The sequence below is a fragment of the Triturus cristatus genome, chromosome 7 (assembly GCF_964204655.1).
Source record: "Triturus cristatus chromosome 7, aTriCri1.1, whole genome shotgun sequence".
In the NCBI taxonomy this organism is placed as follows: Eukaryota; Metazoa; Chordata; class Amphibia; order Caudata; family Salamandridae; genus Triturus; species Triturus cristatus.
In genome coordinates, this window is record NC_140590.1 from 1775102821 (window position 1) to 1775174909 (window position 72089).

Sequence of the window (72089 nt, forward strand, 5' to 3'; positions counted from 1 at the left end):
ATAAAGCTGGGACCTAGTAGTTTTTTTGACAATTTAGTTGCTGCTGCCTCTAAAGCCAGAGCTTTGGTCCTCAGTGCTTCTTTATGCTTAGAACTTGTATGTTACAGGAGTATGTAAAACAGACTAGTGTTGCCCTGACAAAGTAAAGAAACCCAATCTGTGCAGTAAAAGAGGCTAAAACATATTCATATTTTGAAAATAGAGGATGATTGAGACATCATTTCTCAGTATTCATCTGTAAGTTTGTCATTTTTTAACCCTACCCTGTGAACTCTTCAAATGAAGGAAATTCCTTGGGTATACACAGAGGTAGATTTAAACTTTAGTCAGTATTCCTTGCATAGTTAGAATCACTTAATCTGATCTCCTTCTTCCAGAGGTTGAGACAACTATGATGGAGTTATCCTACAAGGGTGTGACAGCCTAGCCGATGATGAAGCATGTCACAATAATGTGGGTGAGGCTTGTCCATCCAAAATCTTGGCTTTTTGTTCCTCTGGGACGGGATCACTTATTTCAGTGAGATTAAGGGAAATTATTGTAATTGTCTTTTTAGCTCTATTTGTTAATATAGCTGAAGTATTTTATGGGTTCTTGGTTCTGTGTCCCTGCTTTTCCATATTAGTTTGATTTGTCAAGACAGGGCTCCATAAGTTAAAACTTTACACACTGGAAGCTTATTGTAAAGTTGTATTTTGTCAAAAGTCTGTAGTGTGTGTTCCAAGAATAGGTTGCCTAGTCTAATTATGGTAGCTCTCAGCCAGATCGCTATACTAGTTACTAATAATAGCTTATGTAGTTTGGGATGGAATCACAAGGGGCGCACTGGAGAGCATGCCTAGACTATTTTGCTATGAGTATGGCAACTTTTCTAGTAGTGTCTGGCCAAATGACTCTGGGGTTTGTCATGTGGGCCTAGAGTAATGGCATCAGTGTTCCATAGTTTTTCAGAACATCACTAAAAATGTGTTTTTTCTGACTATGGATTGGTGAACTGTAGGAATGTGGAGTATTATGGAGTGAGGCTGGTTAGGCATCACTGTTCAATACTCTCACAATACCCCAAGGATGGTCCTTTGGATTCACACTAATAAATCCCCAGCTCAGTCCTTGTAGTATGGCGCAGAGTAGCCAGTCTTAGCTAGAGGAACACAAGTTAAGCATTTCAGAGTTTCAACATGGACGATAAGTAATTGACACAACGCAAAAGAAATCCGTCACCAATTTATTAAAATTAAGCTGATTTTTATATAAATATTAGACACCAAAACAAACAATCAGATAAGTATTAAAGGAGATATATAAATTAAAGGGAAAAACATTGTGCATTTCAGTACTGCAAAACTTTAAAGTTGCTGTCAATGGAGAAATACACTAGTGACAATCGGTCAATTGCAGGTCGACTCCAGTCAAAACCTCTGGGGGCAGGAGGTAAGGTAATGCATGTCCCATGACCAGGCCATGACAGTCAGTTGAATTTACCTTGTTCGCAGGTCCCAGGGGCAGAGATGTGCTGGCTGTCCATGGTTCTGTGCAGGAGCAGATCATTTTGCTGGTTTTACTGTGGGGCTGGGGAGGAAACGGATGCTAAAATTCAACAACAAGGCCACTGAGGCTGCGGGCTGAAGATGCTGTGGGATTCCATCAAGTGTAACTGCAAAAAATGATGGACAGAATGCTGAATGATTCAAACATTCTCACCCAATCAAGAGATCAGGGTTAAATCCATCATTCTATTGCCCACTACGCCACCCCAATTTGGACCCAGCAATATGCAAATCAGTCTTGACCCTGTGCCTCATGGGAACACTCCAGACTGAACTCCCAAGCCAGGTGCTCCCTGGACCTGAAACAAGTATCCTGCGACTGGTTTCTAGGCTTTTCACCCTTCATCAGCCAGGCACAACATCTAGCAATGTTAGGGGTAGCCGGACTGGCCATCAACAAGCCTTAGCGGTGACAAGCTCAGCCATGGGTTACTTCGACGTCCTGGAGTCTGGGGGGAAAAGGTAGCCACCTGAGACTTGCTGGAAGTCAGGACTATGTTTCCCACAATGCACTAGATAATTTACTTTTGTGCGATCCCTCGGTGGGCCAGATGTTCATTGATTCTTTTGTTCTGGGAGCGTGCTTTACATGTGGGTCCAATGGGACTAGTACCTCCAGTCCAAGGGAGTTCTGGAGTTGCCTTTGGCTCTCAGAGGGGTTCCTCTTTCCTACAGAACTGGTTTCTGATCTGGCATGAGTAGCAGTCATGCAGTAGCAGGGAGGTTGCCACAGGTGCACGTAATTGCGCCTTTTCTTTGGGCTGGTCCAAAAGTCGCAGACTTGGGTCTCTTCTTTGTCCTTGGTTGCAAATTGATTCAGATCTAAGGTCCTGGTGCCAAGGGTGCCCATTAAATCCTATATTTAGGGTAATTAGGGGTGTGGGTGAGGGTGGCCAATGGGTTACTGGCCCCATTGGCTAATCCACCCAGAGGTGATCAGATCCAAGGGTGTGTGGCACCTTTTCGTCCTAGAACCCTTTATTAAGCCACTTTTCCTGGGCTAAGAAGGCCTACCTTAGGGGAGAGGTCAAAGTAGAAATTTAGCAGTTTGCACTGTTCAAGCAGTAGGCAATGGCAGGACTGCTTTCATCTGTTTACTTGAGTCACTTAGGGTGGTACAATTAGTCCTTCATGCTCTGGTGACCCCTATAACTCACAAGCCATGGGTATCACTGGTACCACTTACCAGGGACTTATACGCGGGTTAAAGTCCATGTCATTTGGAGTTACCAATTCACTTACATCACATTTAGGGAGAGAGCACTGGCACCTGGTTTGAAGGCTCTTGTGAGCTCCCACAGCCATAACCATCAGTACCAGGGGACAAAAGTGTAGGGGTGACAATACAAAAGGGCACTTTCCTACATGAAGCAACAGGCCATCCACTGTAGATTTGCGTCTATGTAGTAACTTTTGTAGCCTGTGGCTCCAAGTTCTCCTTCCGAAGTGGGCAGTTCCTGCTGGCATAAAGCAGCTTTGTTTCTGCCACTTCAACATGTCCAGGAGTATCACTGTTAGTCTTTCAAATATCTGATTGCGGATTCTTCTTGGTGAATTTGCAAAGAGGTATAGAATTTGGGAAACTATAATCATTTTTTAAAGTGTCAGTCACCATTGTGGATAATGGTAACTTTTTGCAAAGCTGAATGGTTTTATTTGTGGATGTCAGTATTTTGCATCTGTTTCCCTCTATGGTGTGTGCATTTTCATATAGTGTGTGAACCCAGACACTAGAAGGATCATTGCTCTCACTTCAGAGGTAGCTCAGGAATCAGAGTGTATTCAAGTGAGGTTTTTAATTTTAGAGAGAGCAGCCATGATTTCTTTCTATTGATTTGTAGGCCTCACAAATATCCCAAAAGTTCCAATTGGGTAAGAAGTGGATTTAAGTCGGTAGGGGCAGTTTTCAGATAAAGTAATAAGTCATCCGCATACAGTGAGATCACATGGGTGTATCCATAGAGCAAAATGTGTCTAAACAATTCCTCTCTTTTAACTGTGGCTGCAGTTTTCTGCATCACAAAGGACAGCAGTGAGAGCAGACACACCACTGTCTTGTTCCCATCTGCATTGGCCAGAGTTCGGATAATATTTTGCCACTGATTACTCGACTGTAGGACCGGGGTAGAGTAGTTTTATGTAGGCTTTGATTATGTCTGCTAAACCCACTTCATCCACACTATGAATAGAGAGTACCAATTTAAAGTGTTGAACCTTTTCTAGGTGCAGAGATGCCACCATGAGCTCCACCAGTATCAACAATGGGTTTTTAATACATGGAATAGCCTTTGAATGGCGGTGATGTGTTGATACAGGACACCATCTCGATTGACTGGATTGCATTAGCTCAGGTATTATTTGTAATATTTTGGTTACTAGGTTTTTTGTTAGTGGTTTGTAGTCTAAGTTTAACATGGGTAGTGGACAGTGAGGGGCAATCTCCACTAGCACAACATAACATAACATTACATAACATATGTATTTGTAAAGCCCACGTTTACCCAAGGGTATCTTGGCGCTGAATAACAGATGTTTATTGTCCTCAGGTGGCTTTAGAAGCATGGTTATTATAATTGCCCCTTTGGAAGTGAGAAGGAGCAATTGTTCCTCTTGGACTGCTTGGAACATTTCTAGCAGGCATGGTGTCAGTAAGCCTTGGTAAGTAGCATTATATTCAACAGGAGGCACTTGCTTACCAGTGTTTGTCCCCTCTCCTGGTCTTTCGTTGTGGTTTTAATCTCATCTGTCAAAAGGGAGTCTCTAAGAGTGCTCTGTATTCAGGGTCAGTTTCAGAAGTGCACCCCACATGTGATCTCTTTGCCTATCTGCTAAATGCCTATTGATCTTGCTATATAATATGCTATAATAATCTTAGAGGGCTACGTTAATGTCTGCTTGTGTGGATGCTAAGGCCCCTTTCGGATTTCATACTGCAATGATAGGGAAATGTGTTCCGTCTGTCCTGACCCATTTGGTGAGACTTTCCCTCTGCTTTTTGGCTAGACATTCCTTATTGCAGTGTAGTATAAGTAGTTAGTATTCTCTCTGCATTTTTTGAGAGCATGCTTTCACAGTCTTAGTTTTCTAACTTAGATCCTTCATTTTCACCAGTTCTTACAATTCTCCATCCAATTTACCCTCAACTATTGAGTATCTGCCAATGTTGTCACTTCAATTGGGCCTCCCTGATTAACCCTCGAAGCGGGGAACCGTTTCGAGTCTGGCCGGGACGCTCAACATCCTGTGTTTGTGGGCAAATCACTTAATCTCCCCTTGACTAACAAAAAATGAATGTGTCTGTTTGTAATGCAACTGGTGCTCACGTTAAGCGCTCTGAAACTTTCTGGTCTAGTTCGCGCTAAATGAAACTCCTCCCCCAAAAATACATATTATTTTTGACCCTTGTGTAAGAGGAGTCATAACATGATATAATTGTTCCCTCTATGATTTATTTAGTTTCTCTCCATCCTCTTTAGCCAGGTTCATTTCCTGTTGGAAGGTCACGTTAACCTCTCTTCTCTTAACAAATGCATTTCCTGTAGGAAGGTGAAGTTAACCTCTCTTCTCTTAACAAATGCATTTCCTGTAGGAAGGTGATGTCAACCTCTCTTCTCTTAACAAATGCATTTCCTGTAGGAAGGTGAACTTAACCTCTCTTCTCTTAATAAATGCATTTCCTGTAGGAAGGTGAAGTTAACCTCTCTTCTCTTAACAAATGCATTTCCTATAGGAAGGTAAAGTTAACCTCTCTTCTCTTAGCAAGTGCATTTCCTGTGGGAAGGTAAAGTTAATCTCTCTTCTCTTAACAAATGCATTTCCTGTAGGAAGGTGAAGTTAACCTCTCTTCTCTTAACAAATGCATTTCCTGTAGGAAGGTAAAGTTAACCTCTCTTCTCTTAACAAATGCATTTCCTGTAGAAAGGTGAAGTTAACCTCTCTTCTCCTAACAAATGCATTTCCTGTAGGAAGGTGAGGTTACGCTCTCTTCTCTTAACAAATGCATTTCCTGTAGGAAGGTGAAGTTCACCTCTCTTCTCTTAACAAATGCATTTCCTGTAGGAAGGTGAAGTTAACCTCTCTTCTCTTAACAAATGCATTTCCTGTAGGAAGGTAAAGTTAATCTCTCTTCTCTTAACAACTGCATTTCCTGTAGGAAGGTAAAGTTAACCTCTCTTCTCTTAACAAATGCATTTCCTGTAGGAAGGTGAAGTTAACCTCTCTTCTCTTAATGAATGCATGGATACTGCAACTCTTTGTTAAATCCCCTTGGGCCCTCAGCTTCCATGCCAGCAACGGTGGTTCTTTCCGTCATCGATGGGCGTGTGTGGGTTGATGTAATGTAACTCTTTGCTGCCACCAGTGATCAGCTTTCCTCAACTTCTCCTCTATCTCATGGCTCAACAGTCTCTCTGATCTGATGTGGACTAAGGGTACTAACGTCTCCTTAGTCCCAGCTACTCCTAGTATCATTCATGAGGCCTCAATATCAATTCTCTCAACTGTTCTTTCACATATCACCACCCACCCCTGGCCTCATGATCAACTACTTAAACCTAGTATAAAATTCAACTCCTAAAGAAGGAAATTGCCTTTTTCTGCAACATGATGGCTGGTTGAGGTGGGAGGTGTGGCTTGGTGTATTATGCTGCCTGCATACACAACTTTGAGTATGGCCACATATGTGTTGAGTGCTGTGTGTTTGCCCCTTATGCATATTTTTAGTCTCAACCATTCGTAAATGGTGCATGAAGGTTGAAGGACTCTCGTGTGTTTCAGGTTGCACGTTACAATCTGAGGTGTCTAATTGGTTTGAATGATATTATACACAATTAGGGCCTTATAGTCCTTCCTACATTCAATAATTATGCTTGGTTGGGTCTTTCTGCTATAATTACTTGGCTGATACTGGTGCTTGGTGATCACTATCTTCAGCTTGATCTACTTTGAAGCCTGTGTTTAGGGTACCTGAATGAGTGTGTGAGTCTTTCACTGGTGACTTCCCATCAGCCTGCACCCCCGATTGCTGCTGCTCTTTTGGGAGGTCGTTGGTTAAGTGATTTCAGGAAATATTAGTCAGTCCTTCCATAGTTTTACCACTGCCTGCTGCCCATTTTGCAATCCCTTTCCACGATTCACTATCTGAGTTTTTGTTTCACTTCCAGGAAGAAGTGCCTCTTGGCTTGAACCTTGAAATAAGGAAAGAGGAATATTTTGTGGTTATCCACCATTGTCGCACCATTCCTCCTGGCAAATTGTAAATGATATAATGTGCTTCTATTGGCTTCGGTGGTGAGTCTGCACAGTTGTGGCCACCTATACTCTATAGGCTCTTGCAATGGTGAAGTATTTTGATGTGCCCATTGTTGTCACTTTGTCCGCCAACAAGGACTCCAGAAAGAACAGAAGGAAATTCAGAATTTTCTTAAAAGCATATGGTGGACTATGTTAGATGGCTCTCAGTGAGTTGATAAAAAAGAGTGAAAGACATAAGAGGGAGAGGTGAAAAGTGTTCAGTCAGGACTCTCTGCAGACCGGGACTCCTTCTGTGTTCACACTTTGTGATATTTTATGTTTAGCTATTCCTATAACAAGATGGAGGAGCGGAGCTGTGATCTCATCCTTAATCTCCTACAAATCACCCACCACAAGAATGCACAAAAGGATGCAGAGTTTTATGCTTTTTATTCTATTCCTAAATTTGAAAAAGAAGAGAATGATTTTTCTTTCCCAAAGCCATCATAAAAAGGAGTGTTTTAAAAATCCCAATCCCAGGATTATTACAGAAATATACTTATTTTCCCTCAGTTATTTCCCCTTATTCCATGTCTTGGCCTCCACACCCTCTCTGTTCTGCATTTCCATGTCCTCATTCCTTATTTTTCCCTCCCTTTTTTCCTTTAGACTTCTCTTTTCCTTTTCCTTTCCCACCCCCTTTCTCTTTACCTTTTCCTTTCTCACCACCTTTACCTTTCCCCTTTCCTTTTCCTCCTTTTTCCTTGTCCTTTTTTTCTTTCCCTCCTCCTTTTCCTTTCCCTGATTCTTCATCAACCGGCACTTCATATTTGTTTTCCTCTTCTTCAGGGGCCTGTCGTTTTTTCCTTGTTACTTCATTCCCCTCTTTGGGTTCTTGCATGGGTTCATTGTCTTTTTCATGCACTTCTTTACCTCGTCCATAATGTCCTCTACCATCCCCTCTGCCTTTCCCTCCACCTTTCCCTTTGCCACACCCCTTCCCTTTTCCGTCCATATGTTTCATTTCACTCCCTTCTCCATCTTTTCCGTCTTTTTCTTCATCTTTTCCACCATCGCTGGTTTGTCTTTTTACTCTAGTCCTTCCGTCCTCCTCTCCTTTTTTGGCGTAATCTTCTGGATCCTCTGGTTTATTTACATCCTCTGGTTCTCCTATTGCATAAAGTGAAAGAGAAGAAAGGTATGTAATTTAAAGAATGGGAGAAGGTAAACGTGGGTTTACTTCAACCAAAGGGTCAGCCCTGAGACTATGTGGACTACACGCCCTCTTTCCACCCTGCAACCACCATCTGCCACTGTCATGAGTGATGTTGCCCTTGCTTTTCCCCTCCTGGTATGTGTGCTAGTCAGTCACAGGGCAACCACAGGGAAAACACTAAACATAGCATGTCATTGGCCCAATGTTTGAGATTAAAGCTCCAGATCCAAACAGAGGAGGAAACTTTGACGTCTTCTTAAAAGGTTTATTGCCTCCAGCAAATCGGCCCGACCCATCTATAACACAGGGCCAACCAGAATGCTCGAAAAATCAGAAATGCACTATCATGTCAATGAAAGGATTTTACTTCAGGTTTCAGGAATGGTCTAGACCACAAACACAGTAACATTCTTTTGACCTGTTTTCATTCTGTATTTGTTGAGCTCAGTGTTTATTTCAAGGATAACAAGCACTGGATTTGAAAGCTTTCTCTCATATTTTCACCTGTAAACTCATTAAAATTCCGAAAAAATGCCTCAAAATCCCAGATCCTCAGTCTCAATACGCAGAGTACGGTGAGGGAGGAACTACAGTCTTTCCTTTGCCTAGACACAGCAGTGGATCCAGTATTTGGGAGATCAATGTTGCCCCATAATCGATGAAACCGCAGCATAAAACTATCTTTACCTCTTAAAGAATGCCATTAGAGACTTACAAAGCTATCAGAGGGGAGGCCTGCCTCAGTTGGGTTGTATTGCAGCCTTTAAAATGACATCACTACCAAGAATTCTGTACACGCTTCAGGTTTGCAACTTCAGGCACCTGCAGGGAGAATCGATTAAATACTGAAATTGGCAGAGCTTGATCTGGGCAGCAATATGACCTAGACCGGAAAGGGGTATGCATATCTATCTCCAAAAGAGGGAGTGCTGTGAATCCCATACTTACTTTGGTAGTACACTGGAGGGCAGCTACACTATATGGTAGAGAAACATGGACTCCCATCACTTCACACACTGGTGCTTTATGGCCCTGTCAGTTGCAGGCATTAATGCTTGGAAGATTCCATGGCTTCCCGGACTACACAGACCTTGGGGAGTATACGCTTCCCCAGTGCTTAGAGAAACGTCTCATGACTGGCCTCACAACCTGGCCATCCCCAATGATGCCTATCATTGGCAATCCACAGTTCACCCCTTCATGGGAACTACTATGTAAAATGGCACTTTTCGCAAATTAGGCACTGGAGCTTACACCCCGTAGTCAAAGCCAGTCCCAGCCGAGCACTAACCCCCTTCAAGAAATGGATAATCACTAGAGCTGATGATGAACATCTTGTATCTGATGTTTCCATATTACTTGGTGGGATAGCATTCCTGATGCGCTCTATAGCTCAGAGGATGTGGGAGATGGAATTGGAGCAAACACTTTTAGTCAATGAGTGGGCAGACAACTAAAACCAGGAGCGCATCTCAGCAACAAGCAGAGTAGGTTGAGAGGCCTTCACTAAAACCACTCTATATTGGTGGTACGATAACAGGCCCGCATTTAGGTTTGGTCCATGACAAAATCATCGAACTACTGGAAAGGAGTGTGGGCAGAAAGGGATGCTAACGTATCTACTATGAAGCTGCCATATGCTGTGGCAAAAGTGTGAATATGTTCTGGCTAGCATTTGTAAAATACTCTCCACAGGGTTGTATGACAGAAACACACATTCCTAAATCACGTGTGGCTTAACAACATGGTCAAAAACAACTGCGTTCCTTTAGCAAGCGCCGGAGTTTGGAATAGTATAAATTACTTTTCCAACTCTAGTCTATGTATCAATAGAGAAGGTGTTGGATTTAAAATCCAACACAAGTACAGCAGTGTATTCCATAAATAAAGTCGTTGTAACACCTTGCGTGCTAAAGGAACGCGTGGTAATGTCGCAGCTGCTGTAGTGACTGCATTGTAAAGGCACTGCGTGGTATTGACTGCATGGTAAATAATGTTTCCCTCTCCACGGGCATCCTGCGGTTCCCAGCACATATTCTCCTTGGCCTACCTAATGAATTGACATATCCTCTCTGCTCAGATCAAGGCAAAGCGATAACACTAGCACTATGTGCTGCTAAACAAGCTATTACTGCACTATTGAGGAAGAAGGAGGTGCAGGGATATAATGTATGGCTCACTCGAATGTGGAGGCTTCAGGAACTAGAAAACATGTCAGCAGGTTTAGCGGGGAGGAAGGCTCACTTTGAGAAAGTTCAGAATCTCTGTATAGAGTTTCTGTCAGCTGAGTTTAGTAAGCTAACCGTTGCAAAATACTTATGATACTCCGCCTCACACAGTCTCATGGAGCAGACGGATAAATGATCCGTCTCTCTGGGAGCCACCAAGGGGTGGAAACCCCTTGAAATGGACCCTATAGTTTACCTCCACCATCTCCAAAAGCAGGTTAGAGTATTTGGATTATTATTGTCTCTTCACCCTCTGGGTTATCAGAGCACGGAGAGGCAGGGAGCTGATGTTTTGGCATTGATTCTCTAACATCTTACAATTGTGAAGCTTTACCATTGATTCTCTAACATCTTACAATTGTGAAGCTTTACCATTGATTCTCTAACATCTTACAATTGTGAAGCTTTACCATTGATTCTCTAACAAATTACAATTATGAAGTTTTACCATTGATTCTCTAACATCTTACAATCATGACGTTTTGCACCCCGCCTGCCCACTGGATATAGGTGGGTGTACGTGTGGCTAAACCATGAAATTTCCATCTTAGCTAGTAAAATAATGGTCAGGTTGCAACCCTAAGTGAAAAAGTGACATCATATTTTTTTTAATAAGCGCTGTGAGGTTGCGGCCAGGCACTGAGTATGGTAAAGCCTTTTCATATGCATTCTTTATTGCATGCTTTAATAACTCTAGGTGGAATGTTTGGATCACCATGTTATGTATTTGTGGGGTTTTAAATTTACATTACAGACAGATCATAAACCCCTTATCTCCTGGTGGGGCAGGCAAGGGGTCAGCAAGATTGGCAAGACTTGCAGCTTGTTTGCAAGAATATTTATACAAAGTTGAGCATATTGCCGGGTGGAAGAATTGTCAAGCTGATGGATTGTCCAGGCTACCATTACCATGGGATGAGGTGGACAAGTCGAGAGTTGAATCATTTCAGTGTGAGGGTGCAGTTGCTACAGTTGATGAATTGGTAGAATTATGTGGTGGAGCTATAGATAAGAGCCGGTGGAATGATGGCATGTTAAAGGACGAGGTTCTTCAAGCGGTTAAGGATGTAATTGTTAAAGGAGGTAGGAGGGAAAGTACTCTTCCGATTGCTGTGAGACCTTTTTTGAAAGTTTTGGAAGAGTTATCCATATTTGACAAAGAAGGAAATATTGTAATGAAGGATGACAAATATATTCCTCCACAAAGTCTGAGACTTTCCTTATTCAAATTGGCTCATGAAGGTCATATGGGTCAAACCCTCACGAAGAATATATTAAGGGAGCATTTTTGGTGGCCCGCAATGGACCAACAGGTGTCTGATTGGGTTGAGAGGTGTGTCGAATGTGTGGAGAGTGAAAAAAGATTGAAGGTTGGTAATCAACTAGATTTAGGCAAAATTGATGTTCCTGATTTACCTTGGCATACTGTATGTTTAGATTATATTGGTCCGTTTGTTAGTTTAAGTGCGGAATTGAGATTTGGAGTGGTCATGGTCGATGTTATGTCTAAATGGTTAATTGTAAAATGTGTAAAAGAGATCACCACGAAAAACACTATTAGAGTTGTATCTGATATTTTCAAGGAAGAAGGGTACCCTGTTAAATTAATCACAGATAATGGCACACAATTAATTTCTGCAGAAATGACTGCGTATCTAGAATCGTGCTGAATAGTACACACTAGAACATAATTTTACAACCCACAGGGAAATGGCGTTGTGGAAAGGGCAAATTGCATGGTGAAAGGAGTCATTCAAATGGCAGTAATAAACAGGAGAGATGTAAAATATATGGTCAATGACTTAGTGTGGGCTTATCGCACAACTGTAAACACTGTGTCTGGAAAGGTTCCTTTTGTTGTCATGAGAGGGCGTCCTGCTAGTACCAAGTTAATACCAGCATTGATGAAAGAGTGCATTGGTTGAACTAATTTGGATTATGACTAATTAGAGGATAACAAAACACCTCCACATGGAATATGTATAAAACCCAATGATTTGGTAAAAGTCAAACCTGAACGAATTGGTGCTGGGTTTACCAAATTTCGTGGCCCGTACAAAGTTAAGAATGTACATAGGAGACATGTTACATTATATAATGGTGAGAACTGGAATTTGAGAAGAGTTGCTCTTTACAAAAAAAACAATAGTCAGGGAATGAATGATGATAATAAGTGGGACATCAATTTTAATCCTTATTTTCTCATCAGTGATGAAGAAATGTGTGACAGTCCACCCACTGCTGTTACTGAGGATCGAGGTGATAGTATCAATAATAGGTGATTGTCCCAGAGATCAAGATACCAACCTAGGTATCTGCAAGATTATGGTGTGGTGATAAGTGAGATGTCTCATTGTTATACATATTTTTATCTGTGTTATAGTTATTATTGTACTTGTTAATGTTATTTAAGAAAGATAAAGGGAAGAGGATATGTTATGTTCTGAACATGATATAATGTATCATTTATGTTATGGCGCTTTAAGTGCTAGGTTCTTTCTTGTGTTATAGCGTTGCTATGTGACTTGTCACAGCCGTGTTCCTCTGCTTTCAGTTGTATGCTGGGTGCAGTGGGGACACCAACGTTATCCCTGCGCTCTGAATAAATTATCTATTTCATTGAATTCCAAACTTGGTGGAAGATTACTTTGATCACTACACACCACAAAAATAATTAGGATTTATGAGCAAGCAGTACAAAGCACTAACAGAATTACTTCACCGTAAACTCTAATTACAAAGCTGCTAACTTATAGCAGGTAAGCTTCTGGTAAGAGTAAAGGCTCTGTGGGATCAGTGCATCCACTGAACATTTCAAGACATTTGATTGTCTTTGTGGAGTGCAGGAAACACACCCTTGCCGTCATGCTGGACTATCCTTATTACGGTTCTAATATTAGCCCAATGATGTTTCTTATGCTTCACATCGAGGCTCGTGCTATACAAGCATGTGAGAGTTACTGTAAAAGCAACGTGGGATCACCATTAGAGCTGCAATGGATGAATATTGGGTTGTTTCCAACACTGATTCCCAACCTCAGCGTTTTTTAAATGTAATAGTAGAACAAGTGGGTTTGAGTGACCGTTCATCTGAACCAGGCATCTCCAACGTGTAACTCGTGAGCCACCAGTGGCTCTCCAGCTCCGTGTGAGTAGTTCTCCTAAGTCCAGCCCAGCCGCCTACAATACAAACTGCTGCTTGGTTGAATTATTATTTGTATGGCCAAAATTAAAAAGCATGCATTTGAGATGAAAGTGTGTGCATTTTCAGAACTCATAAGCTATTTGGCGAAAATGTTTGGATTTTTAAAACGTATTTAAAGCTACTGCTTTATTGGAGAGATGTATTACTCCAAATATTACTTTGGTGTCAGAGGGGCAGCTAGGACTGTTTGGTATTACCCCTGTGGAGGGGAATTCTACTGGTAACCCTGCATAATGCACTAATGTGATCACTGCTGACAGTCTTGTTTGGGGTGGCCACTACTACATCGCCAATATTAGTAGTTCAGGGTGATTTTCTTTGAACTTAAGTAGCTCTTGTTACAGAAAAGGTTGGAGACCCCTGATCTAAACTGAAACCCCAAGTACCGTATCATGATGAGCATTAATGGTGCAAAGCAAAGTCAGGCACTGGTTTTATGCACCTGCAGGGCTTAAAGGAAATTTATTCAGCCCAATATTTCTCTGACCTGGAGCTTCTGTTTCAGAGCTGTGGTTTCTGAAAATAAAGAACTAAGGGGATATTACCAAGAAATTGTGATAATTATCGCAAAGCGCGCTTAGCGCTGTTTTTTTTATCGCCGGCTATCTCTGGATTTCATCGCGGAGATAATGCGTTATTATCAATGCTTATCTCCAAGGCGATAGAAAATCCAGCGATAGCGGCAAAACCCAGCAATAGCGCGAGAAATCCAGCGATAAATTAGCGCAAATATTTTCATCGCTTATTCGCTTTGCGGGCATTGTTAATAGGGGGAAACTGTGTTTGCGACTGTTTTCAGTCGCTTTAAGTTGGGAACGCCTACTTTGCATGTCATTAGCAATATATATCGCTGACATGCAAAGCGGCACCAAAATGGTCGTTTTCGCCATAAAGCTGTCACTAACAGCTGTTTGCGACAGCTTGCTAATTGGGCGATAGAAATATCACCGCTTTAGCGGCAAAAAGTGTCGCTAAAGCGGCGATAAGGCCCTTGCAAATCTCCCCCTAACTCTGAGAACTATTGGGTTAAATGAATTCACTTTACATCCTGCAAGTGCATAAAATAGTCACTCATCTTTGAGCCAGAAAGGTCCACTATGATAATGCCCCACGTAACAATTCAGTTATTTCTCCTAGTGGTACTGGGTACTTTCATTGACATTACGTTTGTAACTTTAACAGCCTGTACTAAATATCTTGTCTTCAGTTGCAGGCATCTATAACCATAAGGCAATTAGATTTGAATGGCAGGGACGAGTACCATAATAGACGAGGAAATTCTAGGGAGATCTATGGGGTCTGCTTGGTAAACCAAGTTCTCAATTCACACCTTTCCTTCTACTGCCTACTTCTTTTATAATGACACACTTGCATTTGGACAGTGAGCACAAGCTGAAAGAGGAGATAAGTATTTGGCAGCTCACCTTAGGGGTGCCCAGGGTATATTCTAATATAACAAAGCTCCTTTTCCATTTTTTCTCTATTGCAAGCTTTACAGACACTACTACACACAGATGGGTAGACATGAGTGCAAGCAGAAGGTCTAAGTAATTATGTGGTAGAATTCCTTAGTGGTACTTATGGTACAATGTAAATGTAATTTAAAAAGAGTTCTTGTAAAGCGGGGGCCATCGCTTCAACTGTGACCTGCCAATAAACTGCATCTTATGGAAATAGTCCTGTTCAAATGAGATGGAGATTAAGTGATGATAGGAAAGTAAAATGGTGTGATGCTCGGAAGATGCCAAAGATCATAGAATCTGAGATATCATGAAGGACTATCTGCACACTGTTCTCCCCGTCTCCTGCAAGGACATATAAGCTGGATGCAATGGCATTGGTAACTGAATGTCAAGGGTCTTCTTTTGGCCACTGAATGAAATGTGGTTGCTGTCAAGGTATTTTGCAATTGCTTCACTAAAGTATCATTATGAGTTTTTCTTCAGTACTTCGAGTACGAGAACGTTGAGGAGAATGAGCCAGTTCCTGAGTATTAATACAAAAGGTTGTCTGACTCAAACTCCCATGTTTCCGCTGTAGCACTGAATGATATTCTGGCTTAGCTCTCATCACAAGTTATTTCATAGATCCTCTTTAATCCCTAACAAAGCTGTACACTTTGCAAAAGCCAAGACCGGCCAAACTAAGCAACAGTATTTGGGAGACTCTGTCTCTTGGAGAAGCACTGTAACATTTTAACAGATCTGATGACTTTGCACAGTGAAGACTGAAAGTTGGACAGTGAACCTATTTTGTCTTTCATTTCATTTTACTTCTTTATAAGCACATACAAAAAAGGTGCCTGAAGTTAACTGAAGCAGAAGGCACGCTTTAAATTCCAGACAATACAGACAATATCACACCTTGGCTATGGGGCTGTGAATGTACAGGCGCTTAGGCAAATATGAAACATGACGGCATGTTTAACAACAATACAGAGAATATAAGTATGCAGAGGCAGAACATGTAAAAAGTGGGTTATGTAGCACCTTTAAAGAATTTCACTCGGTGGAACTATGCTCAGTATAATGTGGTATCTCAGCTTTTTGATGTCTGTTCACCCTTCCAGGCCTCAAATGCACACTGTACAGAGGATTCAGCCTCATCAATGCCATCAAGACTGAACTGAGAAATAGACTAAATGAAAGCACCTGGATAAGATGGTGATGACAAATGATAACCTCTTGAATGGGCAAGTTGCCACTGATTAAGTTTATTTACATTGTAAGAATGGTGCGGATCAGCTACAGAAACAAATGTGCCACACTTCTAGTGCTGGCCCTTGACTGGTCTGAACCACCCACTCACATAGTCCATGTGTGGTGTGAGTCTGCATAATGCACACACTGCCACTTGGTAGGGGCATCATCATATTATTAATCAGCAGTATGTGAGTTATATTGTAAATATGTGTACTGTAAATATCATATTATCATTTTCCTTTACCTAATCTTGGATTGCCCTCCATAATACCCCGACGGAATAGCATCCCAATCAAGAGTATTCAGGAAATCTCAGAAAGTACAACATTCTGAGCCCTGTTGTTTTCTACATCTGGGATGTGGGAGGAAGTAAGAGCTCACATATTGAAAGCCTCGTGTTAGGGGCCTTCTGAAAATGGCTATGATTACTCATTTAGCAAATGTAGAATGGAAGAGAATTCCTGATCATTTTAGACTGATAACAAAGGGATTGCTTGCCTTGGGAAATGTAATTGATCCTAGGAACTGTTGGGCCAAGAGAACCGGATAAGGGAAGCCAGCAAGATGGCATGAATATTTGCCACTCCTTTTAGAATGCGCAGCCAAATGAGTTCCTGGATCGCTCATTCAAAAGAAGAGGCGTGCACAGTTTGGTCCAGCTGAAGACAATAAGTGTGTTAATATGAGTTATCAAGAGTTGCAATAGCCAAGTCTGAAGCTAACAGTAAAGTGTGTCTCCTCAGGTAGAAAATGTAATACTTGTCCCATTATTTTATTAGTGGAAAACAACGAGTAGTTGGTTTACTGGTTGGAACTGCAAAGGAAAGGTTCTCATCAAGTAGAATAGTAGGTTACAGGCAGACCTAACCGGTAAAGGAATGCTTACCAGTTCTGGTTCAGGCCACCACATATTTGACCACCTGAGAATATCCAGTCCAAAAAACAAGATCACAGTCCTGTTAGTGTTCAGCTAACCTTCTGTAGGGTCAATGGTGCTTCTGGAGGAGAAAGACTCAAGCTTCCCTTCTTACCACTAGATCACCCATGGAGATTCTGCCAATGTCCCAAGAAGAAGGAGAGATTCACACTATTGTTCTTGGAGAACAGTCGGCAACGCTTCCTTTATACCAGGCTCTGCCGTAATACAGATGGACAGGAATCAGTGCCAATAGGTTAAGAGCATCATCCACACATACTATGGCAAAACCATCAGATTCCAATCAAAAATCAAGAGAAAAACGCACCCCTTTCCATGCCCGACATAAAAGCAGTGCAGATAGAAAGTAGCAGAGTCGATATGGAGATTCACGAGGGATCATGGCTGCTGCCGTTTTCTTTCCTCAGGCAACTGTTTGGGGTATAGGAAAATGGAGACACAGGAGTAGCACAGGAGATCATTGAGAACGGGTCTGGAGATTTACAAGGGAACGTGAGTGCTGCCTTCTTCTCTTCTCAAGGGAACAAAGGCCAAGGAGACCTGGCCTTAGAAACAGACTGGAGGCTGAGTCAAAGTCTGTTGCTGGGGAAAGTAGAATCTCAATAGGAAAGGACTGTATGTTGTTTTAAAACTCAAATCAGAACTTTAGGATATGATGTTTTTCAAAAGGTGTACTGCAAAGTCATTAAAAGCCCTCTTGGGGGATCCAAGAGGAAACTGTTCTTGCTCTGCTCCCCTTGTGATCTGATTGACCCTTTCATTCAAGGAATTGGTTTGGTTTAGTTTCAATGTGATGAATGCTTCCTTCCGATCTGAAGTCACAACTGCACAGTCCCTTCTACATCCTTGGTGAGCAGAGCTGACCTGGATGTGTCTCTTGCCTACCCACTCAGAGGATTTGGCCTGCTGTTCCCCTTGCCCATCCATGGTTTTCATGGTGCATAAGTGTTGGCAGCACCACAGCAGTCCAGTGTCTGTGCTTAAGTTCTGTTGCTTATGGTCAAGTGAGTCTTGCTTCAATGGATGTTTATTAGAGCTAAAGACCAGCCCTCAAGATGAACAAAGTTAGGCGCCCACCCTCAGTTGCATTGGTGATAGACAAGGGATGATTGCTGCCCTCTACTGGAATAGGAGACGCCTTCCACTTAGAAAAGATCAGTACAGTGAAAATGCTGAATGTGATCATGAGTTGGTCAGAGCATCACACTTCTAGGAGTTAATGTTTCTCAGTGAATAGCCTAATAAGAATGCACTGTGCTTGCAAATGCTGTGCCTGTGGAATTATTTCTAGAGTCACCCATTTTATCCAAGTGTGGCAGACTCTGGAGATTACCTCAAGTATGAAGAGAGTGAGGTTCAGTCCCATGTAGAGGTTTAGACCTGTCTCCTGATCTACAGAGGAATCCATGATCATATACATGTTTTACTGGATTGTTTTAAATATGAAATGAAAAGGCCAAATAACCTCATGCCTCTAATCTGTGATAGAAGACTATGGTCAGTGGGGAATAAAGTTGTGTGCAAGTGGAGTATTGTGAATAAAGATATAATCGTTTTAAATTGCTACTTTGTTTTTTAAATGATGTATGAAAAAAATCATTCATTTTGTATACTTGGAAACTAAATAGGATTTTAAATTGTGACTTGGAAATTGAGAAATAGGAGTTAGGAGTTTTACAGCAAAGTATAACATACATGTTTCTATTAAAATATATTAACATTCAAGTCATTACAAACCACAAAAGAACGACTGAGAAAACATTGAAATACTACAAGGAAACGCCAAAAGTAGGTGAAATCTGTTTGCAATACAAAACCTAAAGAACATTGAAATTTGTGGGCAAAGGTAAGAAGCAGAAGTACAACTCCTCCCTCTCCCAAGGCACTGTCTTGACATCTCATGGAGTGCGAAATATTTCTGAGGTAAGTAAGCCTTGTTCTGTGGATGTAGACCATGTATTTCATTAGTGCTGCTGCACCAGAGTGTGACTGTGCACTGAGGGTACAGGATCTGGCTTTTGGGTGGGCTTTGCACTTTTATCCTGTGTGCCTGTGCTGCATTTGAACGCAATACATTTCAACATCCATTTGGCCTTGTGACCGGCCATGCCCTACATCTTCTATATAAGTTATGTCATGAGCAGTGATTGTTGGAGGTATGATCTCACTGCTTATTATAATAGGTACATTTCAGTGATTTTAGGTTTTATATCTTAAAGGTTATGTACCTTCCTTGAGGAATTTATATGTTATTTTAACTAATACACTACAGTCACTCTCCTTTCAAAAAGTGTGATAGTGATGTCCTATGTTTTTAAATGATATACCTAGGTGCAGTGACAAAGTGAATCATTCTGTGTCCTTCTCGCAAGTCCTGATCTCACAGGACCCAATGGGCATGGCCTCTGTACATTCACAGCGGTCTCATATTCAGACCCCAGGTACCAATGACTCACTGCACACACGCTGTTGCCATGCATAGTGGTAAAATGGCACAGTCTGGGACTTTTGGCCACACACCCAAGTGTGGATGGTTTCCTTTCATGCCCTGGTGTCTCAGAATGTAGGGCTTATTCTTACCCTATGAGGTATCCAAAGTGTCATCTTATTTTTGTTAGATTTTTTAAATCAGTGGTTCATATGCCACATCTGTGCATCCAAAATAGTGCTTTGGATCTGAAAATCCACTTAATCAAACAGGCATATGTAATATGAGATGCTACGTTTTGCATTGTGGGCTTAATTTTCTTCTTTTATGCAGTATTTTGTTTTTCTTGATCTAAATCACTTTTGAGCTGATACCCTGATTGGTGAATACACTGATCATGGAATGGCCTTATGCCGGTTGCTCTTCTCTTTATACTAGAACTGCCTTTAATTTGAAAATCGAGTACATCACAACTATCAGAGAAACCTTCTTGGAAAATGCGACTTGAGTGATTTACTGTACTACAGGAACTGTTAAGTAGGCCCTGATAAAGCAATTTGTATAGTGAAACACCTGCTGCCCGATTGGAGCTTGGACAATAGATTTATTAATAATACCTTTTCCTTTTGGCCCTTTACAGTTCTTTCTGTGTATGCACTTTTGATACTGTATTCTTGTGGGGGCAGGCAAGCACAATCTGGTGGAAGCATTTGTTGCTGGTCTACATGAATCTGCCCCAGTTGTGATATTTGCTTCTTTCATGGAGTATTTTGTTTTTCTTGATCTTTCCACATTTACATGGGTTCAGATTATATTCCTCACATTCACACTATTTTCTTTTATAATTGCTGAGCCCATAGCACACAAAAGACCCTTGTTTCCACCTCCCATGTAATCAATGGATAGTCCCCTTGGCCCCTTGCATCCAACAATGTTGTTTCTTCCATGTGCATTCTACCAAGACTCGTGCTACTGTGGACGTCTTGAAGTGGGGACAGGTGTGGTGTTGGGGGCAAGCATATCTTGTTATGGAGCCCCCTACATTTTGTTATGCCAGTGGAAACAGACATGGTTGCCTTTCTCATAAAAATTAAATCTGAAGCAAAGTTACTCACCATTCTTCAGGGGCTGCCAATGGTCCATATCCATGTTGTCTTCATGCATCCAACCTAACAAGAATGATACTGATTTAGAAGGACTTTGGCTTCAATTATTGATTAATGCTATGCTGACGACCAACCAGGTTATTTAATCTCTTCAATATGCAGCTGTTACAATGTTATTAGAATAACATATTTAAATGCTAGCTTCATGTCTAATGTAACACCAAATGTAAGACTACCTGTTCAAAATGGAAAATGGAGTATCTTTTCATTGCTCAACATCAAACCCCTGTGTGATCTTACAGCCTGTTGACACTGAGGCGGCTCTCTTGCAAGAGCGGATCCCATCGTTCAGCTTGTCCAACGGGATCTGCATCTCACAAAAAGATAATATTTCTTTTCTGTTTTCCGATTGCCTTTGCTTTCCCATTCATGCTATTCACCTTTGTTTCAATTTCATTCCAATGACAAGTGGATAGACTTAAAAACCAAACCCTTTCCCACCATCTTAGAATGAACAACACCTCTGAAACTGAGCAGCCAGATGCTCCTAGCAAGAGTGCGGTGTGCAACTACTTCACAATGCTATGACTCCATCCACACCCCGAGGACTTGGTGGCTGTTTGCTACATTGGGGAGGGACTCTGTTCCGTGCTGGACCCTGCAGACTGAAGGTCTGAAAATTCTCTAGTGCAGAAACCAACTCTCCTGACTCCAGCCTGCCCCCTTTACCTGGTACGTGTGGAGCTTAAGGGTACATCACAGAGCCAGACTACATGCAGACCAGACATGTCTCATCGCAGCATCAGCCAATAATGAGAGAATCTTTTCCCATCTGAGCCCAAGAAAGGTTGGGCAAGGGCCCGTCTCCTAACTGCCTATTTCTACTGCATATAATTCCATCTTTCCTACTAGGCTGCTTTACGGGGGTTTGTGCTAATCATGTTTGTCATGGCAGCTTCTCCTACTCTGCTCCTATCACTTTTTACCAGGGCTTTGTTGAGACATTAATTCTACCTTAAGGTCCATTTTAATATTTTCCTGGCTAAATCAATTTCCTGTCAGCTTGTAAATCCTGTTAGATCTTGTATTCTTGCTGTTGATCACCTTAATGAGCTCCTACATGCTCCATCCAGAGCATATCAGTCATTGCTCACAAGCGCAAACCCTAGGGTTGTAGTACTACAAGAGCAGATTTATATCTATTGCACTAATATTCCCAGCCACTCCTTTTCTCTGGGCCTTTAGATTGTTAGGTGTGTTTTGAATACGTCCTTATTCTCAACACGTCTCTGTTTCTTCACCTCCAATTCGTCTGTACTACCCAAATCTGGATTTGCCAGAATGACATGGTGAGGTGTGCTGCAATAAACTCTCTTGCTTCATTTATTCTCAAGGCCGCTCTTGCAAGAGAGGCAGAGTTGGTCTAGTTTATCACCCTTAAAGGTCAAAGAAGCTAATAATTGTCCTGTAATTGCATCAATTTTCCTGTAATTCCATCAATTTCAGGTTATTGCATTCACAAAACCTACATCTGATTTTTCTCTCAAAATATTTACTTGCACATTCAATCTATCTCTCCTTTCCTCACCTCCTACACACACACTTGATAATAGTCTTGACTTGACCTTTACATCCTATTCTATATCTGTTATTTCCTCTTTCCTGGTACAGTCCACTCCACCCTCTGGTAATTTTCTCAATGGTTTGCTTTTCACATGGTCTTCTTCTGTGTTTGTGGAAACTATCCCTACACCATCACCATTCAGCCAATGCAACGTAACACCACTACATCTGGTCTCAATGGTATCCAGTGAGCACCTTTCTGAAGTCTTTTCTATATCCTTTCTTCAAATCAAGCATTGTGCCTTCCATCTGCTACTCTTATCGACACATTCAGATTCTATGTAATAAATATGACTTTTAAAATGTTGACTACATTAAAGTTGAGTTGGGCTGCACCTTTATTTATAACAATTCAAAATATGTAGAATTTTGAAAGTCGTTTATATTGCTTGCAATCTTTAATTTGTGGAACTGTACCCAGATAATCTCTCAGCCCATTAACACTTGCTATCCCAGAACCTTTAATCCCTGAGCTACTCCTTAATGCTACCCTTCCTTCAACCCTAAAAAGCCCTCACTAATACTGAACGCTACTCTTTTCTTAACTCCTACTTCACCTCAAAAAGTGCAAACCTCTGAACATCTTTTCTTTATACACCCTGCACCTTCTAGACAAGGTCATTACCATTGATCTTGGCCCCAGCATTGACCTTGTTGTCACCATGCGCCCTTCATAGAAAAACTTTCAAACAGATGGGGACTCACCGGTAGAAAGATACTCCTTGTGTTTCTTTCCATGATGCTGCTTCATCATCTCCTTTTTGTCATGCCAATCTAATGAAAAAAACTGTATTAGAAGTAGAACCTTAGCTTCAAAGGGTCAATGGCTACTAATGAGGAATGTTTTTGTAAATATGGAAATGTCATCATATTAGTAATAAAGAAATCTGATAGCCTGGGGCCATGCTGAGCACTACATTCCAAACATACTTGTTTAGCCCCAAAACATGGAGCATCTTCTCACTGGTCAACTTCAGGATCATGATTGAATTTATGTCTTATTAGACACTAGGGGGCTGATTAGGATGTCGGGCGTATTTTCTCCGACTGACATCCCTGCGATTACTAGATCGACTGATCATAGGACGGCGGTCTGAAACCGCAATTAGGATGCGACCGCACATGGTGCGTTCGCAGACTCTAATTTCCCTATGGGAGCTTGTGCAACAGTCAGGAACTGGCCACAGCGCAAGCTCCCATAGAGAAAAGGGAGTCACTGTGCAGGAATTTACAGGGGGGCACCTAGGTGTCCCCTTGCCTCCCTACAGGAGGCTGCGCAAGAAGGGGGGCCCTGCTAGGGTCCCCCTAAGTCAGTATCCGACATCCTTTCCGTATCGGAAAGCCCGACATGGAAAGTTTGTTGGAAATTTACTTCATAATCCTGATGGCGGAAACACCGTCCACACGGGATTATGCTTAATTTCCGACTACCCGTCTGAAGCCAGCCGGAATTACCAGCCGGTTTGAATTTTAGACCGCCTTAATTCTTATACGGCGGTTGTAATTTGAACCAAGGATGTCGGTCGGAGGCTTTCCGACCAACATCTAATTAAGGCCTTTTAGAATTCGGCACTACCCATGCAACTGAGATGGTCTTCCGGGGAAGAAGAAGGCAAGGATGGGAGGGTGGAGCATTTTCAATTATGCTGTGCTAATATCAAAGCTCTGTAGGATATAACGATCTCTTTACAGGAGCAGAGAGATGAGGAAAAACAAAAAACAAATGACAGGTGGCTGCAGCTGCAGTTAATAGTTTTCCGAATCCTTGGATACTTGGAGTAAAGGATACTACGACAAACACCAACACCTTGAATTACACTTATCACACTGGCACAACAACTATACCTACAATTTATTCCCATTAACCACAATCTTATTTACCAATATACAACAAACCACAACCATGCACTACATTACAATGCATTACATCACGTATACATATGAATGTATATCTAAACATCTAAATATATACACACCTATATATTGGCTTGGCTGGTATTTTACCAATTCAAAGCTGTAATACTGTGCCTGGAATGGTAAATGGCTTTTATCATTTTACACCTCGGCATTGACAGCACTGTGTTAGTACTATGCTTAAAGACTTTGCTGCAGAAATGGAAAAAGACTTTGTCCCTTTCTATCTCGGTGTGGATGGCACTGTAATAATTCTATGCTTAAAGACTGATAGAAAAGCAGACATTTGTGGTGAGCCGATCTCGAGTGTTGCTGGTGTTGAGGGTGCTCTATATAGGAGCTGCTTTCACCTAACCTTGAGAACTACCCAGAGTTCTCTGCTTCTTTTTTGCCTAATGTATGCATCACTCTATGCCTGAAAGGGTATTGTTTTGACAACTATAAATATATATATATATATTCACTTAAAAAACCATAGGTTTCACACATGTTATAGTTAGCTGGACATTTCCCTCGTAAAAAACCAATGAAATTCCCCTGTTATAGTTAGTGCAGGCAACTATAACTCACGTGACCGCAATCCTCTGCTGATGAGGCAGCCAGATTTTTAGGGATTGATTTCACTGTGAAATTTGTACGCCCTCAAGAGTGGCACCTGCACTTCATATTGATTCATAGCTACAGAGGCATTCATGAGAAAGAGTAGACCGCCTAAATATGTGGGAGGTGGGGTTCGAATGGCCTCTCAAGGGAGAGGGTTTCTGGTTTCACCACAGATCACCTGAATTCTATTAATTTTTCAGAGCGAGGGTAATTTTTGGACATCAAATTTTGTCCTCTAAGAAATAGTCTCTGGACAGACTTGGGGACAGAGCACTTACCATCAGGCAATGCCTTGGCTGCTGCCAGGACCAGCAGCGCAGAAAATAGTAGGATCCTCATGTTGGTTAAACAGCTAGCACTGTCTCAGGAATAACAGATAGGAGCGGGAGGAACTGATGCCCTTCCACTGGAGACCAGGACAGACGGTCTGGTACTTATAGGACGAAACTGCACGTCACGATAAGCGATAGGGACAAGATCCAGGAAGGGATTAGGGGATTATTCCAGTTCAATAAATTTAAGATGGAATGAGCGACAGTCTCTTTATTTGCAAGTTGCGTATATAACCTTTGTGTATGTGACAGTAGTCTAGAGTTGTACAGTGCAAGGTAATAATGTTAATAATTACATATTGTGTTGCATGGATAAAGACCCAGTAATTAAAGTAGATAAGGCTTTAATCCTGCAGATCTATAGTAAATATTCAAGCGGTGACCTTCCAGTTTGGATGCATGTAATAACACAATGGGGGCATGTGATGCAATTGTTTCATATCCGGTTAGCTTTAGAATACCTAAATGCAGAGCTTCAGTCTACTTTTTTTTAAAGTGTAAATCACACTTTTCCAAGGAAATCATTCCACTTTCTATAGGAGTCAAAATACATCTGTTTATTTGGCCATCCACTCTCCACATCCAACACAGGTGTCAAAATTCTACTCTGAGCTCCCGGTGGGAGAAACCAAGGGCAGGAAAGGAAGGGGGGGGGGCGGAACATACCATTGGCAACAAGATAAATTACAACACACCTCCCTCTCTATATGATGAACAGCAGCACAATCTGATACATTTCATGGAAACATTTGGGACTTGACAACTTTGTCACAACTCCACCATTGTCCATTGTCAAGTTTAACAACATTGTTGAATGCCTTTACAATGCGACAAGGAGGGTAGAATTTGCTTAGGCTGTGGGGTTCTTTCACACTCCTCTTGATATGCACCACATCATCTACTCTCCGTATGGGAGCTTTGACCCCATTCTTTTTGTCGAACCATTCCTTATACTTAGCATGGTGTAGGTCAACCTTCCTCCCCACCTCCTCAGGGTTAGTGTTCACAGCCCTACCTCCACCCAGGCAACTAGGGTTAAGTTTGGTGCATAGTTTTCTCCCCCTAAGGGCGACAAATGGGGTGACCCCTGTTACCAGGTTGGGAGTGGTGTGGTATGCCCACAAGCAGTCCCGTAAGGATGTTTACAGGTCGTGGCTGTTGGCAATGGCGAGTTGGATGTGCTCTTTGATTAGTCTATTTGTCCTCTCAACTAGGCCGTTGGCTTTTGGACAATATAGGGCCGTCAACTCATGTTTGATGTTCAAGTTCTCCTTCATAGGTCGGGACGTAAATTGCACACCGTTGTCGGTAAGAAGGATTGAGGGTATGCCCTCCTTTGAGAACACATCTTTGAGGAATTCCAGGACTGTATTGGTGTTTACCAGATGTACACATTTCTGAGTGATCCAATGGAAGGTGTAGTCCACTAGGACCAACATGAACGTCTTTTGGACACCCAGGATTTTCATGGGTCCAATTATGTCCATGGCTAGTCTACTCCATGGTTTAAGGGGCACAGCGGCAGGGGACAGAGGGGCCTTGCGTAAAGACTTTGATTTATCACTTCTGGCACAGCTGACACAGTCTTTCACTAGCTGTTCTGCCATTGCATCCATACTTGGGAACCAAAAACTCGCTCGGACTCTGTTCTTGGTTATGTTACTTCCTAAATGCCCTTTGGGTGCCAGATCCATTCTTCTTCTTCTGAGGCTTACCGGTAGCACAACTTTGTTCTGATGATAGACTCTGTCCTTTATGATGCTCAATTCGTTCCTGACTTCCCAAAGCCTTTAAGTTCTGCCTCCAGATCACTACATTTTCCAGGCCACCCTTCTTTCAACACAACTTTCAATCTGTTCATATCCTTGTCTTCTTCCATGTATTTCTTCCGTTCTTCTTCTGTGATGGTGGGGTTGCCTACAACCATGATGGGGCTGTCAAGCATTTCCTCAGGTTGTTCGACTTCTAAGGGTGTTCTGGATAAAAAGTCAGCAATTTTGTTATCTTCGCCAGATACGTACTCCACTTTGAAATTAAAGTTCTCTAGACCTAGAATCCATTTCCCAATACGTGGAGTACAATTTTCCATACCCTTCACAGTAAAAATGGAAGTGAGAGGCTTGTGGTCCGTACAAATGGTGAAGTTCAGCCCCCACAGGAAGAATTTAAAATGCTTCACTGCCCAGAAACATGCCAGGGCCTCCTTTTTTAATTACGGAGTAATTCTTTTCTGCAATTGTAAGGCAACGGGATGCGAAGGCAATTATTGTTTCTTTCTTCCCGTTTCTTTGGGACAGGGTGGCCCCTAACCCCTTGTTGGACGCATCTGTGATGGGGATGGTTTTCTTATGAGGATCAAAGACCCCTAAAGATGGCAAACTTAAGATCTCTTCTTTGAGAGCATCCACCACACACTTATGTTGCTCATTCCATTCAAACTCCTTGTTTTTCTTTAATAGTTCTCGCACTGGTTCACATTTGGCTGAAATGTTTTTACTATACTTGGCCATATATTCCATCAATCCCAAGAAGGACTTAAGTTCTTCCTTGTTTGTTGGGTACGGGGCATCTCTCACAGCGCAGAGACGGTTGCTTTTTGGTCTAAATCCTTCTTCAGAAATTGAATGTCTAGGTAGTTGACCGATGTAACCCCTATTTTGGACTTAGACTTCTGTACTGTCAACCCTGCGTCCATGAGCCTTTTGAAAACGAGCTTCAAGACGTTGCCATGGTCCTCCACATTGCGACCATACACCAAGATATCATCTTGGAAACACATAGAGCAGTTTACCCCTTCAAGATTTGCTGCATGACCTTTTGGAAAACCGCTGCATCGGAGCCTAATCCAAAAGGCATCCTTTTGAACATGTATGCACCATGAGGGTTATGAATGCGGTGAGTGGTCTAGATTCTGGATGTAGGTCCACTTGGTGGTAAGCCATTGACAGGTCGATGACGCTGAAGTATTTCGCTTGGGACATGGTGCTGAGCAACTCATTTATGTTGGGCAAGGGGTGTCTTTCTATCCATATACTCTTGTTGAGGCTCCTCAAATCAACACATAGACAGATGCCTTCTCCACTGGCCTTGGCTGCAATCACAACTGGTGCCAACCATTCAGAGCATTCCACAGGTTGTATGATTCCCATGTTGCACAGTTTGTGAACCTCTTTCTCCAAAGGCTCTCTCAGTTGTTGTGGCACAGGGCGTAGTTTGTGTACTACCGGTTTGGCATTTGTCTTGAGTTTTATCTTCTGTTGGAAATCATGTAAAAGGCCCAGCTCTTCCCTAAACCACCCTGGGAATTCGTTACAAATGCCACCTAATTCCCGGTTTTCTGCCGTCAGTAGAACTTGTTCTTCCTTGTTGGGATCCAGGATGATGCCCAGTTCCTTCTGGTGCTGCCAACCTAACAGGTTGGACCCCGACTTCACAATGTGTATCTTTCCATATGTATTCCTGCCTTTGAATTCAATGAGCATCTCCTTCATACCTAACAGAGGCATGGGCTCCTGGTTATAGCCTGTGGGTGAGATGTCTGCTTTCTGTGATGTGTTCCTACTTATTTTTTCAAGGCACTCAAAATCGTTCTTGTTCAACAACGTAAAAGGAGAACATGAATCTGCAAACATAGTTACAGTAGAATTATTCAATGAAACATCACATTTAGGATAAATAATGTTGACACTCCCAGAGCAATCTTTAACCTGCAATACATACTTACTTTCCATAGGCAGTACACATTTTACTTCTTTGCTTCAAGCTCCTTCTACACCCCCACCCTCCTTGACTTGGGGCTCACCTTCTCTGCACACCCTAGCAAAATGCACCCTTCGATTAAATTATTTACAACTAACACTCTTAGCGGGGCAATTAAAGTTATTAGCCAGGTGGGTGCTATTGCCACACCTGTAGCACCTTAGGTTTCTCTCACTACTAGAGTTTTTATTGATAAACTTTTCTTTGCTTTTTACTTTTAAAACTTCACTGTACTCTTCCTCTTCCTGGATACTGTCCACTACATCAGTTGTGCTCCTCATTTCCTTAATGCACTTTGCGGAATGTTCTACTGACTTAGCTATGGCAACAGCCTCTCTTAGAATCAGGTTCTTGGCCAACAGTTATTCTTGGATGCGCACATTGTTATTGCACCGCACCAGCTGGTCTCTTATAAGGGAATCTGTGAGGTTGCCAAATTCACACAACTGAGTGAGACCTCTTAATGCTGAAATATAGTTGGTCACAGATTCCTGTTTCCCTTGTTCTCTGCTGAAAAATTTGTGTCGGTCCAACACCATGTTTATTCTGTCCCCAAAATGTGTCTCTAGTTTGACCATGGTGCTCTCAAAAATATCCATGCCTTCAACTGCTTCACCTCCCTCACTAGCAGGTTCAGGCAATGTCTCGTATATTTTGCTCCCATACACCCCCAAATTATGAAGAAGGATGTGCTGCTTACGCATGGAAGTGAAACGCTCTCCCCCTATGACAATGAGATATGACTCAAACAATTTTAACCACTCTTTCCAGCTTATCTCAGGCTCTCCCACCTCATTTAAAAAAGATGGGGGTTGGCTCATGCTGGCTGCAGCCATCATAGTGGGTAAATGCATTGCCAGGAACGTATATAATTATATAATAGGGGAGATTTGGATGCACAGACTGTCCTTGTTCCACCAAAGTTACGATGACAGAAAGGGGCGGAAAGAGCTACTGCACTTTGGAAAAGGCAGAAGGACTGCTGGGGTGAAGAAAAGAAGGATATGCGCCACCTTCCCTCAGAGGAACACTCGATCACTCCTCAATGAGCGGTGTTCGCCAGATCGCTGGGGTTAGGAAAAGAAGGACATGCGCTGCCTTCCCTCAGAAGAACATTCAATCACTCCTCAAATGAACAGCGCTTGCCTCCTCTACTTTTAACGCGATGAATGAGATGCTGTTCCCCCAATGAATCTTTTCGACGATTCTATCCGAAACCTCCTCAATGTTGTCAGATGAACTCTGACACGTCAGGCAGGCATGCAACCAAAGCGATCTCCGACACCGGTGACAGCTCACAGCGGCTCACGCATCCTGACTGCCTGTTACCTTAGGGTCAAGGATCACGTCACCCGCCTGTCCGCGAATCTTCTCCACAAGGTATGCTTCCCAGGAGAGAAACTTAGCGCTCGAGCTCATCTGGTACATAAGCAAGGAAATGTCCGACAAGAATGAAGTCTCGTCAAACTCCCATGAATACAGCTGAAATCTCCTTCGATCCACTCACTTCCTCCACAAATCTGTGTACGTCTTCTGACCAAGTCGTGGCATGAGCATTAAATTCCAGGTGTGCTCCTTCCATATTTCTCCAATTAACTTTAGCTCGAATTCTTGCAACTGGAGAGAGCACAGAGATGGGAGATGGCCAAAACTGCTCCCTTCGCTGTATAACGTCGCCAGTGTTAAGAAGTAGAAATGACAGGAACCAGAGTAAGTAGAAGTCCTGTTTATTTTGCCATCCACTCTCTACATCTAACATAGCTGTCAACATTCTACTCTGGGCTCCCAGTGGGAGAAACCAAGGGCAGGAAAGGAAGGGGGAGGAACGGAATATACCATTGGCAACCAGATAAATTACAACAACATCCTTCTGACATAAGTTTCTTAATTATGATGGAGAAGCTAAAGCAGTGTACCCAATGGAATTTGTAACTGTAAAAATGAGGCTCTGAGAAGTTGGGCTGAGGGCAATCATTGTTATTCTAGGGTAAATGAGATGCCCTGAAATGAACAGGACTGTAAAATGGTTGCTAGCACAATGTATATGTTCCAAAGTTACATGTGGGAAACATACATAAAATTATAAGTGGTAGATATCCCAAAAATGTTCATTCAATAGCTTGTTTTTCAGATAGGGATATAAACTCAATTTTGATGCAATGTCTACGGATTTTCTGATGGTACACTGCAGTCATTATCGGTAAATCGCCCTGTGGGTTAGTAGCTAATCAATACACTGAGAAGACAATTGCACCTGTCCTAGAAACTCAGGTTGGCCACATCCTAGCTACAATTGCTTCCTCTGGGGACTGCTTTTAAACCACCCTCAATGATGTCAGAAATATTGCTATCAAGAAGAAGGATCGAATGAATGACAATAGACTTATAATGCACACAGCTACTCAACAGAGTGTCCCAGCGCAGTAACCAAAGGTCAAAAGTTAGATAACCATTGCTCAAACCTTGATAAATAGCCAAGTTTTAAGCCTTTAAATAACAGCTGGTTGATTGGAGACCGCACACAATTCTAATGGGAGCTTGTTCCAAGCAGTGACGGCCATAAAAGTCAAGAATATACCTCCCGTTCTAGTCTTCCGCATTTTAGGAATCACTGCCAATACTTTATTGGCAGATCTCAGATTTCGGACATGAGACTGAAAGCTGAACCTGGCTCTGAGACACACAGACCCAACTGTATATAAGGCCCCATGTGACATCACCAGTGCCTTGTACACAATAATTTTCCAAATCAGAAGCCAGTGTAGAGCTCGCAAATGTGGGGATACATACACTCTTCACGGGCACTTTCAAAAGGAGGCGGGCTGCCGCGTTCTACATCATCGGCAATCTCTCTAGGAGGTATTCCCGCAGGCTCAGGTAAAGCGTGTTACCATAATCTAGCCTTGATGTAATGAGACTCTGAATTAATGTTTTTTTGTTTAGAGAGAGTAAGTGTAAGAACGTTTTCAGTGTGCGAAAACCCTGAAGCATGTAGCCACCACATATTTTTTGTGTGGCTTAAATGACAGATGTCCATCAAATTCCGCCCCCAAGTTCCTCACTTTGCCATCCTGAGGGCCAGGATCACAGGCATTTGCAGGGAGAATCTCTGTCTTCTCAGCATTACACTTAAGTAGATGTATTGCCATCCAATGAAAGACTGCCTTTAGACAGATTTTAATCAGGTTCTAAGGGAACTCTTCACCCTTGCCACATGAGAACAGTAGCTGGGTGTCATCATCATATGATATAATCTTGGCACCTAGGGATACCGCTAAGTGAGAAAAAGGGGCAAGATATACATTAAATAATGTATAGCTCAGAGGGGAACCCTGGGGCACTCCCAATGTCAACTCACCAGGCTCTGATCAATGGGATGGAATCCAGCACTACTGGTTGCGTCCCTCTAAAAAGGAGGAAACCCAGTTCAGTGCCTGACCAACTATTCTAACTGACTGCAAGAACTCAAGGAGGCAGATAGGGGGAACCGCGTCAAGGGCTGCTGATAAGTCCAGCATTTTCAGCACCGCTTTTCCCACTCCATTCAATGTGCTTTTGATGTATTCACTAACCTCCAAGAGAGCAGTGTCTGTACTATAGTGTGGTCTAAACCCTGACTGGCTGGGGTGCAGAAAATTGGTGGATTCCAGGTACCTTGAGAGTTGAAGATTAACATGCTCCTCCAGTATCTTGAAAAATGCTGGGAGCAGAGATATTGGTCTGTAATTTGACAAAGTCCCAGGATCTACTGAGAGTTTCTTTAGTAAATGCACCAATGGTGCTTACTTACATGAATTCAGAACTCTAGTTGCCTTTAAAGAAGAATTTAATTCCTTATTTACTAGAGGGCTAATTACAGATGCACCTAGCGCACACACATTGGGCAGACAAGGGTCAGATGAAGAGTCCGGGGCAGATTTACAAGCCCCTTGCACCACTTTTGCATCACTTTTAACATGGGAAAAGTGATGCAAAAGTGGCACAAGGGGCTTGTAAATCTGAACCCCCCCCTCCGATTTTAGAGTACCGAACACCGTCAGGAAGCTTTCCAGATAGATAGGCTCAAAGATAGATAGTGAAACCTTGATCGGTGGAATCCTAGTGATCAGTATTGTGTCAAGAATCTCATCATTTGGTGGGAAGCTGAAGGAGAGACGAGCCTGAATTAACAGACTTTTTGATTGCAAGTAGGATCCAAGCTGTTCACACCAAGTATTAGCAGGTTGATGAGAGTTGATAACAGCTGTGGGTGCTAAAATCTTTTAACTAGGGTAAAGATCTTTCTTGTTTTGTAATCAGATCCCATGATTTTGACCTCAAGGAACTCGTGTTTCTCAATTTGAATATCAGCATGATACTTATTTTGTGCCAGTCTATAATTTCCCTTATCTTTCAGGTTATAGCCTTTCCTCCATTGCCTTTCTAAAGCTTTGCATTTTTTCTTCTCAGCTATAAGGCTGCTCAAGAGCCAAGGACTAGAGGGCTCAATTCTGTTTGATCTGAAGGTAAGAGGTGAGGCTAATTTTTCCGTAGCCTCCTTGATCCAGTCATCTACTGTTACAACATTAGTTTTGCCTGATCAACCTAAGAAGGAGCACAGTCTTCCAAAAGATATTTAAATTCCTCCAGTTGGATTTTATGAAAGGCTGTCCTTGTGGTCAAGGGGTCTGAAGGGTGGAAAGGGGCTTTCATGGGGGCCGACCAAGAGTATTTTATAAGAAAGTGATCAGACCACACTTGAGGCAGTGGATTCTCTGCCATCAGAGATATGTTAGAAAATAACTGGTCAAACGCATGACTAGCTTGGTGACTGGGACTGAATATATATTGAATTAGGTCTAAAGACATCATCAATTCTTTTAGTTCAACTACCTCACTATTGTCGATCTTATCCATATGGAGATTAAAATCTCCTAGAAGAATGAATTGAGAGTATCTCGGTGCTAGATTTGCTATCGTAATTCTGAGGGATTAAAAAAACGGGCAAGCAGGCCCAAGAGGTCTGTATAATAGCACTCCTGCCATGGAGGGCTGGTGTGACAGGGTAATAAAAAAACCTGTTGCCTCAACCCCCCCTAAGACTCTGAATTTAAAAAATCTGGCAGTCTATGTCATCCCTTAAAAATGCCACTATGCCCCCTTTCCCTGCCCACCAAGCGATCCTTTCTATGAATGTTATAACCTTCTGGAATAGCCAGTGTAATGACGGGGTTAAAGAACTCCGTAAGCCAAGTCCCTGTCAGAAATAAGAAGTCAAGTTTATCAGGCTTAGCCTCACTTAAATGATCGTGAATATTATCAGAGTGTTTGTGCACAGAGGGAGCATTAATCATGGCTGTTGAAAACTGAAACTTGGCATTCCTCTGCCTCAAAGAAGGGGACAAGACATCACTCCCAAACTGAGATGTAAACTGAAAATTTCAGTGGCTGCATGGACGGTTACTAGAAAATAGGTCCAAGACTCTGTCCTCATACATACTGACTTTGGTGCACGACTCAGAAGGAAATCTTTTCTATACTGAATAGTTGTGTTACTTACTGAGGGCCGACAGGCAGCATAGCTGGTGCTGGCCCCTTATGGAACGCCGACACAGACGGGCATCCCTTTGATGCGCCTAGAGCACGCCCACGATGTGCCTGCTGCTTGCATCTTTTCAGCGTGCCCCATTATGTGCATATGGCCCCAAAACAACTAGCATGTGCACTACCTAAAATGGCAACACCCGGGTCATAGCTGTTTGCTCTGGCTTGGTGGAGGGTTTGAAAGCTCCTGTCAAGTCAGAGCAAAGACGAAACTGCGACTTCTTGCTGGGATCTGAGTTTTTGTCTGTTTCCCTGGCCACTTTCAAGCGGGAAGGTAAACAGACTAAACAATTGCTCTCATAGACAAGAAGTTGCATGTTTAGCAGCTCAATGCCTATGAGAGCAGTGATGGCTCCCACAGGAGGCAGGGAGCCGGCAGGGACCGCGGGGGCCTTGAGGCTTCCTCTGGAGCCCCAACTGTGGTGACTGGGTACTCTGGGTGGGCTTTAGGGTACCCATAATGAAGAGGCTGGCCCCAGAGGTTAGGGTCCCCAGGGCCAAACCTGGCCAAGGGAGGGGGGCCACATGGCCCTTCTTTTCTATTTGTGTGTGGCTGAGCCCTGCGTGATGGGGCTGAAATTGGCCCTGGGTGGGTGGCTGCCAGGCACCCCTTGCCCATTGAGATATAAGGTGGGCTCCAGGGGAGGAGGGCCCGGGCCAAAATCGGCCTTCGGAAGGTGGCCCCCTCCAACTTTAAAGATGTATTTGGCCCCAGGGATGTGGACATTCCTAGGGCTCTTGGAGCTAAATGGATGGGTTTCCCCGCGGCCCCCTACCTTAAGATTAGAAAGCCTCGGGAAGAAAGTGGTCTCCTGGGCTTTTAAGTGGGAACACAGAGGCCAAAAAAACAAGCAGGAAAGACAAAACAGATGTCATTTGAGGTGTCATCAGTGATGTCACGGACCAGGTAATGAGTGATGTAATATGTTAGGTCATCAGCAGTGCATTACGGGCGCGTAAGTTATAGTTAGCTCGGGTTATTATAACTGCCACATTTCTCTTCTTTCGTACAAGTGAAATCTGACCCTAACTAAAACGTCTCGTAGCCTTTGGTTTTTTTCACGTAATTTCCAAGGTTTTTTAAATTCTGTTTGCTAATTACTGCATCCCTGAAACATTTGTTTTTTATCAGTTGATTTCTAAGGTTTTTTTAACTGCTAATTCCTAACTACAACGTCCCTGTAACCTTTGTTTTTGTCGTTGAATTTCTATGCCTCTTTAGAACTGGTAGTCTTGTTTGCAGAGTGGTGGAGACAAATGCTGGGCCTCTGACCATCTCTCTGAAAACCCGCTGTGTAGGACTTACAGGAGGCACCAAGAGGGCTTCTTGGTCCCCAAGGTCCCTCAGGAGTAATGTGAACTTCATGCCCCAACCAGTAGTGCATCACAAGATGCGTTTGCAGAGTGGGGGAGAAAGTGGGAGTGGCCTCCGAAGAACTCTCAGCAATCTCACTGTGTAAGACTTACTAGAGATAACAGAAGGGGTAGTTGGTCCCCAAGGACATCTTTGGGAGCCAACTACCCCTCCTGTTACCTCCAGTAAGTCCCACACAGCGGTATTGCTGAGATTTGGTCGGAGGCATGCCCCCTTTCTCCACCACTCTGAAAACACGCCTTCTTGTGCGTGCTAGAAGGAGGATGAAGTCCACTTGGCTACTGAGGTTCCTTGGGGGCCAACTACGTCTCCTGTTACCTCCAGCAAGTCCGACACAGTGGGTTTGCTGAGAGGTTTTTGGTGCCACATGCCCTTTCTCCACCACTCTGCAAATGTGCCTCCTGGCACACTACTAGTTGGTGGTTGAAGTCCCCTTGACTCTTGAGGTTTCTTGGGGCCAACTAGCTCTCTTGTTACCTCCAGTAAGACGCACACAGCTGGATTGCTGAGAGGTGGTCAGAAGCCATGTCCCCTTTCTCCAGCACTTTGCAGACATGCCTCCGGGCACACTCCTTGTTGGGGGAAGACGTCCACTTTTGTCTTGAGGCCCTCAGGAGGCAAGGGGACCTCATCCCTCACCAGCAGTGCACCAAGAGGCATCTTTGCAGAGTGGTGGAGAAAGGGGGCATGGCCTCCTATCACCTCTCAGCAATTCCACTGTGTGGGGCTTACTGCAGGTAACAGAAGGCCCTGTTGGCCCCTAAGGACCCTCAGCAGTGAAGGGTACTCCATACCCCAACCAGCAGCGTGCCAGAAGGTGCATTTGCAGAGTGGTAGAGAAAGGGGGCCAGGCCACCGGCAAGTTACCAGATTTAAAAAAATAAATAAATTTTTAGGAAGGAGGGCTGCATGGTCTCCCTTCCCTGGACCATTTTTGGCCCGCAGACCCCAACCCTTGGCGCCTGACCTTTTTTTTGGTTTTTTAATAAGAACAAAAGGGAGAGGGGTCGAGCATCCCCCCTTCCAGGCTATTTTTAGCCTCAGGAACCCCATCCTCCAGGGCCTGCCCCTATTTTTAAAAAAAATTAAAAATGGAGGGGGCAGTGCAGACCCCCTCCCAGTCCATTTCTGGCCTCGGGGATCCAATCCCCCAAGGCATTCCCCCTTTTGTTTTTAATTATGGATAGTTTTATTTTATCTCAATCTGAGATCATCTGAAGTAGACACCTGACACATTTTACGTGTATAACACTGTTGGAACAGGACAACACTGAGACTACTGACAGGGGTAGCAGTTTTTCAGGCCAACAAGAAGGCTAATGAACCGCCCTTTACTGCGTACAATCCTTGATTTAATTCTAAAATGAAAATTCTATTCTATTCATACACATGGTTCTTGTTATTGCATGCGGATTCAATATTAAAAGAGTGATATTATTTAAAGTATTTCAAAACAAATGTTAATGTGGTCCAGGAGACATTCTGTTCTTCAGAAGAATTACAATTAAGCCTAGTAACAATTGAGCTTAGTAAACAAAAAAGTTAGGAACATGCTCCTATGTTTATGTTTAAGCATGAATACTCATTTAACCATGTTGACAAATGTATATCAACATTCAAATAATAAATGTAGGAATTAACACGTTCAGTGAACCCCTCTTTTATGGACCATTCTCCACATACAGCATTGTCAATACTGCATGCCAAGTCAAACATTCTTCTCTTCCACATTTGTCCCTTTAGGCTTATTAAGCCAAAAACAGTCACATTTTCCACCTGTTCACTGTTTTTAGGCCTTGTGAAACTTGTAGTTTTTCCACCTTTTGTTTCATGCCCATCTCTAGATACTTGACGCAATTCATTTAAAAAGACAATGATCACACTCTCTTCTCGTTGATTCCATAAGGTGTAATTGTTCTTCAGAAATTCACCCACAATAGATCTAGTTTTAGAAGCATCATCTGTTAATGGCCATTGCACATGCTTGTAAGTGTAACTGTTATACAGAATGTTAAAATTCCATGAAATTACTTAGCAAGCTAGATCTTATGCCTACATTTCTCATTGCTTACAATGCAGCCCATAGCATGGATAGCCTTTAGGGAGGGATGTACATGAGTTGCTTGAACCCTAATGAGGGCTTATGTTTTTTCAAAGTTTCTAAGAAAAGATTTCCGGAAGAGACATGTACAATATTGCCTCAACTTAGTGGTTCTAGTATGGTTCTGTGCATATATAACTACCCACATGGTAGATTTTAGTAACAAGTGGGAGAAGCCTCTTTTCTCAGTGGTTTTCTGGTTCATGAAGGCTGTTTTGGTGGTGTGAGGGCCCCAATTCATCCGCAGTGCAGCCAAGCGGTCATTAAAGAACTAAGGGGTGGATGTGCAAAGGTACCATTTCCAGTGGTTGCAAATTGTCTCCTGATTTTTATGCGAATGTAACAATTTTGTGAACCAATTTACGGACTACTAGGTCAATGTGAAAATCTCCATTACCAGAGGATTGCAGAACCCCATACCTAATTTATATTCATTAGACAGGTTGCAATTTGTGAACCCCCTATGATTGCCTGCAATCACAGGGCTGGTGGCTTGCAAGGGACAGCAGGCCACCAGGCCACCATCCCGGTGATTCAACACTAAAATAATTTTTTTAGAGAAGTCTGTGTTCCTTTAAGAAACTGGTGCTGCTTAAAAGTAGGTTTCCCATTTTGGAAATCTTCAAGGGGCAGGCAGCGGTCCTATGGACCACTGCTTACTTCACAAACCTGCCAGCCGTGTTCCCAAAGAGGAACAGATCCCAAGGGGATCCCTTCATATTTGCAATCAGTTACAAACCTTTTCAATGGTTTGCTACTGAAATTTGTGTCCCAAAGCAGCAAAACACACCATACTGAATCGCAATTCAGAAGCAATGCCCTTTTTACGCCTCTTCCAAATTACGATTCGGTATTGTTTGCAAAACCCATTTCACGAGCCAGAATAAGTCTTTTGACTTGTAAAAATTTGTTTTCTGCATTACAAAAAGAGATTTTGCAAAACTGATTCCAGCTTGTGCCTCTGCACCTCAATTGTTCAGCTGACCTTTTCCGCTTTGTGGTGCACGTTCGATTATTTGTCTGGTGGCATGATTCTCCAGTAATCTGCTCTTTGGTAAGTGGGTGATAACTGCTGTGCTTGTTTGGGACTCTGTCTGGGGCAAATGGTTTAGGTGAGAGAGGCATGAGGTTTGTGCTATCTCTTCAGAGCCTCTGGGACAGTTGGAGAAGAGTAAACTACCCATTCTTCCTATGCCGCTTTTCCACAGAGTGTGTATTATGGGGCATTTGTTGGTTCTGAGAATGTTATGCTTAGTCAAGGTGGGATTCATCAGAAACTGTTTGTTTTTGAATATAGGTTGAAGTCTTGCCAGAAGAGTTGTTTGGGTCTAACCAGCATGGTGTTTTTGTATTTGTCAGACTACATCAAATTAAGGCCTAAATGTGCATTTGTGTATAAGCTTGACTCACTTCTGGATTATTGTCTTAGGTATTCTGATTTGATTGAAGCTATATTGTACTATTGTCAGGTTTTCCTGACTGGCTTGAATCAAGATTGTGGTTACAAGACTGCTAGAGAGTGGATGGTGTTCCTTTTAAAACATGGATTTAATGTACAAAGCATTGCTGGAATGAGTGGATGATGGGAAAGGAAGTCAAGGATTTTCATTCTCTAAAACAGGTGAGGGTGACCTGTCAATCAAGGGGGAGTGCTCTACACCAGCGCGTCTTCACTCACACAAAATCAGAGAGGACTCTGTTTGTTGGAACTGCAATGATAAAATTGGCGACCTGGAACACCTATTGATCCAATGTGATTGCGTGGTGCTCTTTTGGGATAAGGTCTTTGCATTTCTCTCCAACCTTTTCTCATACTCTCCCAATAGGGAGCTATCGACCCTAGAATCCTCAAAGCCGAATCTCTTGCTGACAATGGAAGGGTGCTCCTAGATCTACTCCTAACTGCGGCGGTCAAGATTGTCCTCAGTAATTGGAAGGACACCCGCAAAGCCTCTTTTTCCTGCTGGTTAAATTGGGTCACCAACCTAAGAGGAGCTGATAATATAACACTCCAGAACTCGCCATGGTGATCTCCTACCAGACGTATATGGAATGCTCTCGACCACTATTTTAGCTCACACAAGCCGCCGTGAACCCCATAACCTATATTCACGAGCCCGCCCTACGCTATGTTTACACTACGACTCAACTGTACTGTGACAGGGACCTACTGCCCCTTCTCCACCATACCCCTCAGGTCTGTTCTTTTTGATAAATCTCTCCATGCTGATCCTTTGGTTACCTCTCCTGCCATCGCCAGCGGCCGTCGCCGCCTGTGGGACATCGCACTGATACTACATATGCTTATTGTATGATGTAAGTTATGTCATTTTTGATTCTTAATGACTGCTACTGCTCATTTAACTATTGTTTTACCCTCATTGTTTATCTTTGTATGTCTATTATGTATGCTCTTATTTGTTCATATTGTATGTACTGCCTTATTTGGAAACAACCAATAAAAAATTTTGAACACTAAGATTGTGGTTACAAGACTCCTAGAGAGTGGATGGTGTTCCTTTTGAAACATGGATTAAAAGTATATAGAGTGACTGGAAAGAGTGGATGATGGGAAAAGAGGTCAAGGATTTTCATTCTCTAAAACAGGTGACAGTGACATGTCGATCAAGGAGGAGTGCTCTACTTGGCAATACTTGTCAGGTTGACAGCGAGAGAGCAAGAGAAACTTGCAGTGTTGGCTGAGAAGTGGTTGACTAACTGTGTTAACAAAAGGCTGGAGTATCACGTCCATAAGGCAAAAGGACGGAGGAATTTTCAACAGGCTGCTACAACCCAAAGGGGTAGGTGAGCTAGGGCAATTCCCAAGGTTCTAAAGGGGGACAGAAACAGAAAGGGAATTGGGCTCCATTTCAACACAATGAAAAGGGGATGACAGGAAGGTTCTTCGGACCTAAAGTGATAACTTGTTTTAGGTGTTACAAGGAGGAGCATCGAAAAAGAGACTGAATGGGGAAAGAACCTGTATCACCTACACCCATCTTAGCGAGTGCACGGACTGCTGGTAAAAGGCCCCTTAGGGACTGTGTTGCACTCAACCTTATGGCTACAGACATTTGGGAAAGAGACCAAGATGCATTGAGGCACACACACACACCAAAAGACAGTGGGGTTTGTATATTAAGAGCTAGTATCAATGGGAGAAAAATGTCTGCCCTGAGAGATGCACAACCTTATAGAACTATGGTTGAGATGAAGTATTCCTAACCTAAAGAGATTCTCCCTGGTGTCAATGGCAGAGGCATATTAGCTGGAGGAGATGGCATGGATAATCTCACTGCCGGAGTTTAGGAGGAAATCAATTGCAGTTCATTCATTGTTGATGTTGGGGTGAGAGAGAAGTAAGGTCTCTTGGGCAATTATTTGATTGCCCCTGGTTTAGTTCCAAGCTCAGAACCCTACATAGCGTGGACAACATCAGCTGTTTTGAACAGAGCACAGGCTGCCTGCCCATCTCAGGGATAGACTAGAACCCTTCTCGATTTGCAGAGACCAGAGCAAGGTAGTTTGCGGATTGTGGATGACCATGAGAAGGCACTGGTTCAGGCTTCCTGAAATAACCAAAGCAGACCAGGTGTTAGAGACAAGGTCCGTGCCAGAGCTCACAAAACACAAACCAATGGGTTAGTGGAGATCTTAAAGAAGATCTTTAAAAAAAGGAATTCTGGTAGTGAACCTCTGCAAGGAGAAGGATCCTCTCCTTCCACGCCTCTTATTCGCTTACTGGAAGATTCCAGAGAAGGGAGTACGTTTCAGGTCCTTTGAACATCTGTTAGGTCACCCAGTGCATTGCCCTCTTTCTTTGATTAGAGAAGGGTGAAAAATAACTTCTGATTCACCTCAGAAGGGTATGCGGGACTACATGATTGGCCCCAGGAAGTTGATGATGCAATGCATGGGTCAAGAACAGAAAAAACTTTCAGGCTAGCCAGGAGCTGATACAGTAATGGTTAGACTATAAAGCAATATTTACTGGATACCAGAATGGGTAGGAAGTATTGGTGCTGAAGTCCACTTGTGCCGAAGCTTTGGAGAATAGATAGTTTGGCCATACAAAGTAGTGCAGAAAGTATCTGAGGTAAATTACTTTTTGGGCAGAGCTGTCATATGAGAACCCAGGGGGTGTTCAATGTCAATCGACTAATGCCTTATTTCCTCTGCTACTACTGTTCAAAGACTCCACCCGAGGGGTGCTGTGCTGCTGAACTTGTGACTCCTGCTGTGACTGCCCTCACACTGCTGTAACCTCTGACCTTGGTGACCCATTAACTGCAACTCACCTGTGATCCAGAATTAGGTTCTCTGCTCGGCGGTGTCATTCTGCTGTGGTCCACATTGGACCATGGGTCAAGCTTCCAGCAGGTGCCGCGCCCCCAGGAACGGGAGTGAAGCACAATTTGTGCTGAAGACCACTGCCACTACTGTTAATATTCACCTCTGAGGCCTACAATGTGGTGAGACTTCAAAGTGAAATCTGAGCTGAATGCTAAGAACTGAATTAAGGATAATCCGTGCCTAAACCTTGATACTCATCTGACATTAACCCCTGGGGATGGGAGACATACTTAAACTAGACAAGGGGGTATGCCTGAGAGAGAGAGAGAAAAGCAGAACAAAAGTCGCAGTAGGCTAAGTGCATGTCACATATTTTGTGGCCAGTTAATTTCAGTGGCCCATGTTTTATATGTTTATATCTTCTTCTCTATAAGTTACTAGTATGTAATAAATATGTGTGTGTGTGTTGACAGCATGATTTTTGTCTACCAAGGTTTAGCAGTATGAGTCTCGAAGGATTGTCTGTGCACATGGCTGCCTTTATGTATGTTAGTCTCTGTAAATTTGAAGTTATGTAGCTGTTTTATGGTTATTAATGCATGTAGGAGTTGTGCATTTCTGCTTCATATCAGCGTGGTAAATGATTTGTGTGTGTGCGTGTGAATGCCTGCATAGGAGCCTGCATGTTACCTCTGTCTGCAGATCCTGCTCAAGGGTTAGACCTCTAAGTTTTACCAATGCTTGTTCACACCAATGTATTATTGCCATACCTGGCAATGAATCATACAAAATGCCAATAGCAAAGAACAACACTTACAGAAAAAGTAGAAATGTAATTAGCGTGTTTCCAACAGATACCTGTTATATTTTGTAGTCATACCAGTTGAATTCAGCACAATTCCACAGAATTCCGCAAAGGGGCAGAGTGAGCAAAGCAATGTGCGGTGCATAACTCTCGGTGCCCTGACATACTTATGTAAGGGTGCCGAGGGGTATGCACTGAAGTGTAGAGGACTGAATATCCCTTGCGGCCTTCACATAATTAAGAGAACTGAGGGGTATCCACCCCAGTGCATACACCTACGTGCTATTGGTGCTCTTACATACTTACGTAAGGGCAATGAGGGGTATGCGGTGTACTGGAGTGCAGTGCATACCCCCCGTGCCCTAACATAAGTGTTTAAGGGCACCGAGGGGTGTCCACTCCAGTGCATACCACTAAGCATCCTTACATACTTATGTAAGGTCACCGAGGGACATACCACTCAGTGCCCTCATATAAGTATTTAAGGTTGCCTAGAGGTATGTCCTGTAGTGCAGTGGTTTAAACAGGGCTGGAAGAGGGAGCAGTCCCTCTATGTTTAAAAAAACACTGCAAAATAAATGTTATCTGCAGTGGCTTTAAAACACAGTAGGAGTGCCCCCCCTTTCCATCCCTGTTCAAATAAAACCACTGCAGATTAATTACCCCGGTAGAATTACCAAATCTTCTCCATTCCGCCCACCCCTAGCTGTAAGGCATGGTCAAAGGGTGTAATTACCCAGGGCTCCTACCTTCCATGAGCCCTCCTGAGAAAGTGAACTGTCTCTCTTTGACATCTGTCTATTCCTTTTCTCTGCCTACCTCTGCCTCTGTTTTTCCTGTACTGTATATTGAGGATTTTTGAGGTCCTTGGTAAGACATATTGAATTTTTTTTGTCTGACCCTGTTAAAGTTTACGTAATATTTAGAACTGTTTGTCATCATGTGGAATTGAGTTAGCAGTTAATGGGTAAGAAAATTCTAAACTAGTTCCACACAGGGGCTCCAAAAATATGTCTTACCCAGGGACCCAGAATCCTGAATGTGACAAAGCCCCACAAGATGGGACTGCTTTATTAGGCACTTTATTGAGAAGGTAAAGCCCACTCTAGGGAAGTGAATGTGTGAAAACAGAGTTTTTGTGCTATAAATTTCAGAATAAACACTCTCCTTATAACTTGGGGTAGAGAACAAAGCTCAAGCTCATGTTCAGCATTAAGCTATATCAATATTCCTTTAACTAACTTTTTAATATGGAGCTCAACATAATTGAAGGATTGTGTGCACATTCAGGGTTTGGCCTCTCAAAATCGATGGTTTGCCTGCCTCACCACTTGGTTACTGTCGGGCGAGCCTCAGCTAGCTTCACTGATGATAACCGGTGACACAGACCATGCTCCAGCGGAAAGGGAAAATTTACATATTCTCCCTATGTCACAGACTCGTCACCATACTAACTCATCCATACACTCATTCATTGGTGGGGCCCATAACACCAACACGCACTCGTCTTACACGAATCTGTACACGGGGCAAAAAGCGCTGGACATGTGGGTACCTTATTACCTATCAGGATTTAAATTTCTTACATTATATACATGTGCAACTATAGAATCCTGAGTTTGACATCAAAGCCCTCCACCACTTGGTCGATGGACCAATTAGTTGGACTGGTTGATGGTGATTTAGAACCAGCTAAAACACAATTAAAGCCTAGAAAACATTTGATTAATTTTCAGTACCCAATAAAAGAATCACAAACTCATTTCTTATTAATCCAAATTTGTTTATCTAATATTAATCAGCTCTGCATTAGCATTTAGGCACTACAGATTATAACATAATTTAGTTTTTTCAAAAAGAAAATCAAATCTTTAGAACATAAGCATAGATTTCGAATTGCATTATATTTACCAAATATCAAACGTTGGTGACCCTCCGATCACACAGATGTAATGTTCAAAGTCTCTGCTACAATCTCCCGAAACTGTTCAACCCACAGCAATGATCAAATCATCAGATGGCATAACTTCTCGAAAAATCAAAGAAATCCATGGTAAACCATGGAAATCTTCATCAGCTCAACGTAGACCCACCGCCACGGAAGATCAGCTCAGTGAACCAACCCCCTAGGGCAGACTAGGGTCTTTATACCCTTTTCCTGCTTACTTCAGATCAATATGCAACAATTTTAGTGGTAGAAACTGAACAGATTGGTCAGTCCAATTCAATTTGCAATTTCTTCACATGTCACACGGTTTTCCATGAGACTTGGCATAGCAAAGCGTAAAATGTGTCCTGTATCCTTCGGTTCACAGGCGAAAGTTCCAAAGTAATAACAAGCCATTGTCCCCTTGGTAGTTCACACTGTTCCTCACTTGGCAACCCTCCATGCGTCTATCCTTGACAAGGGACATGCCGGTACAGGGGCTGAGGTCACTTGGAGATCTCCAGAGCCATCCGATTCTGTGCACTAGTCATCGCGCTCACATGACGGCAGCACCACAGGAGCTCCATCTTAAGTACTGCGGCATAGCCAACATAGGCAAAAACAGACATAACAGTAATTAGAATATAGAAATGAGGATTCTAATGTTTAATCCCACACCAATCCCAATGTATCTTAGTATTTTCCTAGCTTATAGCAACATTTAAAGCAATAATACTCACCATTCTGCATTGCTGAAAGCACAAACCATCACAAAAGCAACATGAATCATGCAATTCTCTATCTCACCACAATCTAAAGTTAGTTTGCGTACCACAGTTAATTAATTTAGTTGTTCTGCTATGCAATTAGCATTTTAGTCCCACATGTATCTTGTGTTTATCAAGGTGTAAGGGTTGGTTAGTTGTCTCACTTCAAACTAATTAGTACAAGTTAATTCTTAGAATGATTACGTAATTAATTTCATGCAAATAGAGGAAGTATACAACATTTTGTTTTACCTGCTCCATCAATCCCCCCTTTGGTGATTTTTAACATCACCACTAATCACAAAACACAATTTCAAATTTTTCTATGGAAATGGTTACTCAGTTCCCTTGCATGTGTTAGGTTACATCATAGTGTTTCCCATATCATTCTCTCTTGTTTTCTTGTACATGTTTTCTTTCAATTCTTCTAATTCTATATCTTCTACCTCTCTTTCCCTTATTTCCTTCTCTTTTCTTTTCTTAATTTCCCTTTTTATCTTATTTTATAATTTTCTTCTTTTTATACGGACACATCCTAGTCTCAATAATAACACTAATATAATCACAAAGGTCACAGGTATCAGTATTTTACCCACAAAAGAACTACCTAATTTTGTTAATAAACTCTTAACAATAGAAAAACTTTTCCCGAGTTTCTCCCAAACACTTTCAACTTCTAGTGGAACAATTTCTTGATGCAAATCAGTTAAATTCTTAATGTATTTCTTTGTTTTGACTTTCGTCAGGAATGTAAGTACAACAATGTTGCACTTTCAGCATTCCACAGACTCCTCCCTCTTTGGCCAATATAATGTCAAGGGCAAGTCGATTTTGCATAGTCATAGCTCTCAAAGCAATCATTTCGGTATTTACCATTAGGAACCCTCCAGCTGTGCTGGTTGATAAACAATCCACAACTGTATTTTCCACAATATTGAAGGGTTTCGTAAGAGTGAAGGAAGAAATGGCGCTCTTGCGTGTGTGTACTGGATTGTTGGTGAGAGAGGTATAGACAGTGCTGACAGGTCAGGGGAACCAAACCCGAAGAAAACAGCCCCTGCAAATATGAGGGTTGGAACCCACACAGAAAATATAGCAAAGGTCCTGTGCACACGTATTGGAGTAAAGGTTCAAGGTGTACCCAATGAATAATTACACAAAGATCATGAAATATTACGACATATTCCTGTTTCCGAAATTAAGAAGATCCGCATCAGATATGTCATAAGTAAATGTCTTTTATAGTATTATCATCAAGATCAATACAGTGTACAATATAGCCAGCCGACAAGTGTTTCGTCACACGTGGTATACTATGTGACTCTTCAGGGCTGAAAGTGAAATCAGTAATTCTGAAATCGTGAAGTCGGTGAGAAAAGTGTAACTGAGTCCAGGTGGGGTACAGTTACGGGAAGAGTGCGGGATGGAAGAGGGAGTCCCCTCTTAGGATCCCCGGCAACCGGCATAAGTTATAAAGACGGGTATGTCTGTAACGATTCTCAAGAGAAGTACTCGTGGGAGTAAGAAAGGATCTTCCTTTCTTACTCACAAAATGCCAATATGATCCAGACAAGCATTAGTAATCCTGTACAACAAAAACACATTTTACACAATTTTCAGAGAAACCCACATGTAGGTTTTCTACCTTCTCTGTTTGCCATTTCGGTAATGATCAGTGTCTTTTGACTTAGCCTCTTTTCATCAACAATTTACCTTCGTCTAAACCTAAGGCTCTGATTGCCTACTTGGTTCTTTTCTGTTAATGTGTCTCGTCCGGAGTTTTAATTCCATGCGATTTTCTTTGTCATTTCAATCCATGCATGAATCGTCTTTTTCTTTAGGTTCACAGTCTTTGTTAAGAACTTCCTGATCATCCGTTTCTTCTCTGGTGTCAGACAAGATAACTTTTTCCGAATCTTCATCTTCTTCAACCACTCCCTGCACAGTCCCTCCTAGACCTTCTTGGTTATCTGCTTCCTCTTGTATATCAGGAAGTGCCATATATGACCATTCCGTTGACTTGTACTTCTGGTTCGGTTTCGTTATCCTCTTTGCTCCTTGAAGGCGTTTCTGATCAGTGTCTTCTGATTTTTAGACACTTCATTCACTTGTTCGGCATTAGAAGATTTTATTCTCGTTAATCGGTATCTCAATCTTTTGTGTTTGTTGGACCAAATGTATTCTTTTGACGGCCTCTTTAAATTTGTTCCTTTCTCTTCTCACTCCATTTTCCAATCTCTTTTCCTTAAAGTTCTTCCTCCTTTATCTTCTTCTTCACTTTCTTCAGATTCTGTATCGGTCTGGCTTTTACTGTCATTGGATTTCATACTCAGCACCTCAGGTTCACTATCTATATCTATTCCTCCTCGTGTTTCTTCCACGCAATCTTCCTGCTGACTAACTGTCCCTTCTTCTACCTGGGTGTGTGTTGTCCCTATACCTCCTCGGGGGTCTTCCGCAATCATCTTACCCTCACTCTATGTATCTAATTCCTCACCTTCTATTTCTATGATTTTGGGCGGAATTTCTCTTATGATTTTACTCAGGACTTCTTTACCAAAGATTTCTTGTTCAGTTTCTCCAGTATTCTCATTTATTCTTTCTTGTATTCCCACTTGTTCTGTCTCTGATTCAGAGCTGGTATCAGAAATTTCAAGTCGTCTCCTTAGCGGTATATTCTCCTGCACCACAACTTGGCTCAAATCCGCTTCTCCTGCTCTTGGGGTTTGTCTTGTTCTTATTTCTTCAGATTCTGATTCAGAGCTGGTATCTGACACTTCCAGATGCTCTTCTTCAGATCGATTTTCAGGACCAGGGACTCGAAGAGTGTGACTGGCATGAATCCACTTCTTTACCTTTGCACACTTCACAGCAGTCGTTGTGGTCAGAATCATTTGACGTGGTTTGCCCCAGCGGGGAACCAGACAATTTCTCCTTCTGTGTACTTTGATGCGTACCCAATCTTCAGGACTCAAGTCATCAGCTGGCTTCTTTTCGAGAGTGGTCGCATCTGGTCCAACCTGATGAAACACAGAATGTACCATATCAGCCAATCCCTTGCAATAATGCAAGACGAAGTCCTCAGATATAGGGACGCACCTGGAATTCTTTTGCCTCAATCTAGCCTGCAACGTTCATTTCTGCATCGCCGTGAGGGGAACGGCCGAACAACGCCTCCTGCTCGCAGACTCCCGTGAGAAGGCACGACGTGGGGAAAACTACATTTCCCAGCACCACACTCCCGGCGCCAGCCACTGTTGTCATCAGGCTGCGCAGGGGGTCTTTAAAATAGACTCAGGAGCTCCGCAGCGCGGGACGCACCTGGAATTCTTTTGCCTCAATCTAGCCTGCAACGTTCATTTCTGCATCGCCGTGAGGGGAACGGCCGAACAACGCCTCCTGCTCGCAGACTCCCGTGAGAAGGCACGACGTGGGGAAAACTACATTTCCCCGCACCACACTCCGGGCGCCAGCCACTGTTGTCATCAGGCTGCGCCGGGGGTCTTTAAAATAGACTCAGGAGCTCCGCAGCGCGGGACGCGCGCGGGCGGAGCCCGGGCAAAACCCGGGCCAAGGGCGGGCCCGTCCTTGCCCGTCACTGACAGGACCTGACTGGACTGGGCCACCCCCCTAATATCGCTACTTGCTTCCTAGCAGTTAAGGTAGATTTGTGTATTCGTCTTGTGTAGGCTATTTGGCAAGTGTGTATTGCCTATGCTATTGAGTTTAGTGGCCTCCCTGTTTGTATTATTTTAAGGGTGTACCATGACTTAAGATTTGTATTGCTGTCTCCCTACACTGGTGATATTGCTTTGTGACTATACTGTTACCGGCTCGTACCCAGTACATGATGGCGAGCAAGGGGAAGCGTACTGGAGGGGGTGGGTCTGTGTCTGGTACTCTTGATCATTTTATCACCAGAGCAGTCTCAGTCTTAGAGCATGAATTGGCTATTACTGAGCGCCGTTTATCTTCAGAGCTAATTCAAGCTAGACGTTCATCTCTGGGAACACTTGCTTTAGCGAAATCCCCCAAGAGCTCAGTAATGCAGGTTTCAGGAGACCTTGCGCAACAGCGGAATACCGGGGTTAGTACCATTACATCACCTGTTCGAGATGATCTGATTAACGTCCCGGGTGAAGTTGCCTCTCTCATAAGTAGTGCTCCTACTATTCCGAAACATGTCTCCATTAAGAGCTAGTAAAAAAATCACTAAAAGTCCTATCTTCAAGAGGAAAAGAGATGGGTTGACTCAGGGAGGGAGACAGGCAAAGCACTCCAATATTACGACACATTTACCATTGGAGATTGGTGAGGCTCAGGTTGTTGACAACTCACTTTTGGGTGAGACTTCTAATAGGCCTTCGGACCAGCCCCAGTTTAGCGATCTGACGTCTCAGATCGAGCAAATAGTCCGTTCCCTATTATTGCCACTCTTGGAAAGGGTAAAAGTGGTCACTGATAAAGTTGAACGCCTTGAGCAAACTATTTTGGATAACTTTTGTTCATTGAAAAATGTTATCAAATTAGTCACCAAGGACAGTGATAATCCTATTAGGGCTAATTCCACTCTTCCTGTCCCGCCACCCTCTCCCTCTATCCCTGCTGTATCTTCTAAAGCCAACCCCAGGGTAGCTCCCCCTAGAACTCTGGTCAAAGACAATGCCACTACTTATGGTGGCAGTCAGGATAGGACTAGCCTAAGGGGTTTATCTTGCACTAAATCCGTAAGCAAGGGTACACACAAAGGAGTAATTATAGATTCCGGGGATAGAACAAATACATTTTCTAATATTCATATTCACCTCCCTCCAGATTCCACTCCTTATGTTATTGTTTTGACCGGTGTCCCTGAACTCAAAACTGGTACTGAGGAATCCTACCAACAACTCAAAAATAAAGTCATTTTCTGGTTAAACAAAAATAGACCGATCCCAAACTTTTTGGACGGGAAGATTCTTTTTGCCAGAAGAGTTGGTTGGGTGGGTCCTAGACTAAAAGACGTCCCTGGGGACTGTATTATTATTAATTTTGAGGACAGTCATGTGGTACGTTTCATCTGTGATCACCCACCTATATCTGATTGGACGGAAATAAGGGTTCATGATCTGTGGCATTTCTATAACCTTCATCCTAATATATTTGGAAGTTCTGGTCAAGACCAGGCAAGATGGGGAATTAATTCAAAGTCTGCCACATACTTCCCCGATCTTAACGACAATACACGTTATCCGGTAGCCTTAGCTTGACCGGCGCTGGAGGGGTTTACTTCTACTACGTCTCCTTTACTAAACAATCTGATAGGTGGGCTTGAGGGAAGAGGAGAGGAAGATATAGAGTCACATGAGCCCTGCAAAAAAACTAGCTGCAAAATTTTAAGCTGGAATATCGCAGGAATTAGATCTAAAAGCCAGGATGAGTTATGGGCTGGCTATGTTATGTCCCATGATATTATCGCATTGCAAGAAACCTGGGACACAGCGAATAGGCTTTTTTTGGATGGTTGTGTTCATTTTTATATCCCAGCCACACCTAGTCTGGCGGGCAGGGCAAAGGGGGCCTTGCACTTCTGGTTTCACTGACCCTGAAAGGATCCGCAAAACAGTTAGAATCTGGTTCCCAACACTGTTTAGTTGTAGAACTAGCGGTTGCAAATTCCCCATCTTTGCTTCTTTTCAATTTTTATAATTCCTCAGACAGTGTCAGTCTAAATCAGCATCTAGAATCTCTGGGGGAGGTTCTGGACAAATTCAGAGCGTCACATAATAGTCCTGAGGTCATCCTGATGGGTGACTTTAATATCCATCCCTGCAGTCTGGGTTGCATTATGCATGATGATGAGGGATTTCCCTACTCATCACCCACACACTTTGAACACAATAAACAAGGTGAGGCTTTGGAGAACCTACTGGCTTCCTCAAACCTCTCCGAACCCGGTCACTGCATAAAAGGACAGAGATCTTGTACTTTTAAAGGAACTGATTCAGGATCAGTCATCGATTACATTTTTGTTTCTTCCTTGATTTCGTCTTTGATTTTAAATTACAGGGTAGAGGACTCCATCTTTAGTGACCACAATCCCGTGATAGCAGAGGCTGTTTCGGGAGGGTCTCTGGCTTTCAAAGATGTAAGAAATTTGGGAACCAAAGTCTTTGTAGTAAAAGACCAAGGTAGGAGACTGAAATGGGCTCAAGTGACTCCGATCACTTTTTACAAGAGGTTTTGTCTAAGGTTGAACTGGAGGTGGGCATATGTTTAGACCATGCTAACGCCAACTCAAGGATAGTTGAGGCCTTTAGCTCCATTTGCCTACAAATAAATGTTGCCCTCCTGGTTAATATCAATTCAGGTGGCCAAGTAGGCAAAAAATGGTTTGATACTAATTGTACTAAGGCTCATTCTGCTCTTTTAAAGGCGTTAAAGGAAAAACCGAGAAATAGACCATTGATCGCATCTCTGAGGAAACAATATAAACTAGCCATTAAAGCTCGTAAAAACGAGATCCAGGAAGATGCTTGGAATAATTTACTGTCACCGCAAACTTTGCGGGATAGCTCCAAATTTTGGGGAGTTATTAACCATTCTTTTTTTTCCGGTAGTGAGAATCAGGCTATGGAATGTAGTATTCCTGACGAGCAGTGGTTAGCTCATTTTGAAAAAATGTATAGTCTACACTCACCTGGGTACCTAGATGGGTTGCTACCTCTTAATTAGGTTTGTCTAGTTTCGGCTTTCAGGGAAGAGGATGTTGAAAAAGCTATTCTCGAGACATCTAAAAACAAGGCTCCGGGTCCAGACGGTGTCCCTGCAGACTTATACAAGTCCGCCCCTAAACTCTGGGCCAAAATATTGACAAATGTCTTTAATGCCGCTAGAGATAAGAATATCCCTGAGTATTGGGCAAAGTCCATCATTATCCCAATTTTCAAAAAAGGTCAGAGGGATGATCCGGCCTGCTATAGGCCTATTTCCCTAATTGACTCTGCTGTTAAAATCTTAGGCAGAGTCATCTTGGGCAGGCTGACCACTTGGCTTGAGGGTAGTGGCATATTATCAAATGCTCAATATGGCTTTAGGGCTAATAGGAGCACGCTGGACCAATGTTTAAACCTTCATTTACTAATTTGTAAATATACCATCGCAAAGGAGGGGTCCCTGTATATGGCCTTTATGGACCTCTCCTCAGCTTTTGACCTGGTTAACAGGTCAAAACTGTGGAGAATCCTTCTGGACATGGGGGTTGATCCCCCCCTGGTTGGTTTCTTGGCGGACCTTCACTGCGGCTTGTTAGCCTCAGTGAGAGTTACCCAAGGGGGAAGGTGCACCAGCTGCTTTGAGTCAGAGAGGGGTGTTAGGCAGGGGTGCATATTGGCACCCCTCCTTTTTACATTATATATAAATGCCCTGGACTCAGCCCTGGCCAACGCAGTGGAGGATGTTCCGCGTGTAGGAGATACTAAGATCCCAGTTCTCCTATACGCCGATGACGCCGTGCTCTTGGCACGTTCAGGGGTGGCTCTTGATAGACTTTTGGTCTCTTTTGGTGATTTTACGACATCATTAGACCTGAAAATTAATATCCAAAAGTCTCAGGTCATGATCATTGGTCAGGCCAGTAGGGAAAAAAAATCCAAATCTTTTTTTTGCCTAGGCCACGAGGTTAAAAGGGTCCCCATTTTCACTTACCTAGGGGTTATTTTTGATGAGAAAGGTACATGGGGTCCGCAACATAAACAAAAAGGCAATTCTGTGGCAAGATCGGCAGCAGCAATACTTGGATTTGCCAAACGGTTGGGAGCTCGCCCTTTGGAGGCTATTTTGAAAGTTTATAAAGCCAAATCTTTGGCCATAGCCACCTATGGTTCTGCCATCTGGGGTTATTCTAATACCGATACTATACAGAGGGTGGAGAATGGGTTTTTAAGATCCTTGTTGTCTGTCCCCCAGTCCACACCCACCTTTACGATACACTCAGAGTTGGGTGTGGGGTTTGTTGCAGACCAAATCAAGGTGGCTCCTGTTATTTGCTGGTTAAAAACCTGGCTTAACCAGGAAATCTTTTTAACCCATTTGATCCTCAAGGATTGCTTAACCTTGGATAGAGCCCACAGAATCCCCTGGCTGGCATATGTTAAAAAGATGTTGGCAATAGTGGGCAGACCAGAGCTATTTAATTCCCCTGATTGTATTAACAAGAAGGATGTCATGGGGATTAAGACCGCACTAGTGACACGATTTATGGCTGAGAGGGAGGACCTGGAACTAAAAAAGCCATTAGTTAGAAGGAACTATGCGCTAATAACTGTTCCTGGTCTGGAACCCTATCTGGCCTTTGTAACCAGTCCATTTCATAGGTTTCTCCTAATCAAATTTCGTTTTAATCTGATACATTTTGTGCTTGGCTTTTATCCCACATGGGTTACTCCTGAAAATGCAATCCCATGTGATTGTGATAATTTTTCCACTCAGGACACACTACAATTCATTATGTTTTGTGACCACTATGCACAGATTAGGAAAAAATATTTGTTACCTTTGCTTAAAGGGGCTGGTTTCCAACAAGTTCGGCCAGCGCTTCTGTTCTTGCAACTCTTACCTAACACTACTATTACTTTTTACGTAGCAAATTTCTTAGTTGCGGCTGTTCGCATTAACAAGAAGCGTGTCAGCGCACGGCCTAGTCTTAATATGATCGACCTGGTGTGAAGGATGGTGGTCTCTTTTTTTGGAGTTTCTTATCCCTGTTAGACTTCTTATATTGAAATCATACTATTGTATCTTATTTATTTTTTTAACTCAGAACTGAACTTATGAAATATGTTCACTTCATTCCTTTTAAATTTTGATAAATGTTATTTATAATTATTTTTGTAACTGATGAACCTTTGTCCTGTAATTTATGTGATTATCTGTTTGTTATGCCTTTTTTTGATTTTTATTAATCGAATATAAGAAATTGACTGACTGACAGTAGTTTGTTAACAGGAATGAAAACATGTCTCATTGCTCTACCCATGATAATTTCATGGGGGCTCAGACCAGGTCTCCTATCAGGAATTGACCTAATAGTGATAAGCACAAGAGGCAATACATCTGGCCATTTTAGACCTGTGGCCAAACACATTTTTCCCAATCTGTTCTTTATGGTGCCGTTTACCTGCTCAACCACTCCAGAAGCTTCTGGTCGGTAAGCACAATGCAGTTTTTGTTGTACATTCAATGCTTCACAAATCAATTTTATAATTTCGTTTTGGAAATGCGTTCCTCTATCTGATTCTATCGTTACTGGGAAACCAAACCTAAGGATGAACTCTCTCAGTAGGAGTTTTGCTATAGTAACTCCATCATTCCTCCTAGTCGGGTAAGCCTCCACCCGACGTGAAAACAGACAAACAATCACCAGTACATATCTTAGCCTGTTACATGGGGGTATTTCGATGAAATCAAGCTGCATTTGAGTGAAAGGACCTCCCTCCCGTCCTATGGTTCCCAAGCTCACCACTGTTTTTCTTCCTGGATTATATTGCTGGCATATAAGACATCTCTGACAAAGACTCTCAGCTATAAGCCAAAACGTTGCATTATACCAGGTCTGTTTGAAGAGTCTGATCATGGCATCCCTACCTATGTGAGCCTGCCCATGGTACATCCGTGCCATGGTAGAGATCATGCTATTAGGCATCAGTGGTCTTCCATCATGATAAACCCAAACTCTGTCTTCCTCTCGTGGTGCACACCCTGATTTTATCCACTGTTTCTTTTCCTCTTCTCCTGCCTCTTCCTGCAACTGCCTCACCTCATCCCATGTATTCACAGCGTTAGTAAAAAGCAAGATACATGACTCCATTTCCCTCTCCCAATTACGGTTTAAAGAGTTCTGATTTCGCGCACAATATTGTGCTATGTCATTGGCAAATTCATTTCCTGCTGACACATAGTCAGTTCCTTTGGTATGCGCTGCGCATTTTATAACTGCAATTTGTTTAGGCAGCTGTATCGCCTCAAGTAATTTTCCAACCATCTCTGCAGTTCCACTCGACGTCAAGAAACTTCTTTGGGACCAAATCTGCCCAAAATCATGCACCACTCCAAACCCATACTGATTGTCAGTAACCACAGTGACTCACAGATTCTTTCCCAACTTGCATGCTCTAATCAGTGCAAACAACTCGGCAACTTGAGCAGATCGTGCTCCTCTCAAACAGGATGCTTCCAACACAGCGGCTACAGTACATACAGCATATGCAGCACTCAAAATCCCTTCTCCAGTTCGCAGACATGACCCATCCACAAACATCACATAGTCACTCTCTTTCAGGGACACATCTTTTATATCCGGTCGCGGTTTGGTGCAAAAATCAAGCACTTCCAAACAGTCATGATCAACATCATCCTTCACCTCCGCAATCACGGCATCAGGTATTAAGGTCGATGGGTTCACATTTAGTGCATCTTACAAGACTCACATTTGTAGCACCCAAAATTCCCTTTTCATATTTGGTCAGACGACTATGCGTCATAAATTGCGTTTTGCTCCTTGTCAAAAGGATTGCCACATCATGAGGCACAAAACTCTCACAGGATATCCCATCACAATTCCTTCACTCTGTTCCTAACTTTTACACGTGGCTGCCACAGCTTTCAAACAACCAGGCAAAGCTACAGCTACGGGATTTAACACAGCCGAAAAATAGGCAATCGGTCGTCTCAATCTTCCATGCCTTTGTACCAACACAGAAAGTGCACATCCATCTATCTCACTGCAATAGAGCTGAAATTATTTTTCGTAATCAGGCATTCCAAGAGCTGGTGCTTCACATAAGCTGTCGCTCAATTGTCTAATAGCCTTCATCTCTTCTTTATTCAGTTTGAGGGGATCTTTCACATCACTTTTTGTTAAGCGTACCAATGGTTTTGCAGTCAGCGAGAAGTTGCTGATCCACTGGCGACAATATCCTACCATCCCAAGAAACATTCTGACTTCTCTTTGTGTCATTGGTGCTCTCATTGCTTTTATTATTCTAATTCTGTCCACGGTCACCTTTCTCAGACCCTTTTCAATCTTATGACCTAAGTATTGTACTTCTTTTTGACAAAACCGTAATTTCGATGGGGATACTTTGAGTCCTCCATCAGCCAAATGATCTAACAGTGCAACTGTGTCCACCACACATGCCTCTCATGTCTTCGATGCCACCAATAGGTCATCGATATACTGCAAGAGCACTGAAATTTTGGGCAGTTTTAAATCTTCTAGGGATTTCTTTAGAATCTGATTAAATATTGAAGGACTTTCTGTATACCCTTGAGGGATACGGCACCATGCCAAAATACGCTCAACGAACCGGAACGCAAAACTTTGTTGGCTGTCAGGGTGCAATGGGATAGAAAAGAAAGCATGACACAAGTCAATGACTGTGTACCATTTTGCATCGTGGGGAATCTGATATAGGATTACCGAAGGGTTTGGTACAATAGGACAGCATGGAACAATGATTTTATTCACTTTTCTCAAATCCTATACTATCCTAAAAGTCCCATTCGGTGTTTTCAAACCCATGATCGGAGAATTACATGGTCTACTCATTATTTCTCTCAGAATTCCTTGTTCAATCATTTTGTCAATGACAGGCGTTACTCCGGCAATTATCTCTGGTGTCAGTTTATACTGAGGAATATTCGGGTAATTTACTCTTTCTTTTACAATTATTTTCACAGGATCTACTCTTTTCATTAATCCAATATCCTCTCCTGTGAAATCCCATACTTCGGATTTTACGGTTTTCTTCAACTCTTGAGGCAATCCTTCCGGATCAAATACAACAAATGCCTCAGTGATTTCAGGTTCTAAGTTTGCCATGGTCATTCTATACAGTACGTCTTCGTCAGGAGTTTCCAAAGCAATGCTATCAGGGGTACAGAAAATAGTGCAATTCATCTTGCACAATAAATCTCTCCCCAACAGATTTACGGGGCTAGTGTCACACACGACAAATTGATGCATGTCGGTGAATTTCCCTATTTTGACCTTAACGGGATCCGTAAGATAAGTTTTTATCTGTTTGTTTGAGACTCCAACTACTTGGATTGTTTCACCAGAGAGAGGAAGATTTTTAACGACAGCTTATCTAACAGTTGAACGAGTAGCACCAGTATCTACTAGGAAAGTGATGTTCTTTTCATTCACCTTTCCATCCACCAAAGGTTCTGTCTGGTCTACCTCTAGAGTTGCGCTAAGTACGCACTCTTCTTCCTCTCCTAAGCACCGTCAATAACTCTTCTGACTCACTCTCATCGCGTTGCAGCCGATACTGCGAAACAGCACTAGCACGCGGTAGCTTTGTTACCTGTTCCTCTGTGTAGAATCCTGTCTCATTACTGTATCTCTGAGGATTTACGTGCTGTGGAAAAGGTGGCTTTGGCACCTGACACTGTTGGGTAACAACCTGGTGCTGTCGCGGCGGTTGGCAACTCACCTCATTCTGCATCTGTGGATTCAATGATGCATTATCACCATTAGCCCTCGGTGGTAATTTACACTCGGACTTCCAATGCCCTAATTTTCCGCAGTTATGACATGGCCACTTCTTTTTAGCTTCTTATATGCTGACCAGGCCTTTTCCCTATCCAATATTAGGCTTTTGTTTAACTTGGCCATTAGCTTGTTCGATCAACTGGGCTTCTTGTCGTTCAGCTACCTTAACCTGTGCCCACATTGCGTTTTCTTTCAGTTTACGCTGCTTGGCTTCAATTTCATCACTAAAATATTTTGCATGTCGTAACACCTCATCTATCTTTTTATTCTGCCAATCCACTGTATGTTGTTTGATCATTTCACTAACCTCAAGTTTTAAACCATAAACAAATCTATACACAAAATGACTCAGATCCTTTTCACTTAATTGTTCATCTCCACTATATTGCTTAAAGGCAAATAATAACCTCTCATAATATGCATGTACAGATTCTTTAGCCTCTTGATGAGTTCTGTCAATTTTTACCCAGTCAGTTTCCTTTGGAGGTACTTTGTTTTTCAAAAAGGTAATTACCTGATCATATTTTTTCAATATTTCCGGATCAGGTGCTCCCGTCTTAGGATCCCTAGGATACTCTTGTGTTGGCAAATCTATTGTAATTTTACATTCTGCCCATAAATCTGCAGGTACAATTATATCAAAAAGACCGTTCAGATCTATCCACAACACCGTTGAAAGTTTGACAAACCTTTCTACCTGTCGGTACCATTCAACTGGTTTTTCTCTTAACCTTGGGAAATCATTGGTAAACGACAAAATATCCTGTCTAGTCCAAGAGAGATGCACATACCCTCCTCCTGGGATTTCCCTCATGGGACATTCGGTTACCACTGGCTCCTTTTCCCTCACTGGGAATGCTGAGAAAGCCTTATCTGTAGTTTCCTCTCTCTTTCGGAACCATCTCCTTTTCCATCGATCCACATCTCCCCATTTCCTCAGCAAGGCAATCAGTTCTTTAATTTGGGTCAACCTTCCTGCCGTATTCAAGTTTTCAATATCCTTTTCAGATGAATCTACTCTATATGGTTTTTGTAATGACCTTATTTTCTCAAAATCAATTCCCATTTCACTCGCTGTCTCTTATAATTTTTCATGCAAAGTTCTCGCTCTCCATGTTATACTCTTGTGGAGAAACATTAGCTCCTAATCCTGATATGCTTTTAACATTTCAGTTGGAATGGTTCCTACGATTAATTCTTCTAACGTTATCTTTAATTTTGCTTCATCGAAAGGTTGTGGTTCTGTATCTTTCCTCTGTAAACTTCTTAACCAATCACTTAATTCCTCAGATGTGGGCCCTACAGGGGTTGTCTCAATTCTTATTTTATCTGTTATTCTCTCTGGGGTTTCAGTCGCAGATTCTGTTGTCATAAGTGTCTTACTTGCTGGACTTTGACTTACAGTTACATTTTTAGGAGTACTTAAACCTGATGTTCCTGCCATATTTTTCCTTTCATTCCCTCCGCAACCCCTTCTTTCTGTCTCTTTTTGCCTACTACAATTATAAGGAACTGTTAAACAATGCTCACTATCTTTCTGTTTATCAAAGACAGGCATCACCGGCCCTATATTTACAGGTATGTTCACTGCTTCCATACTCTTAGTTAACTCTCTAATTTTCTCAGTTAATTCCAGGGTAGTTTTAGCTAATTCAGCTGAATTTTCATTTCCCGTTCTAACGGGTTGTGGCATTTCAGAATCTTTAAATGGATACATTTTTCCCAAATTAGGTGGCGTTTGCTCAAATTCTTTATTCATCATAGCTTCTTTTACCGGCGCACTCGGCGTCAGTAACGTAGAATTTGGTTGATATGGAGGCGGATTTTTATAAAACATGTCCTCCAGCACTTCATCTTCTGACTCACTCACTCCATATCTATAATCTTCTGAACCTGTGTTATTTCTCTTTTCTGTACATTTCCTACCATTCGTCTCTTCAGCATTTCTCAGAGGAAACATACCCTCAGTCATATTCGCATTCCGCCATCTTCTCATTCTGTCATCATGACTTTCTCGACCACAATGTCTACCAAACATGTAATTATACCTTCTTCCACTCCGATGCCTTTCCCTTTCATACATCTCTTCTTCCCATTCAGTCAAAGCCTCGAACAGAGCAGGTCAGGGTTTCGGTTCTAACCTCATCATTCTTTCTCTCAAATTTCGTAGTACAGCCAAATTAAACAAACCACTTTCTGGAAACGCTAGTACTCCATCCTCTTTGGCATACCTTGCCCAATTTTCCAGCCAAATACATGTATGATAACCATATTTCGCTACCATAAAAGATGCAGGCGATTTCGGTGGAGGAAGTATCTGTCCTTCCCTAGTCACAATCGGCTTATCCTTCTTAAATAGATTTTTATTTTTCCCAAACCATGATTTTTTCTCTTTCTCAGGTGTATCGTAGTACATCATTTTTATTTTTCGAAGTTCTTAATCACCTAGGCTTTGTAAATCACTCCCTTCACGGCTTCTCCGTATTCTGTCCAATCCCAGCGCGACTCACACTAACTCACCAATCCTGGGCGTCTACGTCACCCCTGAAGCTCTCCAATCCCAGAGCGACTCACACTAACGCACCAATCCTGGGCGCCTAAGTCACACCAGTAATTCTCCACTCCCAGCACAGCTCACACTAACACACCAATCAGTGAAAGCTTCGCCTCTCTACATCTGAACAATCCCAGCGCCGTCTTTCTGACATCAGCCTTTCTCGCTACTCCTGCTCCTGCTGACCCCTCCTTTACAAAATTTGATCGGCAACAATTTCCTACGTTTTCTTTAATTAACATCGGTTAGTAACAACATAAAACATCTCCATTGCCTGTTTCATTAAACCAAAGATATAGTTTTGTCTATTTACACAAGAATTCTGTATTTCCAGTAGGCAGCGCTTACCTCTACCCTATCACAGAATTATTCCATTTCGCCAATAAAGTAGCACTTCCCTCTACCTTACCCTTCTAACAAGCAAAAAGCAAACTGTTTCTCTGGGGATAAAACACGTGTGGAGACTACAATGCTCTTGAGAATTAAGGCCAGAGTTTCACAAGAGAACCTATTGCTTTTTCACTCACACACATTCACACGGAAATATCCCTACCGATAACACACGACGATGTTACCACCTTGAAACCTGGCAATGCGCTGTGCGATTTCACTTGCCACACATTTCCCCTGCCTGCATACAGGGCAACCAACTTCCTACTTCCCGGAAGTCTTTAAACCATTTGACAACATAAAACGCAAAACAAACTCAACATAAAGGTGCCGATTCCAATCCTGTAAAACCTGGGTACAAATGGTCGTACGGAGCGTTTTCTCCATACGACTCGTACCCGGGAATTCCACCGTACAAACCAGCAAGTACGATTTGTACAGAAATACCATTTCCGTACGAATCGTAAAAAAACACCGTACGGTTAAAAAATACATACAATTCCGATCCTGGACAGCACGTACGCGATGTCCGCACTGAGTCAGGCAGCGTTTTACGGACCAGCAAGTACGATTCGTACCCACAGCACTCCGCACAGCTATATTTTTCCGGGAGTCAAAAAGTGCCGGAAAATCTAAGTATGCCGTGATGCTCGAGGAAAAGGGGGCCCGCTACGCGATGTACATGCCATCACCCACATCGTACGTGTCATCATGTATGGTGCGTACCCCAACATTGCATATGTACACGCCGTACCCCCACCCCAGCCCCGTATGTACGTGCTGTACCCCCTCCCCAGCCCCGTATGTATGCACCATACCCCCACCCCAGCCCGTATGTATGCGCCATACCCCCAGCCCCGTATGTACGTGCCATAACCCCACCCCAGCCCCGTATGTAGGCGCCGTACCCCCAGCCCCATATGTACTGGGCTGGGGGTACGGCACGTACATACGGGGCTGAGGGTACGGCACGTACCCCGGGCACAAGTGTACCTGGGGTAGGGGTCATACAAAGTTCGCTCCGTACGGGACGTTTTCCATACGCTTGTGTATTCGCTCGGACTTCAGTTTTACTACTCGTACGTAAAACTGTCCGGGGACGTCTGATAAACTTTTCCCGAGGCGATTCGTATGTATTTTTTCCGTACGAATCGTACTTCACCGTTTGTACGGTACTTGTACGATTCGTACGTAAAAAAATACGGATACGAGTCGTACGGGAAAAAAAATACAGGATCGGAATCGCCACCAAAGTGTTAAACCTAAATCAATAATCACCAAACCAATCCATCCTCTGCTACCAAGAAAACTGCTCCAGCGGAAAGGGCACATTTACATATTCTCCCTATGTCACAGACTCGTCACCATACTAACTCATCCATACACTCATTCATTGGTGGGGCCCATAACACCAACACTCACTCGTCTTACACAAATTTGTACACGGGAGAAAAAGCGCTGGACATGTGGGTACCTTATTACCTATCAGGATTTACATTTCTTACATTATATACAGGTGCACCTATAGAATCCTGTCTTTGACATCAAGGCACTTCACCACTTGGTCGATGGACCAATTAGTTGGACTGGTTGATGGTGATTTAGAACCAGCTAAAACACAATTAAAGCCTAGGAAACATTTGATTAATTTTCAGTACTCAATTAAAAGAATCACAAACTCATTTCTTAGTAATCCAAATGTATGTATTTAATATTAATTAGCTCTGCATTAGCATTTAGGCGCTATAGATTATAACACAATTTAGTTTATTTCAAGAAGAAAATCAAATCTTTAGAACATAAGCATAGATTTCGAATTGCATTATATTGACCAAATATCAAACATTGGTGACCCTCCGATCACACAGATGTGATGTTCAAAGCCTCTGCTACAATCTCCCGAAACTGTTCAACCCACAGCAATGATCAAATCATCAGATGGAATAACTTCTCAAAAAATCAAAGAAACCCAAGGTAAACCATGGAAATCTTCATCAGCTCAACGTAGACCCAATGCCACGGAAGATCAGCCCAGTGAACCAACCCCCTAGGGCGGACGAGGGTCTTTATACCCTTTTCCTGCTTACTTCAGATCAATATGCAACAATTTTAGGGGTAGAAACTGTTCGGATTGGTCAGTCCAATTCAATTTACAATTTCTTAAATTTTTCACATGTCACACGGTTTTCCATGAGACTTGGCATAGCAAAGCGTAAAATGTGTCCTGTAGCCTTCGGCTCACAGGTGAATGCTCCGATGTAATAACAAGCCATTGTCCCCTTGGTAGTTCACACCGTTCATCACTTGACAACCCTCCATGATTTTATCCTTGACAAGGGACATGCCAGTACTGGAGCTGAGGTCACTTGGAGATCTCCAGAGCCATCCGATTCTGCGCACTAGTCATCGCGCTCACATGGCGGCGGCACCACAGGAGCTCCATCTTAAGTACTGCGGCCTAGCAGGCCCGAATGCCAACTTAAGCAAAAACAGACATAACAGTAATTTGAATATAGAAATGAGGATTCTAATGTTTAATCTCAGACTAATCCCAATGTATATTAGTATATTCCTAGCTTATAGCAACATTTAAAGCAATAAAACTCACCATTATGCATTGCTGAAAGCACAAACCATCACAAAAGCAACATGAATCATGCAATTCTCTATCTCACCACAATCTAAAGTTAGTTTGCGTACCATAGTTAATTAATTTAGTTTTTCTGCCATGCAATTAGTATTTTAGTCTCATGTGTATCTTGTGTTTATCAAGGTGTAAGGGTTGGTTAGTTGTCTCACTTCAAACTAATTAGTACAAGTTAATGCTTAGAATGATTACGTAATTAATTTCATGCAAATAGAGGAGGTATACAACATTTTGTTTTACCTGCTCCATCAACCACACTGACCACACTGGCAATTGTCCCTACCTATTCAGTACCAGTCAATCATCACTCATTTTCTCTGTATGTATCTGCTATGTGAGGCAAACTCCCACTTTGAGGGTTTGTTTTTTCTGCACAAAACACTGTCACAGTCTCAGAACTTTAAACATTGTGCTCCCTCAGCAAGCCTGCGGAGATGTGAGGGGATTTTCTGCAGTAACTGTTACCTTCATGGCACAGCGATCATCACCAGGCAGGCACAGATCTGAACGGAGGAGGCTTCTTAACTGACCTGACATGCAAACAAGCATTGGAAAAACCAAGAGGTCTGGTCTGTAGGACCAGCTTTGCAAAATATTCATAATTTACCGCCAACTCAAATTTGGTGGTAACCCAGTTGCAAATGAGAAGGGGTTCCCAAGGGAATGGTTGGAAACATATTTTTTAAGAGCAGGTATAAAGCACCACTGCCTGCTTTTAAAAAATGAAGCTTCGAAGTACATTTTTTTTTCTTTTTAAATACATCCAGTTTTCCTTTAAAGAAAATGGGCAGTGTTTAAAAAAAAGATAGATTGTTTTATTTAAAAGCAATCACAGACATGGTGGTCTGCTGACCCCAGCAGGCCACCATCCCTGTGATTGCAACGAATCCTAGTGGGTCACAAATTGCGACCTACCTCATTAGTATTCATGAGGTAGACATCTTTGCCACCCCCTTTGAATCACTAATGAAACTCAAAAGGGTTTCATACATTAGAAATAGCAATTTCATAATTGCGATTCTCAAAAAATCGCAATTAGGTAATCACTATGACTATTTTTGTACATATGGCCTCAAGTCATCAAGTGCAAATTGTGACTGAGTGAGGATTCATTCTGGTAGACCCAAACATAGCTCATTCAAAGCAGCAACGTGGCAGAAGTAGAAAAATACATCACCCTACTCAACATGTCGCTAAAGGTCAGGTGGCATCTTCACAATTGAGCTGGTTACATCTTATCTGTCTTTCCCTGACAGGAAGCGTGCCAGGCATTCTTGCCAAGAAACTCAATAAGCAATGCACCCATCTACACAAAACTGTTATTGTTGGTGGTGGATGCAAATCCTTAATGTAAATACATAAAAAGCATCTTAAAGTGAAACAGGTGACATTCTGAGTTTACAGTCAATGCACAGGGATACAGGCACTATTGTAGCCTCTGGCAGGGACCCTGGAATTGTGAAGGGTGCTCTGCATAATTTGAACGCATGACCTGCCATGGTCTCCAGGGGGTACAGGAAAACTCATGTCTAGAAAAGAGGTTCATGGTACAATTCTGGACAGTGTTGCTAGATGTCTTATCACCTTCCCTTTCTTAATCCTGTGGTTGAGAGAACACACACAGCAGACACGGACTGTGACAACGACTGGTCTTCCTGGAAAATATTGGCCAGTATAACAGACCCCCTAGAAACATGCATAAATATGAGTCTGAGATATTAGCCACAAAATCCAAATGGTCAGCAAAAAAAGCTGCTAATAGTTCAAACGGATCAAAAGTTATTAAAATGCTGCACACAGGGCTGCAGCCTTACACCAAACATACTGCAAAGGTTATCTTTTCAGCTTGCATCTGCTGTTTGTTGTAACCAGGCAGTAAAAGGGGTGACAAGTTAACTCAAGAGGGGTAAAATATTTTGCAAAATGCTTAAAATAGTTACATGATATTGCCAGAGGACGCAGCACACAATGTAATCAACACTGCAAAATAATGTGGCCCTCTGCTACTTCATAAGACCAGTCGCATAGTTTAGCTGGGCTCCACATTAGACTTTGGTGGGAAGGCAGGCACAGTGTTACCAGCCCAGTCTCCTTGGGAGAATTAACTATGATGGCTGGTACAGTTCTCATAAGTGTAGCACAATTCATTAAATCAAATGGGTTGCAAATCATCCCATCTGGGTGCAATCAGTAAGAATGGAGTGGCAACCGCTAGCCCTGCCTACTATTAAATGACACTAGCATATTACTGTCCCCACATAGTTCTTAGGAATGCAACTATGGAGGGGCCAGGGCATGGATCGATACACATATGGAAGCCTGATGGTTCCTCAGGAGCTCGCAGTAGCATCCTGTGGTGGTCAGCAACTAAACAGTGGCTGACGTTTGTCACCTGAATTGGCGATATGACTACCACCCACATCTGAGAGTCCATTTACAAATAAAGGGGACTTTCATTGATGCTCACAAAAGTTTTATCAAAAATGAGTTACATTTTTTCTTTTTTTGCTAATTACATACTAGACCTTGATGTTTACTGGTGGACTCTAAGGATGTGGATAGTGATTTGCAATTCCCATTCATGATGTGGAATGTGTTGTAATAAATCTGCTTTTCACTAAAAGAACACACCCAACCCCTGCACTCCATTTCTGGGAGGCAATTATACCACTGCACCTATAAAAAAAACACTTTGAACAGCACTTCCTAAAGATGGGGAAAGGACACACCACTCCCTTTAGGCAAGGCAAGGCAAGGCAAGAAAAAATAAATCTGGTTAAAATAACACACACAGGTTAATTTATGAACGGTATGCCAAATATATCAGTAAATGCAGATTAATTAGGTATGAAACACTTTTAAATGAACAAGTAAAATAAAATGCAGGGACTCTCTCTCTTTTGGCTTGGGGTTTATTACACAGTGCTCTCTGAACAAAGGCTGTCTCAGATGCCAAATGTACAAGATTCAAATATATGTAGCAAACTATAATCTAAATGCATGAATAATGCTGATTAATAAACAAGCAGCAAATAACATGAGATATACTGGACATCCTGCAAGAGATCAGAATATATATATATATATATATATATAATTCCTTTTCATGATGAGGAATGTGTACAATAAAATAAGAGAACTCATTCACAGTTTAGAGCACAAAGCCGAATATAGACTGCTTCAAGACAAATGGAAGTTGATTATAAGACGATGTATCCTGAAGGATTACAGAAGCAGAGTCTAGAGTGAGTAGATTTGAACCACAATATTTTACAAAGGCAAATGAATGGAATTGATACCATGATGATCCAGTTATGTGAAATAGAAAAGGATTAACCAAGTTGTGGCGCACAGCCGACCAAATGCTTAACAAGATGGAGTGAACTTCTGAGAGAAAACTTTGGCTGTGAGGATTCCACCAAACACTTTGTGTGACATTTCAAAGAGAATATGAAATTGAGTGAGCACAGTGAGTACCATCATAACAACCAAAGAGTACCTTCATCTTCAGTGCACTTCGAGACCAGCATTATGTGATAGCTTAATGCATAAGCAAATCCCCACAGCTCATATGGGGCAGCTCAAGAATAGGAATAACAAGACTTTGCTAAAGAAACTACAACTCAAGAAGGCTTTCTTGCTTTGAGGAAACATACGAACGATGCAATTACAACATTTTCCTTTGCAGGTAATTCAAAGATGAAGATCTCATTTAAGAACAAAATTAATTTTATTCATGACCAAAGAGTCCTGGTAGAGTGGTCAGATTTCTACAGATACCTAAAAAGCAAGGTTCAAAGATCTACCACTGTAAAAGTACTCACCAGGCTATGTATGAATGCAGTTTATGTTCTCATCTATATGAGAGCCTGATCTATATTTCTCTAGGGCCAGATGCACCACCCTTTTTTACGGTCGCAAACGGGAGATCCTCCCTTTTGCGGCCGCAAAAATGGGTAATAGCATGTACAAATGCTATTTTGCGACTCTCGCTATTAGGAAGAGGCGTCCCTTCCTAATAGCGAATCCACATGCTATGTACTAATGTTTTGCTGCCGCATTTGCAGGCCGGAAAACACTTGCAGTTTACCACCTAACTCAAGTAGGTGTTAAACCACTCGCAAAGGGGAAGGGAACCCTCTTCCCCTTTGTGAGTATGCAGTAAAATATTTTTTAAGAGCAGGCAGTGGTCCCAGAAACCACTGCCTGCCCTTAAAAAAATAAAACTGAAAAGTTTCATTTTTTTTAATGCATCCCATTTTCCTTTAACCTCTTCAGTGCCCATGACGAGATAGTCTCGTCATGGAGCACAGTCGCGCTGTGCCCATGACGAGACTATCTCGTCATGAACCCCACCCACTAATGTAACGCCCGGCACAGGAGGGGGAAAGGGCGTGGCACAGAAGGGGTTAAGGCAGACGGGCTGCATTTAAAAAAAAAAAAAAGCTGCTTTATTAAAAAAAATTGGGGAAGGGCTGGTATTCCCAATGCGGGAGGCTCATTAATTTGTGGCATCATCAAGCATATTACGATTGTTATTATGGAAGATTGCTGGCATTAATTATAAAGAGATGGAGGTCTAGTGTGATGGCATAGAATCCCAGTGTGTCAGAAATTGCGACCTACTTCATTAGTATTCATGAGGTAGCTCTATTTGCTACCCAATAGGAATTTCTAATGAAACTCAAACGAGCTTCATACATTTCAAACAACGATTTCCCAATTGTGATTTGCAGAAAATCACAATTAGGTAATCACTATTCCTATTTTTGCACATCTGGCCCCAAGTCTTCAAGTGCAAATTGTGACTGAGCGAGGATCCATTTTGGTAGACACAAACATAGCTCATTCAAAGCGGCAACGTGGCAGAAGAGGAAAAATACATGTCACAATACTCAACATGCCACTAAAAGTTATCTGTATCTTCACAATCGAGCTGGCTACCTCTTATCTCTCTTTTGTTCGAAATAGAGCTTGCCGGGCTTTCTTGGCAAGCACTCGGTAAGCAATGCACCCATCCACACAAAAATATTATTGTTCGTGGTGGGTGTGCTGCCCAACAGGAGCCAGAAGTACAAACATGCATCCAATGTAAATATATAAAAAGCATCTTTAGGTGAAACAGGTGACATTATGAGTGCACAGTCAATGCACAGGAATACACCTGCCATGATCTATAGTGGGGTGGAGGAAAGGTCATATCTACAAAAGAGGTCCATGCTACAGTTCTTTACAGTGTAGTCCAACGTCTCCTCACCTTCCCTTTCTTAATCCTGTGGTTGAGCGAATACATACAGAACAGTAAATGTCCAGAAGAAACACTGCACTTTTCCTGCAGACACTGACTGTGACATCGACTGGTCTTCCTGGAGAATACAGCGAAGTAAAGTATTGTACTAGCACAAACTACACACAGGGTTGCAACGTTACGCCAAACATTTTTCAAAAGTTAACTGTTCAGCATGCATCTGCTCTTTGTTGTAACCAGGCATTGAAAGGGGTGACTATTTAGCTTAAAGACTGTAAAGTATTTTGTAAGATGGTGAAACCGGCGACATAATAAAGCCAGAGCACGTGGCAACAATGGGCTCGATTCACAGAACTAACTTAAGACAAAATCCTAAACTTACTACCATTTTGGTGTTCACAGAAGGCACTTACTCATTTTGGTATTCACAGAAGGTACTTACTCATTTCGGTATTCACAGAAGTTAGGAGTCCTAACTTTAGGACTCCTAAATGCCATCTGTGAATACCGAAAGTCTTAAAATTAGAATTTTTCTCAGTTTAGTAGTAGTATAGTTAGGACTCCTAACTTTAAGACTCCTAAATGCCTTCTGTGAATACCGATGATCTTAAAATTAGGATTTTTCTCAATTTAGTAGTAGTAAAGTTAGGACTCCTAACTTTAAAACTCCTAAATGCCTTCTGTGAATACCGAAAGCCTTAAAATTAGGATTTTTTTCAGTTTAGTAGTAGTAAAGTTAGGAGTCCTAACTTTAGGACTCCTAAACTGAGAAAAATCCTAATTTTAAGACTTTCGGCATTCACAGAAGGCATTTAGGAGTCCTAAAGTTAGGACTCCTAACTTCTGTGAAGATCAAAGCTGCAAAATAATTTGGTCCTCTACGACTCCATAATACAAGTCACACCGTATACAAGTCAAAGGTTTCCAACAGTACACCTGGGGTCTACATTAAACTTTGGTGGCCAACGCGTTTCGTCCTAAACGGAATTCCTCATACGATAGTATCAAAGATGACTGAACCCGGTAGATGGTAGGTGTTGCTCTGGATCCATGGAAGAGCAATATAATTGATCATATTGAATTCCCTTCTGATGAGGAAGATGGAGGGTTGGAATAAATAAATTGGAGTTGAACATAGAATATTTGATGACTCATCTTTGATACTATCGTCTGAGATCCACTCAATTACAACGCAACGCCTAACTAGAGATGATACACCTGGTTTTGAGCATTTACATACAACTCTGATAAAGTCTGTTTAGGATAAAACATGTTGGTTGGGCTGAATTCATGTTCACATCTACAAAAAGAATAGAAATAAATAAAGATTTTTTCATCAGTATTTTGTGAATCCTGTGTATTACTAATGTACACTCCCGTAATTATGGGTTGGATAATTTCTATATTTGGTCTATATTAATTATGATGTCTGGGTATCATCAATGATGGAAACGTGAAGTTTCTAAAAATAAATAATGATACTATCAATGATAACAAATGTAGATAATAGAAACTTCTGTCCTGTATGTGCTAAGTAGTTTGGTGTAGTGATTTGTTGGCGGAAGAATCACAAACAGTTGAGTGTCTGGGTCTAACTAATGAACCAACACGGATAAATACTAGTGCAACTGTCCTGTAACCCTATTGCCTTTCTTTGTCTTATAAAATTTAAACTACCAATTCAAGGCTATTCAAGGCGATTTGCTACTTCCTGATTTTAGGTTATAATTCTTGGCAGCTTTCGGATTGCGTATTCAGAATTTACTCACATATTCAGATCCTCATTCTCTATTATTGGGTTATCAATTGGCTCTGACTTTCAATTTTCTTGCAGACTATCAGGCCTAAACCATTTTAAACGGGTACTGTTCACGATTATTAAGGACACTCATCGGATCTGGGGGAAATCTGTATTAAATATAGCATGCCATATATACATTTGTATACTCTATTGTGGAGCCGTCCCAATTTTCCATCTATCTTCCATGACACAGTGGTCAGGTGGTAGTTTACAGTAGGTATAAACCCCTGGGCCAGGTTTTTGACTCATCCGGGTGATTTACTTTTTCGGCTCTTCAAGAACATCATGGTCTTCCACATCAATCTTGTTTTCAATACTTATAGATCCGCGATTTTAATACTTAGACAGAAAATCTTAGCGGATTCAAAATAGTTTGATATTTTGAAGTATTTCTATAAAACCTTGCGTAAATTATCAATTAGAATAATTCATAAAATTATGACTACATAACGGGAAGATGGGAGGCTTTTGCTTGCGGCAACATGGAGTGAACAGCTCTGCGTGGATATTTCGGCAGACGACAATACTGATGCATCTGATATCATGAATTGCTCGTTTTTTCATGCTTTACTTCACTCCAGAGAAGATATGCAGATGTGTCGGGTCAACAGTGGATTAATAACACAAGCTGCTCCAGGTAAGGCGACATTATTCATATGTTTGTTGGATGTCCTTTGCTTTAAAATTGGACCACAATTTCTGAACATCTCTCTTTCATCTGGGGTATCGTGTGCAGTTAACTAAGAAAGATATTCTGATGGCATATAAATGCATTACTAAAGATTCTGTAGTGGTCGACTTTGCGATTGTTTCCACTCAGCTTGTTTTTTCATCAATTATTCTTGATGGGCTAGATCAGAACTTCATTTTTTTCTTTTCTGAATTGATTAGGAAATGAATCTGCTGTATCATTTTTACTTATTTGTTAATATCTGTGTTTAAATGCATCAAGACTGTAAGACTGCTGCCAAAACGGAATTTATACATGTTCCTCAAAAAAAAGGAGGAAAAAGGAAAAGAAACATCTGTGAGCAAAAAACCTCTCAGAAGATGTTACAAATTGTCTATCGTGGAATAACATGAAAGGACTTATTGGATAGTTGAAGGTGTTTTTTGCAGACATGAATGGAGTTGTAGTTAGAATCAGAAAAATAAAAAATAAGCTATTTCTTCAGCAATGAAACTGACACTCTTCTTGTCTGCTGAAAGCACTGAGCTGTTTGTGGCTTTT

At 42.2% G+C, this 72089-nt stretch overlaps 1 protein-coding gene across 1 annotated transcript; it reads right to left on the minus strand.

The window, feature by feature from the left end:
• Nucleotides 1-7413: 7413 nt before the first annotated feature.
• Nucleotides 7414-25080, minus strand: LOC146813068 (uncharacterized). The gene is made up of 3 exons (XM_085615256.1): nucleotides 25020-25080; nucleotides 22930-22998; nucleotides 7414-7949 (listed from the first exon to the last, which is right to left on the minus strand). The coding sequence occupies exons 1-3, from the start codon at nucleotides 25078-25080 to the stop codon at nucleotides 7414-7416; spliced, it is 666 nt and encodes a 221-aa protein (XP_085471382.1).
• Nucleotides 25081-72089: the final 47009 nt, after the last annotated feature.

Coding starts and splice junctions, on each gene's coding strand:
- LOC146813068 (XM_085615256.1), bottom strand. CDS start 25,080: ATGAGGATCCTACTATTTTCTGCGCTGCTGGTCCTGGCAGCAGCCAAG. Junction 22,999..25,019: donor AGCCAAGGCATTGCCTGATG/GTAAGTGCTCTG, acceptor TTTTTTCATTAG/ATTGGCATGACAAAAAGGAG. Junction 7,950..22,929: donor CAAGGAGTATCTTTCTACCG/GTGAGTCCCCAT, acceptor TTTATGCAATAG/GAGAACCAGAGGATGTAAAT.